Source organism: Lepus europaeus, chromosome X (assembly GCF_033115175.1).
Source record: "Lepus europaeus isolate LE1 chromosome X, mLepTim1.pri, whole genome shotgun sequence".
In the NCBI taxonomy this organism is placed as follows: Eukaryota; Metazoa; Chordata; class Mammalia; order Lagomorpha; family Leporidae; genus Lepus; species Lepus europaeus.
Genome location: NC_084850.1, coordinates 44,388,735 through 44,459,878, shown reverse-complemented (window position 1 = coordinate 44,459,878; position 71,144 = coordinate 44,388,735). Strand labels below are relative to the sequence as shown.

Below are 71,144 nucleotides of genomic sequence, written 5' to 3'. Positions count from 1 at the left end.
AAACAACAATTTTATGCCAGTTAGGAGCCAACCACCTAAATTAAAGCTGCGCCAAAAAGAAAAAAAAAAGTTAAAATTAGGAAGATGGGGAAAAAGACATGTAAGAAAATGCAGACAGAAAGTTCTGGTGGCAACACTGTTTCCAGGCAAAACAGAATTAAAGGCAGAATACATTAAATTGGATAAGGACGGCTGCGTTTCGCCTTCCAATGCATTATCATCAGTTTGTTTCTCACTCTTTTCATCTCTTCCATCTCATCGGCTGCTTGTATCATCTCCTCATTGCTTAAGTTTCTGCCATGTATGTCCCCTCTAAACTGCGGGCGAGAGCGGGCCAGCCTTTCTTTGAAACTTCCCTCTTCGAGCTTATGTTTGCCTACTCCACAAGGAGGCTGCTCCATGGGAGGGCGCTCCTCAAACAGGTCCTTGCTGGAAAGGCGCTCCTGCCGGGGGCGCTCCGCACACAACAGCATCTCGGGCAGGAGCTCGGGCAGCAGCTCCTCGGGGAAGAACTCCTCCTCCGAGGACTGCTCCTCCGATGAGGGCTCCTCCTCGGGCCCCTGCTTCTCGGGAGCGTGCTCCACTGGAGGCTCCTCGTCGGGCCTCGGCGCGCTCCGCGGCTGTTCTTCAGTTTCTTGGCATGGATTTTCCATGCTGAGGCTATTCTGATCCGAGCGGTTATTCTTAGGAGACAAGCATAGCAGGGCAGTGTCAGGATCCTTGGGGCAGCAGCAACCCCCCAGCCACGGCTGCAATACCGGCCTCGCCCTGACTGGGGGCCAGGTCCTCACACGCGCGCTTCCCGGCCGCCCTTCCTTCCCGCAAGCCCACCATTTTCCCAGCAGGCCTTGCCGCAGGCCGCTCCCGCAGTGAGAGGGGAGGGACAGCGGGGACCTCAGAGGCCGTTGCGTTTGGCGATCGCCCTGGCGCTCTGGCACCGCGGCCCCGGCCCGCTGCCCAGCCCTGCCCGGGCGTGGACCTTTCAGGGACGTAGGCTCCTAGACGCGCCCTCCTCGAGGTGCCCCCTCAGTGCCCCGCAAACGGACGCCACACAGGGTTGGGGGCGGGGAGCAGGGACAGCCTGAGCGACACACACCGCCGGTTCTGGGAGCCAGCCGCCGCCCCCATGCCAGCCCCCTTCAGGCTCTCCTCCCCTCCCAGACACCCCCTATCCCGCTTCATCCTCCGCGCCCCCACCTCACAAAGCTCGTCATTTTTTCTCGGGCGGGAAATGGAAGCGAAGGGTTACTTAGAAAACGATTTCCAAGGGTCTATACCTTCCTCCCAGGCGGGCTCCCCGTCACCTTCCTACCCCACCCCCTCAAGACCACCATTTTCTGCACCAAAATGTGGGCGCGGGGGCGGGGCTGGAGCAGAGGGAAGAGGCTTGGGCGCTGCCATCCCTAACTGATTCCGGGGATCCAAGGCAGCACCGACCGCCGATTGGAGAGGAGCGAGAGAACTTACTTCCTTCTGCTTTCCCTCTCGACCAAAGGGTACTAAGACGGTGTCTGGGCAGGCAGAAAGGACCAGGACGAGAGGGACTTGGCAGACACAGGCTCCTGGTCACGTGAGGGCCGCGCGTCACTGCCGAGCTCTGATCCCCCGTTACCACTTTGACCGGCGGCCGTGCACAGCAACCTGCTTGAATCTGACCCCGAACACACCCAGCATTGTCTCTCACCTCTCCTCTCCGTATGCGCCTTTTTCTGCGGAGATGTCAGCACCTAGTATGGAAATTGCCTGCCTCTTCCTCTCTGCTGCTTCCCCGGATACCACCTCTCTCCCCCACCCTCCCTTCCCCATCACGACAGCCCCTGATTGCCCCTGCAGTTCAAATCCTGCACTGACATTTGACTTCCTGGCCGTCGTGAATTAATATCATACCCTCCTATCCCAGCACTCCCGGTTTTCATCCACGTCTTTAACTCCATCGTTTCCATTTCGGATCTCTCCACACCTTTTCCGCTTTTGTCATTTTCATGGGAGAAACTCGTTCACTTTTCTTTGACGTCAGTATTTTGTTTTTGTTTTTCAGCCCCCAGACCTATGTCACGAATAGAAACTCCAGGCTAAATTAGTAGTCATTTAGTTGTAGACGCGTAGAAAATGTTCAGTTTGTAAAGTGTGTAAATCTGAAAAAAATGATATTCATAAACCACAAATACATTTGTCCATGTATAAATAGTCCAGAAATCTTAGGTGTTATCCAAAATGAGAGACTCCTTGAGGAAGGCAAAGCATGGCATTTCTCTCCCTGGCTCTCTCATTCTCACTCTCGCTCTATCGATATAGACAGATATATATATATATATATATATATGTATACATATAAGTATATATATATATGTATACATACAAGTGTATATATATACAATGAATACTTCATATATACATTTATATGCCATTATTCAATAGTTGCTATTCATAATAGAAGAAATAGATTTTATTAGGTCTCCAAAATCCTTATCCGGTCACTTCTTGGTACTTCTGGTTTTGAAAGTTTATATTAATTCATTAAATCAACAAATATTTAGGTCCTAGAACTCCTGGCCTTCAAAAGATAGCTGCATGGGGCCGACACTGTGGTGTAGTGGGTAAAGCCGCCATGTGCACACTGGCATCCCATATGGGTGCCAGTTGAGTCCTGGCTGTTCTACTTCCCATCCAGCTCCCTGCTAATGTGCCTGGGAGGGCCAGGCCATAGCAGAGAGCTGGATGGGAAGTGGAGCAGGTGCGATTCAAACTGGTATCCAAATGAGATACCAGCACCACAGGCAGTAGCTTTACCCACTATGCCACAGCGCTGGCCCCTATATTTTATATTTTGTAGCTTATACATAAGTATGTATTTATTTTTTACTAGGATGGTAGAAACACTGCACAAAATCAATTAACTATTTTTATTTCCACTTCTTCTTTTAAAAAAATATTTATTTAATTATTTGACAGGCAGAGAGTTAGAGAGAGAGGGAGAGACAGAGACAGAGAGAGGTCTTCCATTTGCTGGTTCACTTCCCAGATGGCTGCCATGGCTTCGGTTGGGCCAGTCCAAAGCCAGGAGCTTCTTCCAAGTCTCGCAAGTACATGCAGGGGTTCAAGAACTTGGGCCGTCTTCCACTGCTTTCCCAGGCACATTAGCAGGGAGCTGGATCAGAAGTGGAGCAGCTGGCACTTGATCCGGCACCCATATGGGATGCTGGTTCTGCAGGCAGTGCCCTTAAGCTGCCACAACACTGGTCCCTTTATCTCGCTTCTTGATAATGTGCACACATGCACACTCTACAAATGCTCTACCTTTGTCTTGCTCGAGAGTAAAGAAGGACTGAAAAGAAAAGGAACTATGGGGTTTCTCTATCTTTCCCTTTCTTTGTCATCATTGTCTGTGTGAGTGATTGGCAAATACAGGGCAGTCACAAATGGAGAAAGGATGTAATTCAACTTCATGGATCTTTGTCACTTAGAACTCTGTGTCAGAAGTAAATTGTGAATGGAACCAAAAGGGTAGCCTTCCTGCTATCACCACGCAAACCCTGCCCCTTATTCATTGATAGAGGTAGCATGCTTACTTTCACTTTATTCGAATCTTGATAAACTCTTAAACATCACAGGACCACTGTAATTCTATGATATATATGCAAATAGGGCAGCAAGAATGGTAGACACATGTATAGTCTAACTTCTCATCCTTTTCTGACACTATGCTGTCTTGAACACTGAAGCTTTCTAGGAAGTCTCAAAATTAGGTATGAATATTATCAGTCTTCTGATACTGTTCTTTTACAAGATTTTTTTGAGGAGTTGGTATTGTGGCACAGCAGGTTAGGTGGCCACCCACAATGCCAGCTTCCTATATCAGTGCTGGTTTGAGTCCTGGGTGCTCTACTTCCAACTATAGGTCATACACACACACACACACACACTGCTGGGATCCTTTTGTTTTTTTAAAGGTGTATTCATTTATTCGAAAGACAGAGTTACAGAGAGAAGGAAATCCAGAGAAAAAGAGAGATCTTCCATTACTGGTTCATTACCCAGATGGCCACAACAGGTGGGCCGGGCCAGGCCGAAGCCAAGAACCAGGAGCTTCATCTATGTCTCCTGTGGATGTCAGGGACCCAAGTACTTGGGACATCTTCTACCATCTTCCTAGGCACATTAGCAGGAAGCTGGATCAGAAGCAGAGCAGCTGGGACACTAACTGGTGTTCATATGGGATGCCAGTGTTGCAGGCAGTAGCTTAACCCACTGTACCATAACACCGGCCCCAGTCTGCCAAGATCTTAATTGGAATTACTCTGAATCTACAGATGAACATAGGGAGAACTGCCACTTTGACAATATTGAGTTCTCTGACATGTGAACATGGTACACTTCATTTTTTTAGGTCTCACATAATTACTGTCAGTGATGTTTTCAGTTTGCAAGTCTTCACATATTTCTTAAAATTTATCTCAAATTATTTCACACTTTTTAAATTTTTTAAAAGATTTATTTGAAAGTCAGAGTTACAGAGAAGGAGAGGCATAGGCAAAGAGAGAGAGAGAAAGAGAGAGAGAGAGAGAGAGAGAGAGAGAGAGAGAGAGAGAATCTTCCATCCACTGGAAGATCCCCAAACGGCTGCAGTGGCTGAAGCCAGAAGCTTCTTCCAGGTCTCTCACATAATGCAGGGGCCCAAGGACTTGGGCCATCTTCTACTGTTTTCCCAGGCCACAGCAGAGAGCTGGATCGGAAGTGGTACAGCTGGGACTTGAATTGCTGCCCATATGGGCTGCCAGTGCTGCAGAATTTACCTGTCATACCACAACACCAGTCCCTATATTTAATTATTTTTAAATAATCATTTATCTTGGAATCATGTTAAATTTATTTAATAGTTGTAAAATTTTTTGTAGATTTTTAGTGTAGTCTATGTACATATTCATGGTTTTCTAGCAAAAAGGACAGTTTTATTTGTTCCTTTCCCATTTACATTACTTTTTTATACTAACTAGGATTTCTAACACAGTATTGCATGGCACTGCTGAGAGCAGACAACCTGTGTAGTCCGTGATCATATCAGCAAAGCATTCACTCTTTTACTACAAAAATTTGCTGCAAAAATTCTTAAGAGGGGCCAGCGCTGTGGCGTAGTGGGTAAAGTTTTAATTTCATTGCTTTTTTCCCATATGGGCACCAGTTTGTGTCTTGGCTGCTGCACTTTCAATGCAGCTCTCTGCTATGGCTTGGGAAGGCAGTAGAAGATGGTCCAAGTTCTTGGGCCCCTGCACCCACGTGGGAGACTCAGAAGAAGCTTCTGGCTCCTGGCTTCGGATTGGCACAGCTCCAGCCATTGTAGCTATTTGGGGAGTGAACCAGTGGAAGGAAGACCTCTCTGTCTCTCCCTCTCTCTGTCTGTAAGTTTGCCTGTCAAGTTAATAAATAAATCTTTAAAAAAAATTGTGTCTTTTAAGGAATTTGGCCATTGCACCTATGTTATCAAGTTTGTTGTCCTGCTCAGTCCTGTTGTGCAGCTGCAGAGTTAAGAGCCGGGCAGAGCCAGACTTGACGATGTCACCAGAGCCACAGGCCTCTCCCAACCATGCGGACTTCCTGATTCTGAGGCAAAGTTCAAGAGCTTGTCCTTCGCAGTTCTCCATAGTCTTCTACAAACACAAGCATTGGCTGTTGAACATGCAAGGGGCTGAAAATCTGGCATCACCAAGAAACCAGCAAAGGACCCGGCATTATGGTTAAGCCACCTCTGAAAGAGCAGCAAGTGCTTGGGCCCCTGCCACCCACATGGAGACCCACACGGAGTTCCAGGCTCGTGGCCCAGCCCTGGCTGTTGCAGCTATTTGGAGAGTGAACCAGTGGATGGAAGATCTTTTCCTCTGTCACTCTGCCTTTGAAGCAAATAAAATAAATCTTTAATTAAAAAAAAAGAAAAAAAAAGTTTGTTGTCCTAAACTTTGTCATAATATTCCTACACTGCCCTTTAAATGTTTGGAGAATCTGTAATGATGACCTTTTTATTCTTTTTTAAAAGAGCTTTATTAGGATATCATTCAAATAACATACTTTGGCTGTTGAAAGTGTTTATTTCAGTGTATATTCACAGATATACAAGGGAGTCTTCAAAAAGTACATGGAAAAATGGAATTAAAAGATAAAAATATAAACATTATTTCTCAACACAAGCTCCCTCAAGTCCAAGATACTTTTATAAGCAATATATCAGCCAGTCCATCCCTAAAGAACTGAGGGTCCTGGAAACTTACTCATCTCAATGCAATCTTTTGTCCATTAGTAACTGAAGAAAAATGGGTGCCCTTTAAAGATTTTTTAAAGACTAAGATACAAAAAGAAGTCAAAAGGAGCAAAATCAGGACTGTAAGGTGAATATCTGATTCTTTTCCATCGAAACTCTTGCAAAATTGCCCTCGAGAGAAATGAGCAGGAACAGAAGTTTCTGGTGAATGTTTCCCAGGCATTTTTCTGCTGAAGGGTTGCTAAACTTTCTCTGAACACTCTCCTGATAAGCAGATATTATCATTCTTTGGCCCTCTAGCAAGTCGACAAGCAAAATGCTTTGCTAGTTCCCAAAAACTGTTGCTATGAACTTTGCTCCTGCCAGGTCTGTTTTTCTCTTGACTGAACTATTTCCACCTCCTGGTAACAGTTGTTTGTGCTTTGTTCTCAAGATCACACTGGTAAAGTCAGGTTTATCTCCTGTTGCAATTCCTCAAAGAAATAGCTCAAGATCTTGATCCCCACTAGGTTAAAATTTCATCAAAATCTCTGCTTTTGTCTGCAGCTGACCTGGGTGGAACAGCTTTGGCACTCATTAAGTGGAATGTTTGTTCCACTTTAATTCAGTCCAGATGTTACCTACTACAATGACTGCATTGCCTAGTTAAGTTTCTACCAGCACCCTAACATTGTTTCTGTTTTTTTTTAATTTTATTTAATTATTCTTATGTATTTGAAAGGAGAGAAAGAGAGAAATAGAAATAGCTTCCATCCACTGGTCTCACTGGTCTACACCTCAAATGCCTGCAACAGCTGGGGCAGGGTCAGGCCAAAGCCAGGAGCTTAAGAATGCAGGAGATGGCTTAACCTGCTGTATACAACACCCACTCCTGAAGTTTATTATTATTATTTTTAGGTATTTTTCTTTCTTCATCTATTTTTGAAGGCTTGTTTTTAATTTTTCTTTAAAAGTTATATAGAGGGGCTGGCACTGTGATGCAGTGAGTTAAGCTGCCACCCGCAATGCCAGCATACCATATGAGCGTTAGTTTGAGTCCTGGCTGCCCCACTTCTGATCCAGCTCCCTGCCGGATGGAGTTCCTGGCTCCTGGCTTCCACCTGGCCCAACCCTGGCCATTGAGACATTTGAGGAGTGAATCAGCAGATGGAAGATCTCCCTCTCTCTTTCTGTTTTTCCCTCTCTGTGTGTGACTCTGATTTTCAAATACATAAATAAAGCTTTAAAAAAAAAAGTAAAGCTATCTGTGCCTAGATTTTTCTTTGAGGAGATTTATTACAACTTTAATCTGTTCAGTTGTTCTAGGTCTATTCAGATTTTCTAATGCTTAAATCAATTTCAATACATTGTATCTTTTTAGAAAATGTCCATTTAATCTAGGTTATCTAATTGGCTGACTTATAGTTGTTTGTCATATTCTACCATAATACTGTTCATCTCTGTAAGGTCAATAATAATGTCCTCACTTCAGTCCATGCTTTAGTAATTTGAGTCTTCTTGCTTTTTTCTGATGCATATAGCTAAGTTTTTCAATTCATTGATATTTTAATTATATATTATAGATATTTGTAACTAAGTATACAACGTTTTCTTTATTAGAGAGGCAGGGATAGACAAAGAGATCTTCCACATAAATTATATATATAATATATTTAATGTTCAGTAAATTGCAATAAATACATATAGACTTTATTTCAATTTACCAGACATTCAATATACAATAGGGCAGATTTTCTGAGATTTAACCCTAGGACATAATTGTTGCTGGTATTTAACCAAAGGATCTAGTTCACTTAATGCTAACAAAATATTTTTCTGTATAAATACACAATATCAAATAAAATGAGCCCAATTATTTTCTTTTTTTTTTAACATTTTTGTTTTCTTTTTTTTTATTTTTGACAGGCAGAGTGGACAGTGAGAGAGAGAGAGATAGAGAGAAAGGTCTTCCTTTTTGCCGTTGGTTCACCCTCCAATGGCCACCGCGGTAGGCACGCTGCGGCCAGCGCACCGCGCTGATCTGATGGCAGGAGCCAGGTGCTTCTCCTGGTCTCCCATGCGGGTGCAGGGCCCAAGCACTTGGGTCATCCTCCACTGCACTCCCTGGCCACAGCAGAGAGCTGGCCTGGAAGAGGAGCAACCGGGACAGGATCGGTGCCTCGACCGGGACTAGAACCCGGTGTGCCGGCGCCGCAAGGCGGAGCCGCGGCGCCGGCCCCAATTATTTTCTTTAAAAAAATCACTTTATGGGGCTGGCACCATGGCACAGTAGGTTAATCCTCTGCCTGCAGCGCCAGCATCCAATATGGGCACCAGTTCTAGCTAGTCCTGGCTGCTCCTCTTCCAATCCAGCTCTCTGCTATGGCCTGGGAAAGCAGCAGAAGATGGCCCAAGTCCTTGGGCCCCTGCATCTGCGTAGGAGACCCAGAAGAAGCTCCTGGCTCCTGGTTTCGGATTGGCTCAGCTCCAGCCATTGCAGTCATTTGGGGAGTGAACCAGCAGAAAAAAGACCTTTCTCTCTGTCTCTCCCTCTCACTGTCTGTAACTCTACCTCTCAAATAAATAAATAAAATCTTTAAAAAAAATCACTTTAAAGTTTGTTCTATTCAATCTAATAACTAACACAATAAAAGCAGACACACAACTGGTTGATTTATATAGCACATATCTCGCAGTCCACAAGCATATTAGTAAGTGACAGAGAACCCAATATAACTATTTTGATGGAACTAGGAAATACATTTCTATGAAAGATTTTTACAGACCCCCATCTTTTATGCCCAATCACAGCAGTCTAACTCTAAAGAGGATAAAGTCAACTGCTGTCTTCACATGAGTTTATTAGTTACTTGCTAGCAAAATCCGTATTTCTGATCCGTTATGAGCATTGAGATGAGATTGAAACAGTTCCAAAGAAAAGAGCACAATGCACATTGTGATATCGCATATTCTTCAGCACTGCCTACAAAAGTATCTCATCTCAGGAATTGAAGGAAGGCCAGCCCTACACACGGGACAGCCCTCCACTGTGGGACTATAGAAAATCTCAACATCACAGAGAATCTTCCTGTCTTCCTTAATGTTTACCGTGAGAGCTTTCTTCCCAGATCGACCTCCACTGGAGATTCAATACATCAGTAAGAATCAAAATGCAGCTTGCCCCTTAGATGATTTCTCTCCTGATAATGTCTTTGTCCTTCTGTCCTCACCCTCTTTCAAAATCATTGTAAAACATCGATCCCTTCAAAGCTCGACTCTTCCGTCTTCCCCAGAATTTGAAATGGATGTCTCACGAACTTCTTGATAAAATCCAACATATTGATAAGCACAGAGGCAGAAAGTAACGGAACTGCTTTGCATTTCACTTAGAATACCGACTCCAGATTCCACAGCACAGGCACGACAATTAGCTCCCACATAGTCTTCATGTGCCAGAATTAACATTTGGATTGTTTCCTTGGTGGCAGAAGCAGAGGCTTGGGAGACGCTGCTGCTGATTCCTCTCTGATGCTGCAGATGCCACTGTCATGTCCCGGGGACTTTACCATTGGCTAATAGGCAGCCACATCACCCCAAACAAACATTTTACACTAATGTTCATAGCAATATTATTTACAATAACCCCAAATGAAGAGCACCCAGATGCCCATCAACTGATGAAATGGATAAATAAAATATAGTTTACTGTTTGATGAAATATTATTAAGCAGTGAAAAAGGAATGAAGTATTGGAATATGCTGCAATGTGGATGAACTTCCAAAAACATTGTGCTAAGTGAAATAAGATGTCCAGGGCCATGCTGTTGTGGCGTAGTAGGCCAAGCCTCTGCCTGTGGAGCCGGCATCCCATGTGGGTGCTGGTTCGTGTCCCGGCTGCTCCTCTTCTGAAACAGCTCTCTGCTATGGCCTGGGAAAGCAGTAGAAGATGGCCCAAGTCCTTGGGCCCCTGCACCCATGTGGGAGACCTGGAAGAAGCTCCTGGGTCCTGGCTTCAAATCGGCCCAGCGCCACCCATTGCAGCCATTTGGGGAGTGAACCATCAGATGGAAGATCTCTCTCTCTCTCTCTCTCTCTCTCTCTCTCTCTCTGTCTCTCCCTCTCTGTGTTTGTAATTCTACCTCTCAAATCACTGAATTGTATATTTTATTTTTTAAAGATTTATTTATTTGAAAGGCAGAGTTACAGAAAGGCAGAGAGAAAGGTCTTCCAACTGCTGGTTCACTCCCCAGATGGCTACAATGATTGGAGCTGAGCCAATCCAAAGCCAGGAGCCAGGAGCTTCTTCCAGGCCTCTCACGTGGGTACAGGGGCCCAAGCGCTTGAACCATCTTCTACTGCTTTCCCAGGCCATAGCAGAGAGCTGGATCAGAAGAGGAGCAGCCAGGACTCGAACCATAGGCGGCAGCTTTACCCACTTAGCCACAGAGCTGGCCTCTGAATTGTGTATTTTAAAAGAATGTGTTTTAAAAGCATGTGAATTATGTATCAATAAAATTGGCACAATTTGTTAAGTTGCTGCCTGTTAATGCCTGATTCCCACATGAGAGCCAGTTTGAGTCTGGCTGCTTCACTTCCTATCCAGCTCATTGCTGATGTGCCTGGGAGAGCAGAGGAAGATGGCCCAAATGGTTGGGCCTCTGTCACCCACATGGGAGACCCAGTTGCAGTTCTAGGCTCCTGGCTTCAGCCTGGCCCAGCCCTGACTCTTCTGGCCATTTGGGGAGTGAACCAGCAGATAGAAGATCAATCTCTGTCTCTGTTTGTCTGTCTCTGTCTCTTTGTGGTGTGTGTGTGTGTGTGTTGTCTTCATCTCTCTCTGTAACTCTGCCTTTCAAATAAATAAGTAAATCTATTCTTTAAAAAGTGCAGGGGCAGGGGAGCTGGCGCTGTGGCGCAGCAGGTTAAAGCCCTGGCCTGAAGCGCCGGTATCCGATATGGGTGCAGGTTCTAGTCCCTGCAGCTCCTCTTCCGATCCAGCTCTCTGTTGTGGCCTGGGAAAGCAGTAGAAGACAGCCCAAGTTCTTGGGCCCCTGTACCCACGTGAGAGGCCTGGAAGAAGCTCCTGGCTCCTGGCTTTGGATTGGCACAGCTCCGGCCATTGTGGCCATCTGGGGAATGAACCAATGGTTGGAAGACCTCTCTCTCTGTCTCTACCTCTCCCTGTAACTCTGTCTTTCAAATAAATAAAAAAATCTTTAAAAAAAGTGCAGGGGACGGCACTGTGGCGTAGCAGGTAAAGCTGCCGCCTGCAGTGCTGGCATCCCACGTGGGTGCCGGTTCTAGTTCCACCTGCTCCACTTCAATCCAGCTCCCTTCTATGGCCTGGGGAAGCAGTAGAAGATGGCCCAAGTCTTTGGGCCCCTGCATCCATATGGGAGACCCGGAGGAATCTCCTGGCTCCTGACTTCAGATTGGCACAGCCCTGGCTGTTGTGGCCAATTGGGGAGTGAACCAGAGGAAGGAGGATCGCTCGCTCGCTCTCTCTCTCTCTCTCTCTCTCTGCCTCTGTGTAACTCTGCCTTTCAAATAAATAAGTAAATCTTTTTTTTTAAAGTGCAGTAGTTTCTGTTTAAGGACAAATATTGCCTCCCCGTGGTGGAAGAGATCCACTGTAATCTACCTTCCCTCTGGAAATTAGGGATTCAGCATTGGTCTCTACTTTTGGCTCATTCCAAACTCAGCTGTCACAGTAGTCAAATCAGGATGGTGCTGGAAGTTACCATTGCTGAGCTCTTGCATGGTCCCTTCTTCCATTGTTCCTTTGTGCATGGGCCCACTGAGAGCAAACACTGGGAAAGTAGAGTGAGGAGGGAGAATGAATGATATCTACAGAGAATTATTTTTCTCCCAATTATTAAGAATTTCCTCTGTGGCAGATACCACCAGTGGGTACATTCACTACCTGAATAGATATGAGCTATTTAGAGGAGACTATGACCTGTTGACTTAGATCTCAAGACCTCCCAGTGGTTAAAAACAGGAAGAATCCTGGTAGGAGTATTAATCCCGAGATCCCTATTTTGCTGTTTCTTTGCAGTCATTCACATAACTCCTGCAAGCTTGTGCCTGAACAGTGCAGAGAAGATGAGCCTGGTCTCTGTAGCACTGCCTCTCCAGAGTAGCTCCCATTGACAAAGAATACTTTACCAAGAGTCTTAGAAAACAGATAAACAGAGGGTTATTTCCCTCCTGGACCCTGGACTGTGAACCTTTTCTTCTGGGAGTTTGGATGGTTAAGTCCCTCCTTATATAAAAGTAACTTATATAAAGACAAAGAGGGGCCCAGAGAACCAAGGTCTGAACTATATTAACCCTCTACATTGCGATTTCAGCCCAGTGAGTAACAGTCAGGATGCTACAACCTTGAAGAACAGTCAGTAGTCATAAATTGTCCCCCAGATAAAATCACAGAGGAAAGAATTATAAAATGACAGAACAGGGCTGGCTTGACCATATTTGTATAAATATTATTTATGTTTATATTTATTTGAGAGGCAGAGAAACAGAGAGTTCCCATCTGCTGCTTCATTCCCCATATGTCCAGAATGGCCCCATACCAGGGGCCAAAGCCAGGAACCCAGAACTCAATCCTGGTCTCCCACATGGGTGACAGGGATGCAAGTACTTGAGCCATCAATGCTGCCTCTCAATGTGTGCTTTAGCAGGAAGCTGGAGTCAGGAGTGGGGCCAGGACATGAATCCAAGCACTGTTATGTGGGTGTCCCAAGCGCTGTCTTAATTTCTAGGTCAAATGCCTGTCTGTCTCTCAACCATTTTGTGGTATCAGCACAGAAGAACTTTGAGGGGCCGGCACTGTGGCGTAGTAGGTGAAGCCTCTGCTTGCAGCACCAGCATCCCATATAGACACAGGTTCGAGTCCCGGATGCTCCACTTCTGATCCAGCTCCCTGCTGATGGCCTGGGAAAGCAGAAGATGAAGACCCAGAGGAAGCTCCTGGCTTCAGATCTGCCCAGCTTCAGCTGCTGTGGCCATTTGGGGAGTGAACCAGCAGATGGAAGACCTCTCTCTCTGTCTCTCCCTGTCTGTAACTCAGCCTCTCAAATAATAAATCTGAAGAAGAAGAGGAAGAGGAAGAAGAAGAGGAAGAGGAGCAGTCTGGATTCAAACCAGCACCCATATGGGATGCTGGCACTGCAGTCAGTGACTTAACTTACTATTCCACAGCGCCTACCCTCATCATTTAAATGTTTTGCCATTAGTACTTGTCTTTTTTCCATTTCTTACTAGGAGAAAACTCTGGAACTTATTAAGTAGATAGTGACAGAATAATAATTGTGAAAATCTTTAAACCAATAAAAATAAATATTTTATAATTCAACTACAAAATATTTCATAAGTTTTTCTTACTTCTTAAAGAAGTTTTATAATTTTAGGTTTGGGTTGGTGCTGTGGTGCAGTGGGTAAAGCCACCACCCGCAGTGTCGGCATTCCATGTGGGCACCGGTTCGAGTGCCTGTTGCTCCTCTTCTGATCCAGCTCTCTGCTATGGCCTGGGAAAGCAGTAGAAGATGGTTCAAGCGCTTGGGTCCCTGCAACCGTGTGGGAGACCTGGAAGAAGCTCCCGGCTCCTGGCTTCGGATTGGCGCAGCTCTGGCTGCTGCAGCCATCTGGAGAGTGAATCAGCAATGAAAGACCTCTCTCTCTCTCTCTCTCTCTCTCTCTCTCTCTCTGTGTGTCTCCCCCCCCCCTCTCTGCCTCTCTGTAACTCTGCCTTTCAAATAAATGATCTTTTTAAAAAAATGTAGGTTTTATGATATATGAGCAATTTTGCATTCATGTTTTGTATATGGTGTGAGGTAAGAGTACTGTATTTTGCATATAGATATACAAGTGTTGCAGCATCATCTGTTGAAAAATCTGCCCTTTCTGCATTGATTTTCTTGGGCTACATTTTCAAAAATGAATTGACTACGTATGTGTGAGTCCATTTCTGGACTGTTATATTCTATTGATGGACCTATCCTTATGCTGGTACTACTCAGTCTTGATTACTGTAGCTTTATAGTTGCTTTGAAAACAGGCAGTGTGAGTTCTCCAACTTTTTGATTCATTTTCAAAACTTTTTTGGCTATCTCATATCCTTTACTTTACCGTGAAACTTTAAAATCTCAGTTTGCTGGGATTTTAACTGGAATAGTGGATATTTATTGATCAGTTTTGGCAAGAATTCCAGTATTGACACATTGAATCTTCTAATACAGAAACATGTATCTCCATTTATTTAAGGCTTACTTTATCAATGTTTTTAGTTGTCAGGGCGCAAATCTTGCAGATAGTTTGATGTTAGTTTTGGGGATGCTTATGTATGCTTTCTGCCTGTTGAATTCAAATGAACATTTCCTTATATTTCCTCCTAGGTTCTTATGGTTCATAATTAACATAACTGAGAACACATCATGTATATAATTTTGGTGCACATCAGAATCACCTGGGAAGTATGTGGAAATCATGGATTCCAGAACCATAGTCCTAGAAATTCTGAGTCTGTGATGGGTACATTTTATTTGTAAGTGTCTCAGGTGGTCTTCCGACATCTTGAAAAAACTCTTTCTTATGCAAAGTTAAAATGGTTTCATGAGCTGAATTTAGGAACTATTACTTCTCCTGTATTCATTTTGAACATAAAATTTTATTTTCTTTTATTTAAAGGTTTATTTATTTATTTGAAAGTCAGAGTTACACAGAGAGAGAAGGAGAGGCAGAGAGAGAGATATCTTCCATCCGCTGGTTCACTCCCCAATTGGCCGCAACAGCCAGAGCTGCACTGATCCGAAGCCAGGAGCCAGGAGATTCTTCTGGGTCTCTCATGTGGGTGCAGGGGCCCAAGGACTTGGGACATCCTCTACTGCTTTCTCAGGCCACAGCAGAGAGCTGGATTGGAAGTGGAGCAGCCAGGACTTGAACCAGAGCCCGTATGGGATGCCGGCACTATAGGCAGCGGCTTTACCCGCTATGTCACAGCACCAGCCCCCAAATTTTATTTTCTATAAATGAAATTACTTGCCTAAGGATACACTGGACCAAAAATTCAAGACTCCTGATTCAATCATAATTGATTGTTAGCTGTGTGTCAGGTGCCCTACAAAACATGTCAGGGTAAATAGGAAAAATACTTCATTTTGAGAAGGAACATACTAGGGTTAAATGAAAATACATATTATTGAGAATTTCTTGTATTTTAAGAGTACTATTACCTTTTTCGTTTGAATTAGTTTGAAGTGGGAAGGAATTTCTCAGCCTAAAACTCAGTTGTGTGATCCTCTGATCTTGCATCAGGGAATTCTTTGAAAGTTTTTCTTACAGAGAACTCACACTAACAAAGTGTCAACATTTAGATATGGCTTCCCTGGGGTACTGAGTGGGTGGAGTATTCAGTTCGAATCACAATTCCTTGTATTAGTCAATAAAATAGTCTTAGGCCAAAGCCCCTTGTTGACCCAAATGCCTGTGTCCTAAGAAGAGAAAGGAAACTATAAGCAAATACTAAATAAACTAAAAATGTTAGTGACTACTTTGTTAAGTACTATGCTGTACAGGGAGCCCCAGCAACCTTGGGGCAGTACCACCTACAGTTGCGAGAAGGGCTTTATCCACACTCTTATAGGAGTCAAATAGGAGCTTTTGCCCTTTGGGGACTGTAGAGAATCAAAAGGGCTTTGTCACCATATGAACCCTGTTATATCAACGGCTGTCAGCAGAGAGTTACAGGGTCCAACAGGAGTACCCAACAGATGTGGTAGTACCAAGAGACAGGCGGGACCCTCTTCTCAACTGCTTACAGTTTGTTCATGGGCATAGGTGATGCCTACCTTCAGCCCTCCAGTTAGTGTCTGGCGGGGGCCAGTGTCCTACTACTGCAAGAGAGCCAGCTAAACACAGCCCACACACTCAGTACCTTGTCCAGTCCACCGGGCAGTCCCGTGAGAAAGTACTATCTGTGTTTCATGGATGACAAGACTTACCCTTAACAAGAGATCTGTCACAAGCCTGGCTGATGCTCTAGCTATGAGTCCCAGAGGTAATGGGAATTTTACTTATCGTTGGATGCTCTGACCACAGGGATTTTAAGTGTCTTCATGGCACTCACAAGCTCATTGAACAGTTTAATTGCTTATCGTACATTGTTTTTCTGGCTTTAGTTTTCCTAATTCTTGTGACAAACATAACCCACATCCTTAGGAAAAAGCGGAGCTGAGTAAGCAAAGGAAAGCAAGGGAATCACACACGGAGGAGGCGGAGGATGGGCGAGGCCCCAGGAGAAGGGGCAGCGGTGCTCACTGACCTGGTTCGCCAGGGGGGACCCAGGAACGGCCCCCCAGCGGAACAATGGCTGCCATGGAGGGGCCTAACCAGCAGGTGAGCCGGCTCATTTCTGAGCAGCTAAGACCCAGTCTCAGCCACCATTCAGAAAGACGGACCGCCTGCTTGTGCGCGTGCACACTTTCCAAGTTTTCCCCGTGCACAGCTGTTGTATGCAAACACTGACAGAAAGTGCGCCGTAACAATGGGCTGGCACCACGTGCGCGGTTCTGCAAACGTTTTTATTGTTATTTTACAAGGTACATGCGCAGGGGCGTTAATCCTCTACCGAAAGACAGAGCGCTGTGGGTGGGTCGAAAGGCTGCTGGTCGGGCGCGCGACACCTAAAGCAAAGTGATCAGCTTAAGGTTGAAGCCCAGGGCCTGGCGACTTCGCGCAGGGGCAGCGGGGCCGGCAACACTCCGGGCGCAGAGCGCAAGGCCCAGGGTCACAGGTACGGGATGTCGTGGAAGCCCCTCTGGCCCCTCCCGCCGCCCCGGACCCCCCTGACGCCCCGCTGGCCCCTCGGGGCGAACGGATCCTGAGCCTCTCTCTGCATCCAGTGGAAACCGCCCGTCTTCTGCTTCTTCCTCAGCTCCTCCTGAGCCCTGGCCGCGTCGGCGCACTCCCGCAGCGTCTCCTCGCTGCCCAGGTGCCGGTCCTGGAAGTCCTCGTGCGAGTCCCGGGGGGAGTCGTCCGTGCCCCGGTCCGTTTTCCTTTTGGCTTTCCGGGGCACGTAGTCTTCGGCCGGGCGCTTCTCGGCGGCGCGCGGCTCGCTCTCCGGCGGCGCGGGGGCTGCAGGCGGACCCTCGGCGGGGGGCTTGGCCGCCTCAGCCGCTCGCCCCTCTGCGCCCGGCCCGCCCGCCTCCGCCAGCTGGCCCCGGCCCCCGCCAGGCTCCTCCGCAGGCCACTTTCCTTCCTCGTCGGACTTCTCCTCGTCTTCGGGCTCCACTTCGTCTCCCGGCTGTCCCTCGCTGTCCACCTGTCCCTCGTTCCTATTGCGGGCTGTTTCCATGTTGCGATGCCCCCTCCTTGTCCTGTGCTGGGGGTAGGGGCGGAGGGGAGGAGACAGAGAGGACACGGGGGAGACTCAGGACGTGGGCACAGAGGCAGGTGCGCATCCGACTTCATCCCGCGCCCTGGGAGGGGGCCCCTCGCCTGGCCGGGCCTCCCGGTGCGCCGCCTGCACACCCCTCGCCCCGCACGCCTGAGCCAACCACGCAGTGGCAGGCGCTGCCACCTGCTCCACAGCGGCTCGGCGGGGCAGGGCGCCCGCGCGGTGGGGAGGAGGGCACACGGGCAGCGGGCCCGCCTTCGGCCCAGGCCGTGGCCTGCGCGCCCGCGCCCCTGCGGGGTCCCCGCCCGAGCCTCCCCCTGCCGCTGACCTGCAGGGATTCCGGGCAGCTGCTCCTGGTCTCAGGCCTCCCGGGGCGCTGGCCACCGCCGACGCGCAGACCTGCGGACAGGCAGGGCACAGGGGCGGGGACTGCGCGCTCCGCGGACTCGCAGGGCCTCGGTCCTGGGCACGCTCCGGGCCTCCTCAGCCCACGCCCCCCTCCCCTGCTTCCCCCGCACCCCGGCCGCCATGTCTCTTCGGGCCTCGGGCAGCACGCCGGGATGCCTGGCCGCTGCGTGCGGCGCCCGCGCCCCCTCCGCGGGAAGCAGCCTGCCCCTCCGCGCCCTCCTCGCCGAGGTCCGTGCGTCGTCAGAGGCGCAGAGGCTGCGGGGGGCTGTGGCCGGGGTGCCCGCGTTCCGCTGTCGCACTGCGGGGCGCCCCCTCCCCAGCCCGCTCTCAGCAGAGGGGGTCAAGAGGGCGGCTGCCCGCGCGGCCGGGCCCCCCGCCCGGGTCTGGGCCAGGGCGCCCTCCTCCCCCTGCCCCCGCGCCTCCGCAGCCAGGGCTCCCGCTGCCGTCACCTCCATCCCCGTCCCGGTGCGCGCCGGCGGCCGCCCCCACACTGACCTGCGGGCACGCGGGCCAGGCCTGCGCCTCCCGGGCCTTGCGCCGCTCGCCCGCCGCCCGGGCCGCTCAGGGAGCCGGTTCTGCGCGGGCGCCGGACCGGACCGCAGGGCAGGCGGGCGCGGGGGCTGGTGCCCACGTCGACGCCTGGCCCGTCACGTGAGCGTCGCGTCACCCGAGCTCGCCCCCCCACTGCGCCCGCTTGACCCACCTCACACTCCCCATCTCTGAGGGACCAGGAAGCTGCGGACGGTGGCAGAGTGAGGCAAAGGCGAGGGGCATCACTGAGAAGAGGAGGGGGAGGCGTCCTAATGCCAGGTGCTTTACCTAGCGCATCTCACAGCATCTCTCTCAGGTGCCCACTACCGCCAGATGTCACCGCTGATCAAAGACAGTCCCCGACTTGGTCAAGTGCACTCAACTCCAGGTTCCCACAGCCTGCTTTCTCGACCCGCTCTGCCTGACTCCCGCGCTCCAGCATGGTGCCTACCAGGAAGCTATTTGTATACCAGTTTGAATTATAGAGAATGTACCCTGAGTTCGTATATCTGGTATAGCTAGTCTGCCTACTTCCACAGTAGTTTCTTTTCAAATTTCCCCCATATGTTATGTGATATTTTTTTCCATCTAAACTTCAATATCAATTTGATTCAGATCCATATTAACCATCCATTGCACATATCCACTTGGATGTTCCTGAAAGACCTCAAATTCAGTATGGCCCCCACGTGATTTTACCATCCTTCCACTCCCTTCTCCACTCGCAAAATTACCCCGCTTTTGTCTCCCTTATTTTAATAGACAGCCAGGGGCGGGGACTGTGGCGTAGTGGGTAAAGCCGCCACCTGCAGTGCTGGCATCCCACATAGGCGCCGGTTTAAGTACCAGCTGCTCCATTTCCAATCCAGCTCTCTGCTGTGGCCTGGGAAAACAGAAGATGGCCCAAGTCCTTGGGCCCCTGCACCCGCATAGGAGACCCAGAGGAAGCTCTGGCTCCTGGCTTCGGAACATCGCAGCTCCGGTCATTGCGGCCAATTGGGGAGTGAACCAGTGGGTAGAAGACCTTTCTCTCTCTGTGTCTCCACTTCTATCTGTAATTCTGTCTTTTAAATAAATAAAATAAATCTTAAAAAAAGGAAATATAGCTGCCTCTCCTCCTCTCTCTGTAACTCTTTCAAGTAAATAAATAAATCTTTTAAAAAAAATATAGACAGCCAGGAGCCCAAGCAAGAATCTGGGAAACATCCCTGATTCCTTCTTCTCCCTTCTCACCAGGTACTCTTGACCTTCTCTTCTGAGTATTTCCAGATTTTTTCACTTCTCTCCCATCACCACTCTTGTTACACACTTTCAGGCAATCACCTGCCTTCTCCTGGTCTATGGGGCAGGTCTCCTTCTGGCTTTGTCATCTCAATTCTTGCTCTCCTCTAAATGTATTTATCTTTCCAAACTATTATAAAGCGTATTGTCCCCTTGCCTTCTAATGCTTCATCTTCATTGTAGCACTTGAAGAAGATAGGTCACTAACAAATTATCTCTTGCACAAAAATCACTCCACAAGATGGATTGAAAATGGCTTTGGTCCTCATTCCTATTGTTTCAAATCATCTTTTAGCAGCTATTGAAGATTTAATGTAAATTTTAAATTTTGAGCTAATTGAGAAGAAATATACTGCTTGATATTTAGACAATTAGGAGGCCAAATTCCTGGATGTGATGATTCTTTTTTTAAAAAGATGTATCTTATTTTATACCAAGGTCAGAGTTAGAGAGAGAGAATCTTCCATCTGCTAGTTCACTCCCCAGATGGCCATAATGGCCTAGGCTGGACCAGGCCAAAAGCAGGAGCCAGGAGCTTCAATCAGGTCTCCCAGGTGGGTAGTAGGGGCCCAAACACTTGGGCCATCTTCTGCTGCTTTTCCCAGGCCATTAGCAGGATGGGAAGTGGAACAGTGGGGACAGGAACCAGCACCCATGTGGGATGCCAATGTCCTGAGAGGCAACTTTACCTGCTATGCCACAACACCAGGCTGGGATGATTCAATCTTAACAAAGCGATTAATTATACCTACCTCTCTATTTTAGTCTGCTTTCTGTTACTGTAACAGAATGCCTGCAGCAATGGCTAGCTTTACATAAAAAAAGAGGTTTACTTTGGCTTACAGAGGCGGAGGCTCACAATGCAAGATCAAGCAGGGCTCATTGGTTTGCCCCGTACTAATGGCCTTCTCGCTGGCAGAGTTCCAGAGTGGTACAGAGTTCCACGTGGCAAGACGAAAGGTATTTATCTCTCTGCATCTGTCTTGATCTTCTTATAAAAAGCTTTCAGGATTCAATCATGGGAGTCTCACCCTAATGGTCTAATTCAATCTAGTCACTTCCCAGGGGCCCCGCCTCTAAAAGCCATAATTGGAATAAGTTTCCACCCTCTTAAGTACCATTCACATAATACTTTGGGGACTAAACTGCTATATGCATTCAGAACAAGTAGTCAAGCCACAGCAGCCTCTTAACACGTGAGAGCTTCTAATATTAGTCAAAACAGTGTAGAACTTGTCCAAATATAGAAATATAGTGGAAGAAAATGATTTACACACCTAGACTTTAGTGAATATTCGATATGTGAATAAAGTAGTGTTTCAACCTAGTGCCAAAAAGCATGCCTATTCAATACATTGACTTTTTGCTCTAACTAAATTCATGTGAGCACCACAACCCAGGCGTCCAAACTCAAGGAGAGGTACTTCGTCCTCATTATCATTCTTATAGTAGCTTTAATGAGTTCTTTATGTTCATGACATCACATAAGCACCATAAAATATACACTATAACCACCTGTCTCATTATTTGCTGTGGCAGTCAAGAGCTAAAGTATCAATTTTCCACTTGTAAATTGTGTGACCTTGGAAAAGTTCTGAAAGCCCTGTAAGTCTTTAGTTTCCTTTCCTAGAAAATGAGAACAGCATCACCTGCATCATACAATTAACATGAATTCTAAATAAAAAGTGGTTTTATAAAGCATTCAGCTTACAGTTAGTTCCTTCCAACCTCACCTCAACCCTCTGTTGAAGATATAACTTTGTAATAACAATTGCATGGTAGCAGGGGCATCATTTGGAAATGTAATCAGAGAAATTATACCATATATAATACATATGAGTTCCAGTAACAGCAGACATTTATGAGATAGGAGGGAAAAAATGCAATGCACCCTCAGTGGCTTTTTTGCCCCATTATTTTTCCTTCTAGATGAGCATCTGGGAATCATAGGTATGAGATACAGAAACACAAGGCATTGTGGATGCACGTTCTAGATAGTCAAAATACTAGTCAGGAGACTTCTTGGAGTCTCCAGAGACAGAGCCATCATTACCATGTCTTTGGTAAGTCACTTCCAATGTGCTGGCTTTACCTCTGAAACACTCTGAAGGGATGCTAGATCATCCCTCCTTGGGCACACAACAAAGGGCAGTCACAGTGATTTCTTGTCAATGCACTAAGAAATATTAGGATGAAGGAGCCATACAAGCCAACCATAGGAAGCTGGTGCTCTAGAGAACTCCTGATTACTGAGTGGCTGCCATGTGCCCCCACATGGGAGCAGAAGGTTTATGTCAGACAATGGAATATTCCAAGTGTCCTCTCACTAGTATGTGAGCTAGGGATTCTTTGCCACATTAGATGAATGAGGAGCCTGGAGCTCAAAGAACTTCAAGCAAAGTGTGCAGGGCTAAACAGGCTGCTTAGTTCCATGCCTGGGAACCAACTCATGTCTTAGAATGAGGTCTGTCTCAATGTTTCCTAAGTTATCTCCCATTTTCTCCACTCAATTTTCTTCCCTCTGTTCACTGATGAGTTAACAGTTATTTTTGGAGTGGGGAGGGGAAGGTAGGGCTTAAATGCCTAGCACTGCCCTAAACAATGCTAGCTAATAAGTATCACACAAATCAAATGGAGGATAACAAAGAACTAGTTTGTTTTCCAATAATTGGAGAAAGTAAAATGGAGACTGGAAAAGTGTTTACAACAGAACACATTCTTCTTTAAGAGTCTTGTATCCTCAAGTACTATTCCTATCTTTTAAAAAATTTTAGCTGATGTATAATAATTATACATATTTATAGGGTACAGGTGATTATATGTGCATTTGTAAAGTTACCCTACATCATTTATTTTGTTATAGTGGTGCAAAGCTATTATGAGGGAACTTCAAAAAGTTGGTGGAAAATGGAATTAAAAGGTTAACTTTATTTTTGTGCAAAAACTGTTGAAATTAAGGCATAATTTTTTCACAATATACAACTTCCAAATACTTTCTGAAGAACTCTGATACAGTTTATTCATCATTATTTGTTAGATGGTTATCATTTGCCCCATGATTAATAATGCACCTTTACTATAAATAAAAGATTCATAGTGCATGGGTATCTTTCTGGTATCCCTATTTTATTCCATTCATCTCTATCTTATTCCACTCATCTCTTTTCCTACCCTTGGACTAACATTTCATTAAATTACTATGACTTTATAATATGTCTTCATATTCAGATTTCATAGTATTTGGATTTCATAGAGCAAAATCTTCCTTATTCTTCATTTTCAATAATGTTTAGGTTATTCTACTTTATTTCCATATACACTTTAGAATTATTTTGTGAAAGTTCATGAAGGGCCTCACCCTGGTGAGAATGGCTCACATACAGAAATCTACCAACAATAGATGCTGGTGAGGATGTGGGGGAAAAGCGACACTAACCTACTGTTGGTGGGAATGCAAACTGGTAAAGCCACTATGGAAGTCAGTTTGGAGATTCCTCAGAAACCTGAATATAACCCTACCATACAACCCAGCCATCCCACTCTTTGGAATTTACCCAAAGGAAATTAAATTGGCAAATAAAAGAGCTGTCTGCACCTTAATATTTATTGCAGCTCAATTCACAATAGCTAAGACCTGAAATCAACCTAAATGCCCATCAACAGTAGACTGGATAAAGAAATTATGAGATATGTACTCTATAGAATACTATACAGCAGTAAAAAACAATGAAATCCAGTCATTTGCAACAAAATGGAAGAATCTGGAACACATCATGCTGAATGAATTAAGCCAGTCCCAAAGGGACAAATATCATATGCTCTCCCTGATCTATGACAACTAACCGAGCACCAAAAAGGGAACCTGTCGAAGTGAAATGGACACTATGAGAAACAGTGACTTGATCAGCCCTTGTCCTGACTGTTGATGTACAATGTAATACTTTATCTCTTTTAGTATTTTTTTGTTCTACTTAAAACTATTGGTTGAACTCTTTAATTAACACACAATTATTCTTAGGTGTTTAAATTTAACTGAAAAGTGATCCCTGTTAAATATAAGAGTGGGAATAAGAAAGGGAGGAGATGTACAGTTCAGCACATGCTCACTCGGACTTGCCCCAAATGGTAGAGTTAGAAACGTGCCAGGGGATTCCAATTCAATCCCATTGAGGTGGCATGTACCAATGCCATTTCACTAGTCAAAGTGATCAGTTTCAGTTCATAACTGATCATAAAGATAGGAAGAAGTGTTAAAGAGATCATATAAATAAGACCAAGAGTCTGCTAACAATAATTGATAGAATTAAAAAGGAGAGAACGATCCAACATGGGAAGCGGGATACACAGCAGACCCATAGAATGGCAAATGTCCTAAACAGCACTTTGGCCTCATAATCAGCCCTTAAGGCATTCGAATCTGGCTAAAAAGCCCATGAGAGTATTTCAGGCATGGAAAGCCAAGACACTGTGGCAAAACAAACAAACAAACCTAAATGAAATATCTCTGTGAGTGAGATCCCAGCGGAAAGAACGGGCCATCAAAGAAGGAGATACCTTTCTCTGAAGGGAGGAGAGAACTTCCATTTTGACTATGACATTGTCTAAGGTCGGAGGTGGCGAACTCAAAAGGCTTCCATAGCCTTGGCAACTCATGACAAGAGCCTAGGGTGATTACTGACGCCATAAACAAGAGTGTCAATTGTTAGATCAACAACAGGAGTCACTGTGCACTTACTCCCTATGTAGGATCTCTGTCCTTAATGTGCTGTACAATGTGAATTAATTCTATAACTAGTACTCAAACAGTACTTTACACTTTGTGTTTCTGTGTGGGTGCAAACTGTTGAAATGTTTACTTAATATATACTTAATTGATCTTCTGTATATAAAGATAATTGAAAATGAATCTTGATGTGAATGGAATGGGAAAGGGAGCAAGAGATGGGAGGGTTGTGGGTGGGAGGGAAGTTATGGGGGGGGGGAAGCCACTGTAATCCAAAAGCTGTATTTTGGAAATTTATATTTTTAAATAAAAGTTTAAAAAAAGGAAAGTTCATGAAGGGAAGAAAAGCAAGGAGTTTTGTTTAGGAGTGCACCTAACTTATGGTTAGTTAGTAGATAATTAACATCTACCTAACATTGAATCTTCCAATCCATCACCATAGTATATATACAATTTATTTATATATTTATTTTTATTTATTTATTTATTTATTTATTTTTGACAGGCAGAGAGAATAGTGAGAGAGAGAGACAGAGAGAAAGGTCTTCCTTTTTGCCATTGGTTCACCCTCCAATGGCCGCTGCAGCCAGCACATCGTGCTGATCCGAAGCCAGGAGCCAGGTGCTTCTCCTGGTCTCCCATGCGGGTGCAGGGCCCAAGGACATGGGCCATCCTCCACTGCCTTCCCAGGCCATAGCAGAGAGCTGGCCTGGAAGAGGGGCAGCCGGGATAGAATCCGGCGCCCCAACCAGGACTAGAACCCGGTGTGCCGGCGCCACAAGGCAGAGGATTAGCCTGTTAAGCCACGGCGCCGGCCAATATTTATTTTTTATTTTTTAAAGATTTATTTATTTTATTTGAAAGGCAGAGTTACAGAGAGGCAGAGGGAGCGAGAGAGAGAGAGGTCTTCCATCCGCTGGTTCACTCCCCAGTTGGCCACAACAGCCAGAGATGCGCCGATCTGAAGCCAGGAGCCAGGAGCTTCTTCTGGGTCTCCCATGTGGGTGCAGGGGCCCAAGGACTTGGGCCATCTTCCACTGCTTTCCCAGGCCATAGCAGAGAGCTGGATCAGAAGCAGAGCAGCGAGGACTCATATTGGGATGACGGCACTGCAGGCGTTGGCTTCACCCACTATGCCACAGTGCCGACCCCAATTTGTTTAGATATTTAATTCTCTCAGCCACACATAAAGTTTTCTGCATAGAAGTTTTAAAATATCATGTATTTTATCTTTAAACAAATGTATGTATGTATGTATGTGTGTATTTGAAAGGCAGCATTAGAGAGAGACAGAGATAGAGACAGAGTCAGAGAAAGATCTTCCATCTGCTGCTGGTTCACTCCCCAAGTGGCCAGGAGCCAGGAGCTTCTTCTGTGTCTCCCACGTGGTTGCAGGAGCCCAAGCACTTGGCCCATCTTCCACTACTTTCCCAGGCCATAGCAGGGAGTTGGATCGGAAATAGGGCAGCCAGGACTTGAACCGGTGCCCACATGGGATGCGGGTATTGCAGGTGGCAGCTTTACCCGCTACGTCACAGAGCTGGACTTGAAATATCATGTATTGTATTTAAAATATTATTTTTCAACTGTTTCTTGAAATTGCATGAAAATGTTGTTGAGTTATCCTGGAGAATGCTTGATTTACTTATGAGAAGAATGTGTATTCAGCAGCTTGTGGATGAAATTTCCTGTAAGTGTCAGTTCCATTTTGTCTACAGTGTCAACTATTGTATTGGAGTCAAGCTCACCCTTTAGATCTAACCATCTTTGCTTGATAAACCTATGTGTTCTGGTTTTGGCTTCATGTGTATTTACAACTGTCATATCCTATTGCTGAATTGGTCTCTCTACATAGTGGCCTTCTTTGTCTTTTTTCAAATTTTTACTTAAAGTCTATTTTTTAAGTTTTTATTTAACGAATGCATTTTTCATAGATACCACTTTAGGAATATAATGGTTCTTTCGCCCATACCTCGCCCCCAGCTCCCATCCCACCTCCCTCTCCCATCTCCTTCTTCATTATGGTTCAATTTGAGTTTTATTTTATATACAGAGGGCCAACACCATGTTTAGCATAGATTTCAACAATTTGCACCCATGCGCACACACAACATATAGAGCACAATTTGGGAAGAAAATTTGCAGTCAATTCTCATAGTACAATTCATTAGGCACAGAGGTCCTACATGGGGAGCAAGTGCACAGTGACTTCTGTTATTCCTTTAACAATTAACACTCTTATTTAAGATGTCAGTGATCACCCGAGGCTCTTGCCCTGGGCTGCCAAGGCTATGGAAGCCTTTTATGACCACAGACTCCATCAGTATTTGGACACGGCCATAAGCAAAGTGGATGTTCTCTCCTCCCTTCGGAGAAGAGTGTATCCTTCTTTGATGACCCTTTCTTTCCACTGAGGTCTCACAGAGATCCTCCATGTAGGATATTTTTTGCCACAGTGTCTTGGCTTTCCATGCCTGAAACGCTCTCGAAGGTCTTTCAGCCAGACCAGGAAGCTCTAAGGGTTGATTCTGAGGTCAGAGTGTTATTTACAGCCTATTTTATCTGATACAGTATAGCTACTCCTGCTTTCTTTTAGTTTTCATTTGCATAGAATATTTTTCTGTTCCTTCAGTTTCTTTTTTTAAAGATTTATTTATTTATTTATTTGAAAGGCAGAGTTACAGAGAGGCAAAGGCAGAGACACAGAGAGAAGTCTTCCATCCACTGGTTCACTCCCCAGATGGCCCCAACAGCCAGAGCTGCTCCAGTGCAAAGCAGGACCCAGGAGCTTCTTCCAGGTCCCCCACATGGGTGCAGGGGCCCAAGGACTTGGGCCATCTTCCACTGCTTTCCCAGGCCATAGCAGAGAGCTTGATCAGAAGTGGAGCAGCCGCGACTCGAACCGGCACCCATATGGGATGTTGGCACTGCAGGCAACAGCGTTGCTACACCACAGCGCTGGCCGCTCCTTCAGTTTCAATCTATGTGTCTTTGCATACATGTTTGCATGTGTGTGTGTTTGGAAAACCCTAATATAATATACAAAATCAGTTTCTGGTTACATGTACATGTGCCCTTTTAGAAAATAGTACTGGAGGGCCGGCACCGTGGCGTGGCATGTAAAGTCACCGCCTACAGTGCCAGCATCCCATATGGGCGCTTGTTCGAGTCCCAGCTGCTCCACTTCTGATGCAGCTCTCTGCTATGGCCTGGGAAAGCAGTGAAAGATGACCCGGGTGCTTGGGCCCTGCACCCACATGGGAGACCTGCAAAAAGCTCCTGGCTTCAGATCTACTCAGCTTCAGCCATTGTGGCAATTTGGGGAGTGAACCAGCACTTGAAAGGCTTGCTTCCTTCTCTCTCTCTCTCTCTCTCTCTCTCTCTGCCTCTCCCTCTCTTCTCCCTCTGCCTCTGCCTCTCTGTAACTCTGCCTTTCAAATAAATAAATCTTTAAAAAAAGAAAGAAAATAATACTAGCCTTCATTACTACGAGGTAGGAACAGACTGGACACAAAGGTAGTCATAATAAAGGAAAAAACTGATAACTCTGGCTTCTTGAATTTAAAACCTTTGAGGGCAGGAGTTTGGTGCAGCAGTTATAGGATGCTACTTGGGATAACCACACCCCATATTTTAGTGCAGTGGATTGAGTCTTGGCTCCCGTTCTAATTCCAGTTTCCTGCTAACACGAAATTTGGGAAACGGTGGTGATGGCTCCAGTAGTTGTGTCTCTGCTACCCATAGGAGAAATCTGGATTGAATTCTAGGGCCCTAGCTATGGCTTGGTTCAGCCCTGACTGTTGCAGGCATTTGGGGACTGAATAATCAGTTGGACTATCCCTCTACTTGTCTCTATCTTTCAAACAAAAACAAAACCAAAAGCATCATTTATTAAAAAGAGAAATTAAGGGGCTGGCGCTGTGGCATAGCGGCTATAGCCACCACCTGCCTATGGGCGCTGGTTCAAGTCTCAGCTGCTCCACTTCTGATCCAGCTCTCTGCCATGGCCTGGGAAAGCAGTAGAAGATGGTCCAAGTCCTTGGGCCCCTGCACCCGCGTGGGAAACCCGGAAGAAGCTCTTGGCTTTGGATCGGCGCAGCTCCGCCCGTTTCAGCCAATTGAGGTATGAACCAGCGGATGGAAGACCTCTCTCTCTCTCTCTCTGTGCCTCTCCTTCTCTCTGTGTAACTCTGACTTTCAAGTAAATAAATACTTTTTTAAAAAAAAAAAGGAAATGGCCGGCGCCGCGGCTCACTGGGCTAATCCTCTGCCTTGCGGCGCTGGCACACTGGGTTCTAGTCCCAGTTGGGGCACCGATTCTGTCCCGGTTGCCCCTCTTCCAGGCCAGCTCTCTGTTGTGGCCAGGGAGTGCAGTGGAGGATGGCCCAAGTCCTTGGGCCCTGCACCCCATGGGAGACCAGGAGAAGCACCTGGCTCCTGCCATCGGATCAGCGCGGTGCGCCGGCCGCAGCGCGCCAGCCGCGGCAGCCATTGGAGGGTGAACCAAAGGCAAAGGAAGACCTTTCTCTCTGTCCCTCTCTCTCTCACTGTCCACTCTGTCAAAAAATTTAAAAAAAAAGAAATGAAAAAGACAGGCAATAACAAGTGATGGTTGGGGCCAGCGCTGTGGTGCAGTGGGTTAAAGCCCTGGCCTGAAGTACCAGCATCCCATATGGGCACCGGTTCTAGTCCCAGCTATTCCTCTTCCTATCCAGCTCTCTGCTATGTCCTAGGAAAGCAGTAGAAGATGGCCCAAGTCCTTGGGCCCCTGCACCCACGTGGGAGAACCGGAAGAAGCTCTGGCTCCTGGCTTCTGATCAGCACAGCTCCGGCTGTTGCAGCCATCTGGGGAGTGAACTAGCAGATGGAATACCTCTTCTCTGACTCTACCTCTTTCTGTAACTCTTTCAAATAAAATAAAATAAATATTTAAAAAGAATTAAAAAATAAAAAAAACAAGTGATGGTGAAGATATAAAGTGATAAGAATTCTCATCACTACTGATGGAAGTATAAATTTATATAATCATTTTGGACATGTTTGCCATTATCTATTAAAGTTTAACATGCAACTCCACTCAACTTCACTCATATGCAGATACCTAACAGAATTGTGGACACATGCGCACCAATAGCTATGTTGAAAATTGTTCAGATAAGCATTATTTATAATATTCAAAAACTGCAAATAGCCCAAATGTCTACAGAGTACGATAGCATAATTGTGAAATGTTTGATAATTTACTACACATCAATGAAAATAAATTAAGTACATCTAAATTAATTAATACCATAAACAAATTACTAGAGACTAAGTGATTTATAAACAATACAAATTATTTCTCACAGTTCTAGGGGCTGGGAAGTTCAAGATCAAGATGCTAGAAATTTGGTGTCTGCCGAGAGCCCACTTCCTCATAGATGGAGATCTTTTCATTGTAACTTCCCATGGTAGAAGGGCAAGGAATCTCTCTGAGGTCTTCTTCATAAGGACATCCATTCTGGGGCCAGTGTTGTAGGGCAGTGGGTTAAGCTGCTGCCTGCGACACTAGCATCCCATGTGAGTGCCGGTTCAGGTTCAAGTTCCATTTTCAATCCTGTTCCCTACTAATGTGCATAGGACAGCAGCCTTAGAAGGCCCAAGTGCAGGGGCCCCTGCCACTGACCTGGGAGACCCCTGTGGAGTTCCAGGCTCCCATTAGGGCCATTTGAGGAGTGAACCAGCAGGTAGATATCTCTCTCTCCTGCTTTTTCTCGGTCTTTGCCTCTCTGTTAATTGTTCCTTTCAAACAAATTAATAAATCTTTACAATAAAAAAAGGGCTTTGCCCTCATGACCTCATCACTTGTTAAAGACTCCATCTCTTAATACCATTGCTTTGGGGATTAGGATTTTGACATAGGAATTTGGAGGGGAACATAAATATTTCCGTACAATCCACATTTATTGAAATATATCAGCTATATAGAATACATGCTGCAAAATTCTGGTTATATGAAGGTTCAAAAAACAAGCAAAACAAAACTATTAAAAAAATCAAAACTATACCTCTTAGGTTGCAAAAGATAAAAAAAGCAAGGAAATTATTAATATAAAATTCAAGATCAATATTATCTCTTGTGAAGAGGGAGTAGAATGATTGAGTGAGGATATCAGAGGTGTTTCTGGAGTGCCAACAGTTTCTTCATAGGAGTAATGATTACCTAGGTTTTCACTTTGTAATAAATGATTTAGGTCAACATCTTGTGTGTGTGTGCGCGTGTGTGTGTGACACTCTATATGTGCTATCTTTTATAATAAGATGTTAAAATGGAGAAACATACTTACAATCATAATGAGAGACATTTTACAAAATTCTATCAATAATTGGTAGAGTAAGCAGATAAGAAATCAGAAATGGTAAAGAAGATTGGAACAATCCACCTAACCAACATTCCCTAAAGATAGACATTGAACACTGCACCCAGAACATGTAGGCATGAAATCTTTTTTTAAAAATTGACTATATATTAAGCACTAAAGATATTTCAATAAACATGAAAAGATCAACGTTATCTATACTGTGTTCTCTGACCACAATATACTTTTTTTTAAAGATTTATTTATTTGTTTGAAAGGTAGAGTCACAGAGAGGCAGAGACAGAGAGAGAGGTCTTCCATCCGCTGGTTCACTCCCCAATTGGCCGCAACAGGCAGAGCTGCGCCAATCTGAAGCCAGGAGCCAGGAGCTTCTTGCGGGTCTCCCATGTGGGTGCAGGGGCCCAAGGACTTGGACCATCCTCCACTGCTTTCCCAGGCCATAGCAGAGAGCTGAATGGGAAGAGGAACAGCTGGGACTCGAACCTGTGTCCATGTGGGATGCCGGCACCACAGGTGGCAGCTTTACCAGCTACGCCACAGCGCTGGCCCTCACAATATGCTTATAAAGAAGTTAATAATCAATAGCAAAAGAAAACTAGAAAATCCTCATGGCTGGGAATATTTTTGCACTTTTCTCATGTCATTCTCCCTGCTATTCTGTACTGCCAGAATTTGATTTGGTGTTAGAGAATTCAGGTCCTATATAGAGCATACTCCTAACCTAGTATCACTATCAGAGTCAAAGTGAATGAACAGTTAGCACCTTCACTTTAAAGAGGGGATAAGTGAGATTTTGGGAGAGCAAAGACGGTCACAAAATAAAGCACTGCCCATGAAGCGGTAGAGACAAGATTGTAACTCACTGTAATTCAATAGTCAGTGATCTTAAACACCCTGCTATGTTTTCTCTCTTTTTCTTTTTAAAGATTTATTTATTTATTTGAAAGACAGTTACACAGATAGAGAGAAGGAGAGGCAGGGAGAGACCTTCTATCCACTGCTTCACTCTCCAAATGGCAGCAACAGTCGGGGCTGGGCTGGTCTGAAGCCAGGAGCTTCTTCCAGGTCTCCCACGTGGGTGCAGGGGCCCAAGGACTTGGGCCATCTTCTACTGCTTTCCCAGACTCATTAGCCAGGAGCTGGAAAGGAAGTGGGGCAGCCAGGATTCAAACTGGTGTCCATATGGGATGCTGGGGCCACAGGAGGCAGCTTTATTGGCTAGGGCACAGTGCTAGCTCTCCTATATCAGCATTACTATTCTGTGAGTTGTACGTTGGGTGGAGGGAGAGGGTCAGCCGCTTTTGGTCCATTTTGAAGACAAAGAGACACAGCTGGACCTGGAACCCAGCTATTCTGAGTAGATTCCATGATGCGCGTGCATTATTGCAGAATGCCTTGCTCCCCACATCTCAGGGCTCTTTCCTCATAACCAACGTCTGCTCTCAAGGAGAAACAACTTTTACCAGAACCCCTCTCAGAGCTTTAAAGGAATGTCAACTCCATCACCATCTCCACTTCCTGTGTCACCTAAGGAGAGGAGTGATGCTATACAAAATGAAACCTTGGGAAGGTCACAGGCCAGAGACACAGGACTACTAAAGGGTAGAGATTTCATGGAGAGCTTATAGAATGCACCCTCGGATCTACCATCTACCATAGTAAGTCACAGGGCTAGCGCTGTGGGGTAGTAGGCTAGGCCTCCACCTGAGGTGCTGGCATCCCATATGGGCACCGGTTCGAGTCCTGGCTGCTCCACTTCCCATCCAGCTCTCTGCTATGGCCTGGGAAAGCAGTGGAAGATGGCCCAAGTCCTTGGGCCGCTGCACCCACATGGGAGACCCGCAAGAAGCTCCCGGCTCCTGTCTTCGGATTGGCACAGCTCTGCCTGTTGCGGCCAATTGGGGAGTGAACCAGCGGATGGACCAGCGGATGGAAGACCTCTCTCTCTGTCTCTCCCTGACTCTGCCTCTCAAATAAATAAATCTTAAAAAAATAGTAAATTACAGCTAAAAGAGCTGTAAAAAGACTCTCTGAAGAGTACTTAGGAAAGCCCTTAGTAGTTACTTTACTAAGAGTACTTAGTAAAGAGGGGAAACAAAAACAACAATGACACCTCTAGCACCTACAGCAACTGCAACCATTAATCAAAATCCAACTCCTTGCCAGATCAGTGCAAATCCTTATGCTAAAGGCCAATTTACCTCAGTTCTTATTACCTAACATAACATATCCTGCTTTTAACAGAGAAATTGTAAGACATGCCAAACGGCAAAGGGGGAAGAAAGGTCTGAAAAGACAAAGCAGCCATTAGAAGCAGACTGAAATATGATGCCATTTTCTAAACTATCAGAGAATTTAAAATAACTGATGAATATGTTAAGGTTACCAACAGAAAAAGCAGACAGCATGCAACAAATGGGTAATGTAGCCAAAGAGATGGAAACTCCAATAAAATCCAAAAGGAAATGTGATATTGTTTTTAAAATAAATAAATAAAACAGCTATAGCAGAAATAAAGAATGCCTTTGATGGGTTCATCAATAGAATGGATATAGCCGGGGTGGGGGTGGGGAAGAGAAGGATCAGTGAGCTTGGTGCAGGTGTTTGGTTTAGTGGTTAAGATGTCAGGACATCTGCTTACCACACAAGAGTGCCTAGATTCAAGTCCAAGCTCAAACTCTTGATTCCAGATGTCTGCTAAGGGAGATTCAGAGGCAGCAGGTGATGGATCAAGTAGTTGGGTCCCTGCCACCTATGTGGGAAACCTGGATTGATCTTCTGGCTCCCAGGTGTGGCCAAGGCCAAGCCCTGGCTGTGGAGTGAACTTGAGAAAGCAAGCCAATAGATGTGAGCTCCCTGTCGCTATGGCTCTCTAAAAAAATCAGTGACCTTACAGATCTGAAAATAGAAATCTCTCAAACTGAAATGCAAATAAGAAAGAATGGGAAAAAAGACCAGAACATTCAAAAATTGTGGAACAAAACAAATAACATTCTTAATTGGAATACCAGAATAAGAAAGACAGAAAGAACAGAAGAAATATTTGAAGTAATGGTTGAGAACTTGCCAAAATCAGCAAGAGACACTAAACCACTTGTCTAAGAAGGTCAAAGACACAAGGGAGACTACCAAAACAATTACACCTAGGCATATAATAATCAAGCTAGAAAGGCCGGCGCCGTGGCTTAACAGGCTAATCCTCCGCCTTGCGGCGCCGGCACACCGGGTTCTAGTCCCGGTTCGGGCACCGGATTCTATCCCAGTTGCCCTTCTTCCAGGCCAGTTCTCTGCTATGGCCCGGGAACGCAGTGGAGGATGGCCCAAGTGCTTGGGCCCTGCACCCCCATGAGAGACCAGGAGAAGCACCTGGCTCCTGGCTTCAGATCAGCAAGATTTGCCGGCCACAGCGGTCATTGGAGGGTGAACCAACGGCAAAAAGGAAGACCTTTCTCTCTGTCTCTCTCTCTCACTATCCACTCTGCCTGTCAAAAAAAAAAAAAAAAAGATTGGTCTCCTAAATGTAGACTAATTCATTAAAAAATAATAATAATAATCAAGCTATAAAAACAAAGAGAGGGCCTGGCATGGTGGCACAGTGCATCAAACTGCTGTGTGCAACATCAGCATTCCGAATCAGAGAAGCTGGTTTGGGTCCTGGCTGCTCTCTTTCCAAACCAGCTCCCCAATAATGTGCCTGGGAAAATAGAAGATGATGGTTCAAGTACTTGGGCCCCTGCCACCTACATGGGAGACCTGGATGGAGTTCCAGATTCCTAACTTCGGCCTGGCCTCTGCCATTGTGACCATCTGGGGAGTGAACCAATGGATGAACGATCTCTTTCTCTCTCTGTCTCTCCTTCTCTGTCACTCTGCCCTTAAGTCAATAAAAACTATATATATATATATATATATATATATATATATATATATATAAAATGATGAAATTAGCCAAAGGAAAAAAGCTCACCTAGAATGTAGAGGAGTAAGGATACAAACTGTAGCAGAAATTTCATCAGTAACTATGCAAACAAGAGTAGAATGCAATGTTTAAAAGTGTGGAAAGCTGGTGCCACGGCTCACTAGGCTAATCCTCCACCTGCGGCACCGGCACCCCAGGTTCTAGTCCCGGTCGAGGCGCCAGATTCTGTCCCGGTTGCTCCTCTTCCAGTCCAGCTCTCTGCTGTGACCTGGGAAGGCAGTGGAGGATGGCCCAAGTGCTTGGGCCCTGCACCCCATGGGAGACCAGGAGGAAGCACCTGGCTCCTGGCTTCGAATTGGCACTGCGCGCTGGCCGTAGTGGCCATTTGGGGGTGAACCAACGGAAGGCAGACCTTTCTCTCTGTCTCTCTCTCTCTCTCTCTCACTGTCTAACTCTGCCTGTAAAAAAAAAATGTGGAAAGAAAAAGCTACCAAATTTCTATATCTAGCAAAATTATCCTTCAATAGTGAAGGAGAAATAACAAAACTTCATCAGACAAACAGAAACTGATGGAATTCAACATCATCAAACCTGCTGAAATGTGAAAGGATTTTCTTTAGGGGGCCAGTGTGTGGCACTGCAGGTAAAGCCACCGACTGTGATGCCAGCATCCCCTATGGGCACTGGTTCATGTCCAGACTGCTCCACTTCCGATCCAGTTCCCTGCTAGTGGCCTGGGAAAGCAGTAGAGGATGATGACCCAAGTGTTTGGGACCCTGTCAACCACGTGAGACACCTGGAAGAAGTTCCTGGATCCTGGGTTTGGTCTGACCCAGCTCTGGCCACTGTGGACATCTGGGAAGAGATCCGGCAGATGGAAGATCTCTCTCTTTGTAACTCTGACTTTCAAATAAATAAAACATCATTAAAAAACATTTTCTTTAGGCAAAAAGAAAACACTATAGGTAAGCAACTCAAATCCACATAAAGAAGAAAATAGTGCTGGAAATGGAATAAATAAAAGTGAATAAAAATTTTAATTTTCTTATTTTAATTGACCAAAAAGACAGCATCTGGAGAAATAATAGCAACCATATATTGAGTAATTATAGTATATATAAATGCAATGAATAATATACATTTTGTATTAAGGTACTGTACTACATATAAGTTAAGCAGAAGGCTGTTACTTGTAAGTAGACTTAGGGAGTATGTGTTTGGCGGTGGTTAAGACACCTATATCCTATATTGGAGTGCCTACGTTTGAGTCCCTGGGAAGCAAGCAAGTGATGGCTCAAATACTTGAGTCCCTGCCACCCACATGGAAGACCTGGATTGAAATCCAAGCTCCTGGCTTTGCACCGGCCTACCCACTGCTGTTGTGGATATTTGAGAGTGAACCAGCCAATGGGAGCACTTTCTCTTTCAAACAAATATAAACATTTTTAAAACGACTTGGTTAAAATGGACATTGGAAATGAGAGAAATTACTAATAAAAATATAACTCTAACACTGAGAGAAGACAACATGAATCATGTAAAATATTCAGAGAAATCAGAAAAGGAAGCATCTGACAAGTATAAACGATGATAAACATGGTTGTTATTAAGCTAAAACATTATCAAGAATAACTATTGGCCAGCGCCACGGCTCACTAGGCTAATCCTCTGCCTGCGGCGCCAGCACCCCATGTTCTAGTCCTGGTCGGGGTGCCGGATTCTGTCCCGGTTGCTCCTCTTCCTGACCAGCTCTCTGCTATGGCCCAGAAGTGCAGTGGAGGATGGCCCAAGTGCTTGGGCCCTGCACCCGCATGGGAGACCAGGAGAAGCACCTGGCTCCTGGCTTCAGATCAGCACGCCGGCTGCAGCGGCCATTGGGGGTGAACCAACGGCAAAGGAAGACCTTTCTCTCTGTCTCTCTTTCTCACTGTCCACTCTGCCTGTCAAAAAAAAAAGAATAACTATTTTATTTATTCATTAATTTATTCATCTGTCAGAGAGTCATCCCATCCGCTGGTTCACTACCCAAATGCCTGCAACAGCTGGGGCTGGAACAGAGCCAAACAGGAGCCAGGAACTTAAACCTGGTCTCCTAAATGGGTAGCAGAGACCCAACTACTTGAGTCATCACGTCCTGCCTCCCAGAGTGCACATTAACAGGGAGATGGAGTTGGGAGAAGTGGAGACAGGACTCAAACCCAGGTACTCAGATAGAAGACGTGGGCATCCCAAGCAGCAGCTTAACTGTGAGGCCCACTGCCCACCTCAAATACTACTGTAAATATAAATGGCCTAAATACACCAGGAAACTATCAGAGTAGATTAAAGAAAGATCTAACTATATGTTGTCTACAAGACGCTCCTTTATAAACACATTGAGAGGTTAAACATAAGACAAAGGAGAAAGACATACAGGCTGAATAAGATGCCCTTATTCAAAATGCTTGGGGCCAGAAGTGTTTTGGGTTTCAGATTTTTTAGAGTATCTGCATATGCACAAATGAGATATATTGAGCAAGGGACTCAAATCTATGAAATTCATTTGTTTCTTGTATACCTTAAACACACTGCCTGAGGGTAATTGTATTAGTCCATTGTTTTTGTTACCAGAATGAAATACCTGAGAGAGGGTACTTTATAAAGAAAAGAGATTTATTTTAGCTCTTGGTTCTCAAGTGCAAGGTCCAGGAGCCTTATCTGGTATAATGTACTTGCTGGCAGTCTCGCGGCAGTATAGAGCATTACACAGCAAGAGACAAGGAGCATGCGTGCCTAGTTGTGTCTCTCTCCTCCTGTTTGTAAAGCCACCAGGATTCAATCATGGGGGCTCCACCTTTAATGAACTTACATAATCCTAATTATTTTCAAAAGACCCTTCTCTAAACACCACAGGTGAATTAAGTTTCTACCTTCTTAAGCCTCACAATGAGGTTTAGATGTCAATACGTGAAAGTTTGAGGAACACTCAAGTTATATCCAAACCATAGCAATCATTTTATACAACATTTTTAACGTATCTGCATGTTTACTGTGGCCCTTCACATAAGGTAAGGTGTGGCATTTCTACCTGTGGCATCATGTCAACACTCAGAAAATTTTGGATTCTGGGACATTCAGGTTTCAGACTTTCAGATCATGGATAATTACTACACTAATCAAAATAAATAAATAATAAAGCTGGAGCAGCTATAAAATTTCAGACAGAGCAGATTTTAGAACAAAGAAAATTATCAGGGATAAAAAGGTTCACTACATAATAATAAAGGAATCAATTCTCCAACAACAGACAATGATTCTAAACATGTATGCATCTAACAACAATGCCAAATATGTGAGGCTAAAACTGATAGAAATGAAAGCAACAGACTAATCCATTATTACAGTTGCAAACTTCAACATATCCCACCCCCAAAGCCAGTATTCAATAGATTAAGCAGGCAGAAAATTAGTAAGGATATAATTGATCTGAAAAGTATTGTCAATGAACTTGATCTAATTGGTCATCATTGACAATTTATAGACCCCTCCATCCAGCAGCAGAATACTGAATTATTTTGAGCTCACAAAGAATATTCACGATGTTCTGGGTCGTGAAACACCATAACAAGTTTAAAAGAATATAAATCATTGGGGATGGCATTGTGGCACGGCAGGTTATGCCAGTGCTTGTGATACCAGCATCCCCTATCCGAGTGTCATCCCATATCAGAATGCTAGTTGAAGTCCCAGCTGCTCTGTTTCCAGTCCAGCTTCCTGCTAATACACTCAGAAAGGCACCAGATGATGGCCCAAAGGCTTGAGCCCCTGCCACCCACGTGGGAGACCTGGAAGAAGCTCCTGGCTCCTTCCTTTGGCCTGGACCAGCCCTGGCTATTGTTGCCATTTGGGAAGTGAACCAGTGAATGGAAGATCTGTCTGTCTTTCTTTGTGTCTCCTTCTCTCTGACACTTTGCCTTTTTTTGAAAAAAAATATTTATATATTTGAAAGTCAGAGTTACACAGAGAGAGGAGAGGCAAAGAGAGAGAGGTCTTCCATTCCACTGGCTCACTCTCCAGCTGGCCACACCAGCCAGAGCTGCGCCAATCTGAAGCCAGGAGCCAAGAGCCTCTTCCAGGTCTCCCACACGGGTGCAGGGGCCCAAGGACTTGGGCCATCCTCCACTGCTTTCCCAGGACACAGCAGAGAGCCAGATTGGAAGTGGAGTAGCCAGGACCTGAAGCTGCGCCCATATGGGATGCTGGCGCTACAGGCCAGGACTTTAACCCATTGTGCCACAGCGTCGGCCCCAGTAATCTTTTTTAAAAAAAGAATATAAATCATAATAGTATACGCTTACTGGAATTAAACTATAAATCAATAACAGAAAGCTGGAAATCCAAATATTTGCAAATTAAACATACTTCTTTCTAAATAATACATGATTCAAAGAATTCTCAAAAAGAAATATAAAAATATTTTGTACTAAAAGAAAACACTGCAAAAGCAGTGTTGAAGGGAAAAATTTCAGGGTGGGATTTTGGCCTGATGTTAAGCTGCTGGTTGAAACACCTGCATCCTGTATCACAGTACCTGAGTTCAAGCCTCAGCTCCACTCCAATCCTTGCTTCCTGCTAATGTGCACCCTGGGAGGCCATGGTTGATGGCTCAAGAGGTTGGGTCCCTGAAATCCAAGTGGAAGACCCACTTTGAATTCCTGGCTCCTGGTTCCCAGCTTTGGCCTGGCCCAGCACCAGCTGTTGCAGGCATTTGAGAAGTGAACCATCAAATGAGGGATTTCTTTCTTTCTACCTCTGTCTCTAAATAAATAAGTAAATAAATAGTTTAAAGGAAATTTCCAGTTTAAATGCATATATGAGAAAAAGAATTATCTAAAATCAATAATCTAAGTTTTCACCTTAGGAAACAAGTGAAAGAAGAGTAATTTAAGCCTATAAAGCAGAAGAAAAGACAGAATAAAAATTTAAGCCTACAAGCAGGAGAAAACACAGAATAAAAATTAGAAAAGAAATCAATGAAACTGAAAATAGGAAAACAATAAAGGAAATAAAGAAAGCCAAAAACTTGCTCTTTAAAGTGATAAATAAAATCATGGACAGTGCTGTGGCACAGCATGTTAAGCAGTCACTTGCAACGCCAGCATCCCATGTTGGAGTGCTGATTTGATTCCCAGCTCCCTACTAATGCACTTGGGAAAGCAGTGAATCATGGCCCAAGTGCTTGGGCCCCTGTCACCTACATGCAGACCCAGATCCAGTTCCTGGCTCCTTGATTCAGCCTGATCCAGCCCTGGCTGTTGAGGGCAACTGGGGAATGAACCAACAGAAAAGATCTTTCTCTTGGTCTCTCCCTCTCTCTATGCCTACAAATTTGTGAACATACATACCATCAAAACGCACACAAAGAACAAGTAACCTTAATAGCCCTTTATCTGTTAAAAGAAATTGATTAAATAATTACTAACCTTTCAAAGATATAAACTTCCAGGACCATAACATATCAGCAATAAATTCTACCAGCCATTTAATGAAGAAATAACAGCAGTTCTCCACAATCTCTTCAGTAAAATAGAAACAGAAATAATATGTTAAGACCCATTCTGTGAGGCCAGCATTACTCTAATTCCAACTCCAGAAAAAGACATCACAAGAGTGGAAAATTGCTGATCAACATCTCTCATAAAAACAGATGTAATAATCTTCAAAAAAATATTGACAAGTCAAACCCAACAATGTCTAAAAATTGTGTAAGGCTGGTTCAACGTTTGAAAAAAAATCAATCAATGTAATCAAACCATTAACGTATTAACAGAAAAATCATGATAATATCACCAGATGTAGAAAAGCAGTTGAGGGAATTCAACACTGATTAACAGCATAGGATTCAACAACATAGAATTAGAGAGGAAGCTCTTTAATTTGACAATGAATATCTCCAAAAATCTGCAGCCAACATCATATTTGATGGTGACAAAGTGATGCTTTTCACCTTAAAAAAAATTACGGGGCCAACATTGTGGTGCAGCAAATTAAACCATTGCTTGCAACACTGGCATCTCATACGAGTGTGGGTTTTCATCCTGTCTTCTCCACTTCCCATCCAGCAGCCGGCCAATGCACCTGGGAAGGCACTTGGGCCCCTGCCACCCACCTGGGAGACCAGAAAAGAGTTCTCAGTTCCTGGCTTTGGCTAGGCATAGATCTGGCTATTGCAGCCAGATTTGGGAGAGCAAATGAAAGATCTGTCTCTCCTCTCTCTCTGTTGCTCTTCAAGTAAATAAATAAATAGATAAATAAATCTTACAAAAACCTTTAAATTAAAAAATAAATATTTTAATTTATTAATAAATAATAAAAATTTAAAAATAAATATTTTTTAATTTATTTGAAAGGCAGAGAAAGAGAAACATTCAAAGATAAATCTTTCATCCATTGGTTCACTCTCCAAATGCTTGCAATAGCCAGGGCTGGGCCAGGTTGAAGCCAGGAGCCCTAAACTCAATCTGGGTCTCCCACGTAGGTGGGAGGGGCCCAAGTACTTGGGCCATCATAAATTCCTCCCAGAGTGTGCATTAGCAGGAAGCTGCCATCAGAAGAACCAGAACTCAAACCCAGGCACTCTAATATGGAATGAAGGCATACCATGCAGCATCTTAACCATTGCATCTAATGTCCACCCTATTTTACCCCTTAAGATTAGGAACAAGGCATGAATGGCCTTTCTTGTTGCTCTTATTAAACATAACACTAGAATTCCTATCTTGTATAATAAGAAATATATGGGGCAGGCATTTGGCACAGCAGCTAGAGGGCTGCTTGGGATGCCAGCATCCCATATGTGAGTGCTTGATTCAATTCATGGCTATGCTGCTTCTGATCAAGCTTCCTGACAATGCATACCCAGGGAGACAGCAGTCGATGGCTCAAGTACTTGAGTCCCTCCCATCTACACGGGAGACCTATAAGAAGTCCCAGGCTCTTGGCTTCAGCCTGGCCAACCCTGGCTGTCGCAGGCTTTGGAGGAGTGAACCAGCAGATGGAAGATCTCTGTCTGTCTCTCTGCCTTTCAAATAAAATGAAAATCAAAAAGAAAAACCAGGAAATAAAACACACAGAGAAGGAAATAAAACTATCTTTATTTGCAGAGGAAATGATTATGTAGAAAATGCCAAAGAACCAATATATTCTTGGTTGTAAAATCTAGTGCTAATATAATATAAAAGGTCAACAGATTTCCTATATATTAGCAAAGAAGAAGTGGAAGGTGAAATTTTAAAGTACCACTTACAATTGCATTCCTAACACGCAGAATGTAGCAAAAACAATCCAAATGTATTTTAAACATATGAATCTAACTAAGTTAAAGGGATGGGGACAAAAAGGTGCTGACATAGGTAAATTTGGAAATGAGTGGAATCTCTTAAGATTAAAAGCAAAGTGAACTGTACATTTCAGTCCAGTCTATTTAATGCAGTTGTTTCCTATAGCTAACAATTTTAAAACCACCACACAACTATACAGGAATTGAACCATGAACAAGACAGATTTCTTGAAATTGGAATGGAAGGTTAAAGATAAGCAAGGCAGAGGCTGGCACAGTCATTTAAACTACTGCCTGAGACACGGGTATCTCATATTAGAGTGAGGCTCCACTTCGGATCCAGACCAGCCCCACCAGTAGATGGAAGATCTCTGTCTCTCCCTCTCTGTCACTCTGCTTTTCAAATAAATAAATAAATAAATAAATAAGTCTTCAAAAAGCCAGATAAGCAAGGTGAGGCTAGAATGATCCATATGATAACAGACTTAAGTTGTAAATATCTATATAAATTAATGTTTAGCTTTATATCTATAACTGTTTCATATAGAGTATATTTCTACATATATTTTATTATATATAAAGGTATGTGTACACACACACACACACAGTCAAAATACACATATATCTGCTTTCTGTCAACTGAGGGCCTACAAGCAACGATATTCCAATAGCAAGGAGTAAGCTGGGAACCAGGAACTCAATCTAGATCTCTCATGTGGGTGGTAGAAGCCCAATTATTTGAGCCAAGACCACTGTATCCCATGCTCCAAGTTAGCTGGAGTCAAGAGTCAGAGACAGGTATTGAACCAACATGGGATGCCAACATCTTTTAACTTGCATCATAACAACTAAGCTAAACACCATCCACCCCCATCTTTTTTTTAATACCATTCTCCAACAAAGATAAGCAGGGCTTGTTGGAGAAATAGCTGATTCTAGGACTTTGGTGGGAAATCTGTAAGAAAAGGCTACAGCATCTTGTAATGTCAGAAAGTAACATAAAAAAAAATCTGTAATACAATGATGGAGGTATGTCAAATGAATACAAAAGCCAACTGAAAGAGCTCCTAATGACCAAAGCTGGAACAATTTGAACAACAAAGTGTATAAAGTAGTATTATATCATAACCACAAGTATAGAATATGCATGAGCCTATGCTGATATAAGTTGAATATATAAATACATGGAGAGGAAGAGTTAAATATCCCATGCAAAAGAATTCCAAAAAACATTTTATAGATACTCTGCCATTAAGGAGCTGGAGTAAAATGCCCCATTTTTTAAGTATGTGCTGCCAACAGTGACTTTATTCCAAAGAGTACAGAATGGAAAAGGAGAAATGAAAGAGTAACCCTATCATGAAGAAACCTGACAAACACTGTCTCAGAAAAGTGACCAAAGTTAACATCTACAGTAGTAAGTGATATTTGCAATATGTACCCTTTATATAATATGGCATTTTAGCCCTGTGGTCATCTGCAAAACACATAATACCTGTGTAACCACAAGAAAAACAATCAAGGAAACCCAAATTGTGGGCCATTACACAAAATACCTGACCAGTACTCCTCAAAAGTGTGAAGGTCATCAGGGCTGATGCTGTAGCTTAGTGGGTAAAGACGATGCCTGCAGTGCCGGCACCCCATATGGCCCTGGTTCAAGTCCTGGCTGCTCCACTTCCAATCCAGCTCTCTGCTATGGCCTGGGAAAGCAGTAGAAGATGGCCCGAGTCCTTGTTTCCCCTGCCCCTGTGGGAGTGACCCAGAAGAAGCTCCTGGCTTTGGATCGGCACAGCTCTGTCTGTTACAACTGCATGGGGAGTGAACAGCGGATGGAAGACCTCTCTCTCTCTCTCTCTCTCTCTCTCTCTCTCCTTCTCTCTGTATAACTCTGACTTTCAAATAAATAAATCTTTTTTTTAAAAAAAAAAAGTGTGGAGGTCATCAAAAACAAGGATAGTCAAAACTCTCCCAACTACAAGGAACCTACAGAAACATGGTGACTAAATGTAATGCGGTAACATGGATAGGATCCTGGAGCAGAAAAAGCACATTAGGGGAAATCAGAACAAACTTTGTACTTTAGTTAATAATAATTTATTAGTATCAGTTCATCATGAGAAATCCACCACAGTAATGTTAGACATTTAACAACAGGGGATAGTGATATGCAGTATACAGAAACTGTACTATCTTTGCAATAATTCTGTAAATCTACAACCATCCTCACATAAAAGTTCATTTAAGAAAGCACTATAAACAAATAAAAAGCTATTGGAAGAGCCAGAGAGGGGGAAAATCACATAAGTAGATGGATCTGTTGAAATAATAAGGCAGAGCTTAACAGGAATTTCCTGGGAGACAACTCCTGAGAAAAAAAAGTCAGCAGACATGAGATTAACAAGTGCAAATGGCACAGCATCTGGTCATTTAGATTTTTTTTCTCTTCACTCAGCCTCCAGTATCTAAATCTAGCGAGATGTCTCTATGCAAAAAACCAAAACCAAAACCAAAACCACACACACCTATCAACAAGAAACATGAAAAGCAGTGCTTTGTAAGAACTTTGTATAAAATGTCAGGGCCCAAGTGACAACTGGATACTACCCACCTGGGTTAGTGGAACTCTTATCATAGGAAGAGGAATACTCTACCCCTTCTCTTGGGACACAGGTGTTGCTTTAGCCCATCAGTCTCTAGCCCACCAGCAGCAGCGGGGACCTTAGGATATACAGGATCCAGAAGAGGCATTGTGCCCACCAGCCATGACATTACTCAGGGGAGAGTGGCCCCATCTCTCAGTTATCTGGACTTATTCCTGAGCACAGGTGAGACCTCCCTCCAGCTTCCCCCAGGTGCCTGAGGGCTGCTTCTGCTAGCGTGGGGAAGAGGGTAGGAGCCAACCCATCCTAGCTTCACACAGTACCTCATTTGATCTTCTCCACAGTCCTGGAAGACAAATTTTATCCTCAGTTCACAGATAACAAGGCTGCTCCTTAGGATCTGTAATAATCATCAAGTTGATTCCTCTAGCTTCGAGTCCCAAAGATAATGAAACGTTTTCATATCAACTTTATGTCCTGACAACAAGAATTGTGTCTCCACTGCCTTTATAAGCTCACTGGACAGTTCTTTTGATTGCTCATACATTTCTATTTTTCATTATCTTATGACAAAAGTAATCTATTTTTAGAACAAACTGTGGATGAATGAAAAAAGGATAGAATAAAAATATTACCCACAGGTAACTACTGCTAATATTTTAGTGTGCACAACTTTTAGAGTTGTTTTCTATATGTAAAATGTAGTTTTACAAAAATGGACTGATGCCATATATGTGGTACTGCAAGTTGTGTTTTTTTCTTAATTTTACAATATATTATAAACATTTTCCCATGCAATGAATGAAAATCTGCTACTGCAATTTAGAACACTGCACTTGGGTCAAAAGGCTACTGGTAACAGGCAGGGCATCTAACGCCAAGCAGTAGCACAGGGTTAAAGGACCGGACCTAGCAAATCTTACTACACGTAAGGGATGTCTTCAATGTCCCTTCGCGGGGCCCTGCAGCCACCCCTGAATTCCCTTGGGCCCCTCGGGTAGAAGGGGTCCTGTAAATTTCTTTGCATCCACACGAAAGCTCCCAACTTCTGCTTGCATTTTCTCCTGTCATCCTCCACCTTAGCCATATTGTCAAATTCTCTGATCATGTCCTCATTGCTGAAATTCATATCGTGTATGGACTCTTTATACTCCTTGAGATACTGAGCCAGCCCCTTGTTGGTTTTTCTTTTGGCTTTCCTGGGTACGTCGTCCTCAGCCGGGCGCTTTGCTGCAGCCCTGGTTTCACTCTCTGGCTTGCCCGAGCTCTCTGACCTGCCTCCTCCCTCTTTTGCTTTTCCCTCTCTCCCTGGCTCTCCTCCTCCCTGGGCCTTTCCCTCATGCTCTGGCTTGTCCTTATCTCTCAGCCTGTCCTCATCTTCCGTCTTTCCCCCGTTCCCTAACGTGTCCTTGGCTTCCAGAGTAGAAGCTACTTCTGGCCTTCCCTCATCCTGCGGCTGTTCTTCGTCTGCCATCACGCCCTGGTTCGAAGGCGTTCCTCCATCTTCACTGCGGGCTGTTTCCATGTTGCGACGCCCCTCCTTGTCCTGTGCTGGGGGTAGGGGCGGAGGGGAGGAGACAGAGAGGACACGGGGGAGACTCAGGACGTGGGCACAGAGGCAGGTGCGCATCCGACTTCATCCCGCGCCCTGGGAGGGGGCCCCTCGCCTGGCCAGGCCTCCCGGTGCGCCGCCTGCACACCCCTCGCCCCGCACGCCTGAGCCAACCACGCAGTGGCAGGCGCTGCCACCTGCTCCACAGCGGCTCGGCGGGGCAGGGCGCCCGCGCGGTGGGGAGGAGGGCACAGGGGCGGCGGGCCCGCCTTCGGCCCAGGCCGTGGCCTGCGCGCCCGCGCCCCTGCGGGGTCCCCGCCCGAGCCTCCCCCTGCCGCTGACCTGCAGGGATTCCGGGCAGCTGCTCCTGGTCTCAGGCCTCCCGGGGCGCTGGCCACCGCCGACGCGCAGACCTGCGGACAGGCAGGGCACAGGGGCGGGGACTGCGCGCTCCGCGGACTCGCAGGGACTTTGTCCTTTCCTAAATATAGCCCTACTCACCCAATGTTTTCCTCCCCAATTCCCCTACACCCACCCCCGGCAGGCCGGCCGCCATTTCTTCTTAGGGCTCGGGTGTCAGACACGGTATTTTCCAAACTATGTTTGGCCCTCTACATCCTTTTCTCCTGAGGGCGCTTAGCCTCCACACCCTAGCGGTCAAGTATTTTTACGCAGTGAATGGTAGAAGGGGATTATTTCCACCGTCTTGCTGCTGGGGCGCCTCCCAGCCCACCATCTGCGTCTCCAAAATGGACGGAGGGCAGAGAAGTGCCTAGAAAGCAGGCATGGATACACAGGAGAATCCAGCTTCCCCACCTACCGCCCACCGCCGGCTGGCTCACCCGCAGCCACCCTGCACCGTTTTCCCACCTTCATCTCGGTCCTCACCCGGGCCAGCTTCCCTAGACCCGAGCCCCACCCCCACCGTACACCCGACCCTACACCCGTCTCCCTTCCCCCTCCTGCCATTTCTCTGGCAACGTGGAAGAAGGCCCTCGCACTGACCTGAAAAAAGCTGGAGCAACAATCAGGAGCCTCGGTAACCGGAGAGCACCGCTACAGGATCCGACCGTGGGCAAGGAGGGCGGACACCCAAACTGCTGCTCACATCTGCCCTGCGGGTCACGTGAGCGTCGCAGGCCCCGAGTTCGACCTCTCCACGCCCCGCCTACTAGCTCGCGCCTGCCTGCCACCCACCGCCTCCTCTAGAGCAGGTACTCCCTCACCTCTCTGGACTCTTTCTCCTTTTTCTCTTGTCGGGAAGTTGGTCAAAAAAGAATTTTAATGAAAGCCACAAAGGGGTGCTGTGGGGGTGGGGGTGTGGGGGGGTTAATGGGTTGGGCTGTCCCGGGGAGGAGTCTTAAAAATGTTGCCCTTAAATTCCGTAGAAAGAATGAACATAGACCCACCCCATAAAATAATATAAATTTGAGTTTAAATATCATATGGAGAGTGGACTATGACACTCTAGAAAAAAATTTAGGAAACAATTTCCCCCAAAATGAAATTGACCCTATTTCTTGCAATGCACAAAGATACATTTTCTAACGAATTAAAAAAATGAAATTCAGAGCAGAATAAAAGAAAGTAATTTATCTTAAGTGAAAAGTTGACTATATAAGGGATAATACATCTGACAATAGAACTGCACCATGTACACAGGAAGCCAAACCACAGCCTCTGGAGCAATCTTCTGGTTTGTTGCCCCATTACCAACTAGGAAAAGCAAATATGTACCCCTAACCAAGTACACGGGGTGCCCAGCTTTTAGCTGACCTGCCTCCAGCTTCTCCATGGCAACATCTCCAACCATGGCATTGTGAAGACTTCTGTATTTTTCTATTCTAAAGCTTTCCCACTCCCTGCATGCAATTAAATTTCTACAAAACACAAATGATGGTGTCTGATTGCCTTGCTATACCAAGCTGTTAAGTACCCTCTATTTGTTCTTATGCAGATAATCTATCTCCACATAACTTCTTGGTGTGGAAAGTACTTCAATATATAATAACAAACAGCTGAAGAATTCAAGAAAATTGAAAATTCAAGGCCGGCGCCGCAGCTCAATAGGCTAATCCTCCGCCTTGTGGCGCCGGAACACTGGGTTCTAGTCCCGGTCCGGGCGCCGGATTCTATCCCGGTTGCTCCTCTTCCAGGCCAGCTCTCTGCTGTGGCCCGGGAGTGCAGTGGAGGATGGCCCAAGTGCTTGGGCCCTGCACCCCATGGGAGACCAGGAGAAGCACCTGGCTCCTGGCTTTGGATCAGCACGGTGCGCCACCTGCAGCGGCCATTGGAGGGTGAACCAACGGCAAAAAGGAAGACCTTTCTCTCTGTCTCTCTCTCTCACTGTCCACTCTGCCTGTCAAAAATAAAAATAAATAAAAATAAGGCCGGCGCCGTGGCTTAACAGGCTAATCCTTCGCCTTGCGGCGCCGGCACACCGGGTTCTAGTCCCGGTTGGGACGCCGGATTCTATCCCGGTTGCTCCTCTTCCAGGCCAGCTCTCTGCTATGGCCCGGGAAGGCACTGGAGGATGGCCCAAGTGCTTGGGCCCTGCACCCGCATGGGAGACCAGAAAAAAAGCACCTGGCTCCTGGCTTTGGATCAGTGTGATGCGCCGGCCGCAGCGGCCATTGGAGGGTGAACCAACGGCAAAAAGGAAGACCTTTCTCTCTGTCTCTCTCTCTCTCACTATCCACTCTGCCTGTCAAAATAAATAAATAAATAAAAATTAAAAATAAATAAATAAAAATAAGAAAAAGAAAATTGAAAATTCATGAAAATCTATAACAAATTTGTTGAGGGATTGGGACACAAATACTCTCCCCTGAGTGTATTGGTGAATTTTTCTGAAAACCAACTTTGTAAATTGTTTAAAAATAAAAATATTTGATATCAGAATTCCAGTTGTAATGTTTGCCCTTGGGGATAATAAAATGCTAAGTTAAAACTTTATATTTTAAAAAGTTTTATTTTAAAAATCCCCAGAGAAATTTTGTTTATTGAGCGTTTGTGCTTTGCTAGTTTTGAGACCATAGTGGTGATTTCGTTGGCTTAGTTTATAATAGAAAAAAAAAGAACATTACAACTGTCCATCACAACCGATTTAATTTTATAATCCTCTTAGTACATCTGTTTACTCTGGTTATCTTTGGGTGTTTGGTTTATAAAAAGAATTAATTCTTTTTTTTTTTTTTTGACAGGCAGAGTGGATAGTGAGAGAGAGAGACAGAGAGAAAGGTCTTCCTTTTTGCCGTTGGTTCACCCTCCAATGGCCGCTGCGGCCGGCACATCATGCTGATCCGAAGCCAGGAGCCAGGTGCTTCTCCTGGTCTCCCATGCGGGTGCAGGGCCCAAGGACTTGGGCCATCCTCCACTGCCTTCCCGGGCCATAGCAGAGAGCTGGCCTGGAAGAGGGGCAACCGGGATAGAATCCGGCGCCCCAACCGGGACTAGAATCCGGTGTGCCGGCGCCGCAAGGCGGAGGATTAGCCTGTTAAGCCACGGCGCCAGCCAAGAATTAATTCTTATATATCGGGTGCTGAAACACAGTATAAATAATTATTTATTAACTATCAACCATCCCCACGAATGGTGGCACTAGTATGGGTATACGAAACAGCTACCAGTATGTAGTTGTATTGCTCTCTACAGAATATCATTTCTATATCAGGCACTGTGCTGGCCACCTTATCTGGGATGCTATTTCATTTATCTCTGGTGGCAGAATTCATGCATCAAGGAGGCAGAATGGTTTATAAAATGCAATCTTAACTCAGGGTAGCACTGGAATAAGTGTAGTAACAGAAATAAAGCAGAGAGCATCCACTAACACACCCAGGTGTACAGTTTTTAGTGTGTGAAAAAGAAACATTTCTGCTCGGTAGGAAAGAATAAGTTATTACATAAATTATATTTGTATAATTAGTTAAACATTTGAGGGAAAGTGAAGAGCTTCATTTTCTGAGACACATACAAATCTTCTCAGAATAAGCAAGAAAAATGAAGTAAATGCATCCAGATTGGAAGAAAGGACATTAAACTTTGTCTTTTTGCAGATGATGTGATTTTGAATCTAGAAAATTGCTAAGAATCCGCCAAAGTACTGTGAGAAATAATATATGAGTTCAGCAATGTGGAAGAATACCCTTTCTATACGCGGGAGTAGTTCAAAAGGAGTTCATGGAAAATGAAATTTAAAATATGCATTTATTTTGGTGCTAAAATTTTTTCATTACACTGGAAAATGTGTATTTTAAAAAAACTATGCATGGATTTCAAAAAGGCTTGCACCAAAATAAACTCACACTTTCAATTTCATTTTATGCAAATTTTTTGAAGTACCCATTTACAAAATTCAATTGCATTTCTATGCTAGCAATGAATAATTCAGAGGTAAAAATAAAAACAACTCCATTTAGAACAGCATCACACAGAATAAAACACTTAGAAATAAATTTAATTTTAAAAGTCCAAGTTTTGTGCACCAAAACCCACCAAACATTGTTGGAAGAAATAAAAGGATACCTAAATAAATGGAAAGATAGCCTATGTTCATAGATTGGATGTTAACATTAGCAATATTTCTCAAATTGATCTACAGATTCAACACAATCTCTACTAAAACCTCAGCTGGCTTCTTTGCAGAAATTGACAACCTGGTTCCAAAATCCATGGGTGGGGGGGGGGGGACGCTGTGACATAGCGAATAAAGCCGCTGCCTGCAGTGCTGGCATCCCATTTGGGCGCTGTTGGATGGGGGACTCTTTCTCTCTGCCTCTCGTCTCTCTCTCCGTGTAACTCTGACTTTCAACTAAATAAATAAATCTTTTTTAAAAAAAAGAACTTAGCAGCTGAACACTTCATGAATATAAATGATTTTTACACTGCTAAATTTCTAAGCAATTGGCTATGCAATGATAGTAACCAGAACAACCTGTATAAAAGTTACAATAATAGCAGGAGTAAAAGAAAGTACAAATATATGATCTACAATGCCTAAAATGCTTACTATCTGGCCCTTCTCAGAAAAATTTTGTCAACCCATGTCTTACTTAGATCAAAGAAAACAATTCCCATCACCACCACAACCATCATTAAGATATAATTTTGTGTGGGTACTAATATAGATGCATGTTAGGGTATAGGTATCATTCTATTCGTTTTGAGGGGGTAACTTTTTATTTTGAAATAATTTTAAACTTATGGAAAATCATTTCATGTATTTTGGGAACAACCCATTTCTGAGGGCTGGAAATCCATAATTGAAAAGTTGTTGGGCTGGTATGGTGGGAAGAGTCTAGAATTCAGATGTAGTACTTAGAAAAGTATTTGACATCTTTTAGGCTCAGATAATTTGCATATATGTAAAATGAGAGAATGGATAATAGTCAAAAAACTGACCATACAGACATTTGGCAAGGATATAGAGTAACTGGAACTTGCATATACCAGAGGTCTTCAAAAGTTCATGGAAATGAGTATTGCAAAAAACTATAACTGTGCGTGCATTTTAAATACTCTTTTTAAAAAAGATTTATTTGATTTATTTGAGAGGCAGAGTCACAGACAAAGAGGCCCTCCATCCACTCGTTTACTCCTCAAATGGCCGCAACAGCCTGAGGTGAGCTGATTCAAAGCCAGGAGCCTCCGGAACTACTTCTGAATCTCCCATGTGTATGCAGAGGCCCAAGCACTTGGGCCATCCTCCACCACTTTCGCAGGCCACAGCAGAGAGCTGGATTGGAAGTGGAGCAGTCAGGACATAAACCGGTGCCCATTATGGGATGCTGGCTCCACAGGCAGAGAGAGGCTTAACCTACTATACCGCAGTGCAGGCCCCTGAAGTACTCTCGTGTACTATAAGTGGAAGCAGAAGTTGATACAACTACTTAAAAAATCAGTATCTATTTAAGCTAAATATTTATGTATATTGTGACTTGGTAGTTGCACTTGTAGCATATATCTAGTAGAAATGATTATATCAGCAAGACATGAACAAGATGTATTTTAATTTTAATTAATTACTCAAATGGTAATTGGGGTAAGTCAAGTAAATCCACACTACATTATCTTTTTTTTTAGTATTTCTTTTTTTTTTTTTGACAGGCAGAGTGGACAGTGAGAGAGAGAGACAGAGAGAAAGGTCTTCCTTTTGCCGTTGGTTCACCCTCCAATGGCCGCCGCGGTAGCGCGCTGCGGCCGGCGCACCGCACTGTTCCGATGGCAGGAGCCAGGTGCTTCTCCTGGTCTCCCATGGGGTGCAGAGCCCAAGCACTTGGGCCATCCTCCACTGCACTCCCGGGCCACAGCAGAGAGCTGGCCTGGAAGAGGGGCAACCGGGACAGGATCAGTGCCCCGACCGGGACTAGAACCCGGTGTGCCGGCGCCGCAAGGCGGAGGATTAGCCTGTTGAGCTACGGCGCCGGCCTTAGTATTTCTTTTCAAGTAGATTAATACTGAGAAAGGTTTTTTTTTTTATTTATTTGGAAGGCAGAGTTAGAGAGGAGGAGAGACAGAGCGAGAGATCTTCTATCCCCAAATGACTGCAACAGCTGGGGTGCCGAAAGCAGGAGCCAGGAGATCCTTCTGGGTCTCCCAGGCAGGTGCAGGGGCCCAAGGACTTGTGCCATCTTCTACTGCTATCCCAGGTTATGGCAGAGAGCTGGATCGGAAGTGGAGCAGCTGGGTCTTGAACCGGTGCCCATATGGAATGCCGGCGCTTCAGGCCAGGGTGTTAACCCGCTGTGCCACAGCGCCAGCCCCAGATGATTACTTTCCTAAGCTTCCTCTTCCCCACTCCACTGTCATTCTCCTCTTAGCCTAGAATGAGGGCCAGGATCAAAAGGAAAAGGGCAGTGATGTGTCAGAATCTGGACCAATTCCATCATACTGGCCACTGCATCAGAAGCTAGGATTTCATGTGGCTAAGTTAATGTGGTGGATGTTCTTTTCAATGTGCCTGAATGTGAAAAATAAAATAATTCAGCATCCGTATAGCATGCATGTATGTGTGGATGGAGGAAAACTTTACTTCTTCATTGACTACCATGTGCTGTGGTTTGAATGTTTGTGTCCTCTCCAAACTTCATATTGTAACTTAATCATCAACGCAACACCATTAAGAAGTGGAGTCTACATGGTGATTAGGCCACGAGGGCTCTGCCCTCATTAATGAAGATGTGACCTTATAAAGTAGTGGGAGGAAACTAGCTCGGCCCCTTTTGTCCTTCTGCCTTTTGCCAAGTGAGGACACAACAGCAAAACACCATCTTGAAACAGAGAACTGAACCTTATTAGACACTGACACTGTCAACACCTTGGTCTTGGAATTTCAGCCTCCCAAACTGTAATACATTTCTGGTTTTTAAATAAATCAGCCAGGCTCAGATGTTTTGTTACAGCAACTCAAACAGATTCAGACACCATGGTTCTCCTCATAGGGTTTAAGAACCAGGAGATATGTTTACTATTGCTAGTCCTAAACTCATATCATTAAATCTACATGATTGGAAGCAAAGGGTTAAACAATCAGCCAAACAAATGACAGGCAAAGAACTATACTACTTTGGTCTTCAGTCTTAAGGTTTCACATCGCAGGAAGGTTCTTACTGGTTCAGTTGAGTCACCTCCCTACACTTTGAGCCAAGGTTGTGACTTAGGGGCTTCAGGTTTTTATTAAGTGAGTCAGTAGAGACTGGGGCATAAACTTTTCATCGGACACTCCCATAATCTATACCATGCATAATTGTAGGTCAGAAATGTTTGTGTTTATAAAAGTGAAAGATTATAGGCTGGAAAAGAATAATATTGAACAAATCTGAATGAAATAGAATTGAAATTCCAGAGTCAGGGAGATTAGTAAGAGTATTATTTCTTGATGTTTAAAAAAATAAGTATATTGGACTTATTGGATGTACTTATGAACTACAGTCATTCCCAGATTTCTGTTCAGCTTGTTACAACTACAAGAGCCAGATCACAGCAAGACCCTTGAGAAGTCAGATAGTCTATTTGCCCAAGAAAGAGAGCCAAGATTTTCAGAAATGTATTCCAACATTCATGCAGATGAGAGTAAAGGTATCTCCTCCAGCACTGCCCTTGCCACCAAACAGCTATTCTCCTGGGGCAACACTTTCCTTTCTACCCTGGCTGACAGAGAATTTTAGGAATAGTGGCCTGGTCCCTCCTGTATCCATCATCCAGCTGTCTTCTGCAGGACAGATGTTAGCCCAGATTTTAGGTCATTCCAACCCCACCTAGGGAACAGCCCCAACTTGAATCCCCAGCACTTGCCCAGGCTTCGCTGCCCAGCAGGTGGCCTGCCAGCCTACAAGATTCGTTCATTCAGTTCAGTGTGGGCAACTTTCTTTTTTTGTTTGTTTGTTTTTTAGATTTATTTATTTATTTAAAAGTCAGAGTTACACAGAGAGAGAAGGAGAGGCAGAGAGAGAGAGAGAGAGAGGTCTTCCATCTGCTGATTCACCACTCCCCAACTGTCCGCAATGGCCGGAGCTGTGCCGATCCAAAGCCAGGAGCCAGGAGCTTCCTCCAAGTCTTCCCTTGTGGGTGCAAGGGCCCAAGGACTTGGGCCATCTTCTACTGCTTTCCCAGGCCATAGCAGGGAGCTGGATCGGAAGAGGAGCAGCCGGGATTCGAACTGGCGCCCATATAGGATGCTGGCATTGCAGGTGGCAGCTTTATCCACTATACCACAGCGCTGGCCCCACTGTGGGCAAATTTCTTTTTTTTTATTATTATTTATTCGACAGGTAGAGCTATAGACAGTGCGAGAGAGAGACAGGGAGAAAGGTCTTCCTTCCATTGGTTCACTCCCCAAATGGCCACCACAGCCCTGCACCAATCTGAAGCCAGGAGCCAGGTGCTTCTGCCTGGTCTCCCGTGCAGGTGCAGGGGCTCAAGCACCTGGGCCATCCTCCACTGCCCTCCCCTTTTTTAATTATATGTGGGCAACTTTCAATCTTCACCCTCCCTTTAGCTCTATGTCCCTCTCCAGTGCTTCCACTGGTGCTGCTGCGTACCCTAGTCTCAACAAATCATGGATTCAGCTTTGCTCCTGAGACTGGACAGACTGCAGGACAATTCCACACATGGACAACAGACTGTTTGGGTGTTTGGCCACAGAGGCATGGCCACAGCCTCATCATGGTTCAAGTTCTAGCGAGCAACATGTTCAACAGCCATTAGCACAACAACCTTCCCTCCCATCTCCCCTGATGTGTACCCCTCTTTCCCATGCCCTCCTGCCTCTCTGCTCTAAGGTTTATAGAAGAAATGCAATGAAATTCCAAGGCTTTTAGTACCCTTTGAAAATTTAAGGCTAGATGAGATTAGAATGCCTTTCTTTATGTCTCCTGACCAGAAGTTGTACAGTGTTGATTTGAGCTAGGGTCAAGAGGCTGGTTAGAAGAACCAGACCTCCAGTATTTGCCTTGGATACTGTGGTTTGTTTTTGGAAAGAAATTCTAAATGGAGTGGAGGAGAGGAAAACTGTCCCTATTAGGGAGTTATGCAAAATTTGTCCCAGATTTTATCTTTGTCTTTCTGTGTGCCTTTCAAAGGGTCTTAACGAGTTAAATCTTTCAGGTATTTTTGACTTAGTATTACAGTCAGAGTATTTTTTTAAAAAAAATTTATTTATTTATTTATTTGAAAGTCAGAGATACACACAGAGAGAAGGTGAGGCAGAGAGAGGTCTTCCATCTGCTGGTTCAGTCCCCAGTTGGCCACAACGGCCGGAGCTGCGCTGATCTGAAGACAGGTGCCTGTAGGGGATGCTGGCACTGCAGGCGGCAGCTTTACCTGCTATGCCACAGTGCCGGCCCCCAGACTATTTAAATATATGTCTTTGGTGCACTATGTCTGTGCCTAATCAATACATTAAATCTTCTGTTGCTATGTTAAATCTTCTGTTACTATGTGATAAAGCTATATTAGTCCCACATTTGGTGCTCTCACCTTACCTATAAGATCTGCAAACATTACTGAAATAGGCTGGCAAGATAAACACTTTCAGAAATCCCAGACTTGGCTGTAAGGACAATGCTACATTTTTCTTCAAAATCACACATTATATGTGTGTTCTGTGGAGGTTATTTCTGCAGGGAAACTCAACTTCTTGGATTAGCAGTCCCAGTGAAAATCCTTACTGCAAGCCAAATATAAATTCTATCAGGAAACATTTGGGTCTCTCCTGGGTCTGTAGCTTTTTCTTTGCTACCTCTCCAATCTTGAGATTGGGTTTTGCTTTAGAGTGCAAGTATAATACCATGTGATAGATGGGGCCTGGACTCCCATCCCAACAGGGTTACTATAGCCATATAAATGTAGATGCAGGTTACTATTCTTACCTTTTACCTTGCTCAGGTAAATTATGCTTTTTTTTTTAGTTGCCTCCTGCCAATATCCAAGTGCAAGGCTGGATTAAATAGGAGAAGGCATATAAAATGCAGTCATGGGGGATTGAGGTGCACAGATGGCCTTGGAGAGGCTGAGGGAAAGTCATTTACTGGGTTTCCCTCCTTTTTGTCTCCAGTCTGGTGCCAAGTAGTGAGATGGGAAAGTTTATTATTATTATTATTATTATATGAGCACACATACAGTATATATATTTATGTCACGATTTATGAAACCAAAAAGTTGAGTTTCCAATGGATTCCTTGTTTTTTAATAATCAACAGTTTTTAAATGTGATCAGGACTATAATATTGTACAGCTGTTATAAAGGTTTGGAGAGAGGGGAAGATGGGAAGAAGATACCAATGTAGCAAAGACAGAAAGCCTTAGATCCATACTGACCTCTCACCTACATACAGCAAGCAGGCCCCCGTTTCTCTGCCCTGCTAATACAGCCCCGCCCTGCCTGGACCAGCCCCGCCCTGCCTGGACTGCTGAAGAGTCCAGCGTCAGCCTGAGCTCTCCAGGCTCCTCCCGAGTCTTTCCCCCCAGCTCAGCAGCTCAGCCCCAGAGCCCAGCCTCAGCCCAAACCCCTCCCAGCTCACACTGGGATCTCGCAGGACCTTCAGGACGAGCCCAGGCTCTCCCTCGGTCTCACAGCCCAGCTTTAGCTCAGACCCCTAAGCCTCTCCCGGCCACTTTGTACCAGAACAACCTACAGTCTGTGCTAGTCTGTGAGGGAAGGCGCTCTCTCTCTATCGTGTTCATCTGGACGTGAGCCCCTCCCAGGCTTTATTCTTCTGAATAAACCTGCTCTGGCTGTGGCTTCATGGTCTGCCTCTTCTTTCCTGACAGATACTCTGAGGGTTTTTTTTTTTTCAGGGTTTTATTTTTGATCATTCTGTTTTCTTTTTGTTGGCCATTTCTGTTTTTGCTGGCATCTGTGCAAATTTTTACAGTGGCAAAAATAATGAGGGGCTGGCGCTGTGGCGCAGCAGGTTAACGCCCTGGCCTGAAGCACTGGCATCCCATATGGGTGCTGGTTCTAGTCCTGGCTGCTTCACTTCTGATCCAACTCTCTGCTATGGCCTGGGAAAGCAGTAGAAGATGGCACAAATCCTTGGGCCCTTGCACCCACATGGGAGACCAAGAAGAAGCTTCTGGCTCCTGGCTTCGGATCGGCTCAGCTCCAGCCGTTGCCGTCATCTGGGGAGTGAACCAGCAGATGAAAGATTCTCTCTCTCTCTCTGCCTCTCCTCTCTCTGTGTAACTCTGACTTTCAAATAAATAAATAAATCTTTAAAAAAATAATGAAATGTAGCAAAGATTTTAACACAAAATATTTTTCATTTTGTAAAGAATTAAAATTTAAAAAATAAATGTATTTATTTATCTAAAAGGCAGAGAGAGAGAGAGAGAGAGAGAGAGAGAGAATCTTTCAAATGCTGATTTATTTTCCAAATGCCTATAGCAACAAGTCTGAGCCAGGCTGAAGCTAGGCTCTAGTGTGAGGAATCAGAAGGGTTAATAGGGTGGTCCCAGTGGAAACTTGGGGTGTAGAGTGCTTGCTTAGGAATCTCCAATTTTACTGTAAGAATAGGAAGAGAGTGGGGAGTCCATCCCCCTAAGCTCACAGTGAAAACAAGTTACCTATCCCATCCTTCTTGATGGCTTTTTTGTTTTATCCTGCGTAAGCCAGACAGGTAAAGGATTGTAACTGAATGTCAGTTTAATTGTCAAGTTTTTTTCTTCCCCAAAATTGTGCTTAAAAATCCCAGTACCACGGCCCACTTTGAGTTTTTTCCTCCCTTGGAGCCCCCCTTCATGCTACTCTGGCTGGAGGTCTTTGACTCTAAGAAATATTTTTTTTGTAAGAGAATTTTACTCTAGATACTTTTTATTGTCCTAATAGCCACCTCGTAATTTCTAGAGGGCCCTACGGGGGAAAATTGTGGTTGGATGGAAGCTAGGCAAAACTTTATTTATATTACCACTTACACAAAACTGAGAAAACATCAACGGTTCCACAGGAAAATATATTAACAGGGAGTGGTTGTTCCTGAAGGAGGGGAAAGGTAGTATCATGAGCTTGCTTAACCCACTACAGGAACCAACTTTTCTTCAGCCTTTTTAAAACAATGCCTGTTACTTAATGATGCTTTGTAGACTAGGGACTAACACTACATTTCTTTAAAAGTATCCTAACACCTAATAAATCTTGCTTTTAAATCTCTCTGCTTGTCCACTTGGAAATTCTTCTGCCATGTGAGACAAAGAACCAAGGTAATAATATCTTCTCCAGCGTCCTTTCACCTGTTGCCATCCACTCGTCAGCTAAAATGGAATATTACCAAAACCAGTGACAGTCACATATGAATTTTATTGCAAATGAGAGGCAAATGAGAGGCAAGGCAACCGATCGGACTGGCAACCGATTGGGACCGACACTCCTTACCAGATTGCGGCCCCCAACAGTGAGTTACACAACTTTTTATAGTATTCTGTCCACTAGGGCTCACAATTTCGAACCGGACCCCTGGTATGCAGTGATCAATAAAAGAAACCCAGAATATGGTTGTAAGATGACAGTTAACAGTAACAAACCCAGGAACAATAACAAACCCAAGATATGGTTGTAAGATAACAGGTACAGGGTGCATTTCTGTCAACTTAGTCCTTTCTTAATTCCTTGGAATTTGGGCCCACATAGTTTCACAAGATACACCCTTAGCCATTAGCAAGCAAAGCTAATATGTACAGAAGCAAGAGATCTGCAGTTAGCTTTTAGCTACACTCACTCTATTTTGATTTTGATTCTACACACCCAGAACACTAGGAACTCCATCTGGGTCTTCCACATGGGTGGCAAGAACCCCAGGACCTAGGCCATCATCTGCTGCCTCCCAGGATGCACCTTATCAGGAAGCTGGATGGAAATTGGAGGCAGGACTCAATCCCAGGCACTCTGATAGGAGATCCCAAGAAGTGGTTTAATCTGCTCTGCCACAACACTCACCCTGACATTTTTCATTTGTATATTTGCATGCTTTTTGTTTGTTTTTCCCCCGTTATGTATTAAAATTAAGTCAAAAAAGTTTGTGGTGTTACTGAGAACAAAGGTCCACTTACTCACTGCTCACAGGCCAATACTTGAGAGACAAGAATTGATGCCAGGGAATCAGGCTTATTCAAGAGGCTAGCAACTTAAGGAGATGGTGGACTTTTCGTCACAAAAGCCATCTCAAATGCTCAAGTTCACAGGAGGACTTTTGAAAGGAAAAGGGAAGTTGGGGAAGGAATTAAGGAGGATAATGAGAGGTAGTGGCCGTTTGATCTGGGCTCGGCTATTTACAGCTGGTGATCATACATTCTTTCTGTATCTGAAGTCCTTCAATTTTAGCTGGCTTCTCTGAGGTGAGCCCCTAGAAATTTTTTTTGAGATTTATTTATTTATTTGACAGGCAAAGTGAGAGAGAGAGAAGAACGGGAGTGAGAGCAAGAGATAGAGATCTTCCCATCTATTGGTTCACTCCCCAAACGGCCAGTTCAGGCTGATGACAGAAGCCCAAAACTTCATCCTGGTCTCCCACGTGGAAGGCAGGGACCCAAGCACTCAATCCATCTTCTACTGCCTTCCTAGGTGCATTAGCGGGGATCTGGATCCAAAGTGCAGCAGCTGGGACTCAAATCGGTGCTCCTATGGGATGTGGTGTCACAAGCTGTGGCTTAACCTACTGCTCCACAACACTGCCCTCCCTCCCCAAATTCTTATACAAACTTTATTTGTCTGTTAAGTTAAACATAAGTCTGATTAGTTGAAAAGTGAATAGTTAGCTTTTGTTAAGCAAAAATGGGGGAGGAGAAAAATGGAGTCACTTGAGAGTAGCTAAGGTGGTGTTTTTATTCTCTAATACTGTTTCCCCTTCATTCTTGTTTATGTTCTTTACAGCAGCTAAAGCTATTTCCTTCAGTCATTCTAGCAAAACACAGCACAGGAGCATGACTGCTCATTTAGGTTTTCTTTGTTTCTCTTTTGTCTACCAGGTTAATTAGATGTACTCATTGCCTGTACTCATCCTTCAACATCAAGCATCATTTTTTTCGCTTTTTTTAGCCAGGCAGGTAAAGGATTGCCTAAGACTCATCGGCCACAATCACCCCTGTACTTTCAGACAAAGTATAGTGCGTTTCTAACGTTCTTTCACCAATGCTTCTGTTTGCTTCCTGGATTTTCGAGAGCAAAATGGCCAAAATGCCGTGAATGTACTAATGGATTTCCCATATTAAAATGCCTTCTCAAAAAATATAAAATGTTCTGAACAAACACGCTATAACAACTTTCTTCAAACTTTTGTTATGACACTGGCAGACATTATGAGCATTTACAAATATTTGTTTATCTGAAAAGTAGGGAGAGAGATCTCCTCCATCTGCTGGTTCACTTCCTAAATGTCTGCAACAGTCAGGTATGGACCAAACTGAAGCCAGAAGGAGTCCAGAAATCCATCAGGGTCTTCCAAGTGGGTGGCAAGGGCTCAAGCAATTGGACCATCTTCTGTTTTCCTAGATGCATTAGCAGGGAGCTGGATTGGAAGCAGAGTTTTGTAGCTTCAGTTTTTATGTTTATGCCTTTGATCCATTTTTTATATGATATAGTCAATGTACCATTAAAATACAAAAGACTTTGACAAACTAGACATATGGATGGAGCCAGCATCACTGCCTCTCAGGGTCTGCATTGGCAGGAAGCTGGAGCTAGATATCCAAACCAGGTTCTCTGATGTGGGTGCAGGTATCTTAACCTATCCCTATTTATTTTTAAGATGCCGAAGTAGAATCACAATATAATAGTGATCTCCTCATTATGTAGTACTGATCTTCTCATTATGCATGCTTTTAAAATTATCTTCATTAAGCTATTATTTTGAAAATTTTACTCTTTTTTTATTAAAAAGATTTATTTATGTTGTGGAAATACCACCGTAATCAAGATATTTAACAGTTCCATCATGCTAAGAAAATTCTCCTGTGCCCTTTTGTAGTCAGTCTGCTTTCTGATGCCCCACTTTTTATAGCTGTAGGTTTTAAATTTGTATTTCCATGTTAATCCTGTTTATGTATTTTTTAAAAAGATTTATTTTACTTATTCATTTGAAAGAGTTACAGAGAGAGGTAGAGACATAGAGAGAGAAAGAGAGAGAGATCTTCCATCTGCTGGTTCAGTCCACAAATGGCCACAATGGCTGGAGCTGAGCCAATATGAAGCCAGGAGCCAGGAGCTTCTTCCTGGTCTCCCATGTGGGTGCAGGGGCCCAAGGACTTGGGACATCCTCTACTGCTTTCCCACGCCATAGCAGAGAGCTGGATCAGAAGTGGAGCAGCCAGGACTCAAGTGGTGCCTATATGGAGTGCAGGCACAGGTTGGGGCTTTAACCTGCTGCACCACGGCGCCAGCCCCTGTTTATGTATTTTTTTTTTATTTCCCTTGAGACTTTCTCTTTAACTTTTGAATTAATTACATATGTATTTAATTACCAAGTTCTTTTCTGTTGTCTTCTATTATTGACTTCTAGTCATCATCGTCAGATAACACATTGTGTTTTCATTTCAAGTCTTTCAATATATAAAGGTTCATTTTATGAACGAGGATATGTCTATCTGGCTGAATGTTCTTTGTACAAGTGAGAAAAGCTTATATTCTGCTGTTTTGGGATGCAGTGCTCTGTAAATGCCATTTAGAACCAGTTGATGGATGGTGTTATTCAGTTCATCTATAACCTTGCTGATTTTAGTTCTACTGATTACATGTATTACTGAGACAGAGAGAGATATACTGAAAACTCCAATTAGAATTATGGCTTTATCTATTCCCCTCTCATTCTGGCAAGTTTTGTTTTGTAAATGTTGAGTGTTTGTTGTTATATATACATTTAGAATTATTATATCGTGGTTAACTCACTATCTCTGGTGGGTTTGTTTACTTTCCAGTCTACTTTGATAATATACAGATGCCAGTTTTCACATGGTATATCTTCATCCATTCTACCACTTTTAAACTGCTTAGATCATTGTGGTTGAAGTGAGTTTCTTGTAGATGCCATATAGTTGGGCCTTTATTTTTAATGTCTTGATCCATTCTGACGATCTCAGTTATTTAGCTATGTGTTTAGACTATTAACACTTTTTTTAAAGATTTATTTTATTTAGGGGCCAGCGCTGTGGCACAGCGGATTAACGCCCTGGCCTGAAGCGCCAGCATCCCATATGGGCGCCAGTTCTAGTCCCAGCTGCTCCTCTTAAGATTTATTTATTTATTTGAAAGGCAGAGTTACAGAGAGAGAGAGAGAGAGAGAGAGAGAGGGAGAGAGAGAGAGAGAGGTCTTCCATCTGCTGGTTCACTCCCCAGATGGCCGCAACAGCCGGAGCTGCACCAATCTGAAGCCAGGAGCCAGGAGCCTCCTCCGGGTCTCCCACAAGGGTGCAGGGGCTCAAGGACTTGGGACATCCTCTACTGCTTTCCCAGGCCATAGCAGAGAGCTGGATTGAAGAGGAGCAGCCGGGACTAGAACCAGAGCCCATATGGGATGCCAGAATTTACATTAGCAGGAAGCTGGAGTCAGGAGCTGGAGCTGGGAATCAAACCCAAATGTTCCCATGTGGGATGTGGGCATCCTAACTAGTGTCTTAACTGCTTAGCCAGATGCTCACCCCATAATGTAAAATTTTTAATATCACAAATGTGTATGTATCTGCTTAATTTACTCTGATCCTTTGGAGGGCCACAGGCCATTTGAATATCTATGAAAACCCTACCTCCAAGAACCACTTTGGCATCTTACGTGTGATACCACATCTCTTAAGAATGCTTGGTGTATTGTGATTAGGGTCAAATATTCCCCCTTCATCCATCTTTTACTCCAAACAAGAACATCTGTCATGACTGAATGCTCAATCTCAAAGGACCATCCACGGAGCTACCCCAAACATTGATATGGAGCTGTGCTCAAGCACCTAGCCTACACCTGGAGGGAAATGTAGATCTCTGGTCTCATCTCTGTTTGGGAGAAATCTCTTCTTCACCCTGTCTGTCCTCAGAGGCCCCTTCCTCCTGATCAAGCACAAACAACCCCTTCCTTTTGTTAAAAGTTTTTTTCACAAAGGATGGAACAAACATTGGCTTTAGATAGCTTATGCTTCCAGTCCTGCCTTTAAAACACACACACACACACACAATTTTTTAAAAGATTAATTTATTTGAAAGGCAGAGTGATAGAAAGAGAGGGAGAGACAGATCTTCCACCTGCTGGTTCCCAGGGCCAGCATTGTGGGGTAATGGGTAAAGATACCGCCTGCAATGCTAGCATCCCATATGGGTGCTGATTCGAGTCCCGGCTGCTTCACTTCCCAACCAGCTCCCTGCTAATGTACCTTGGGAAGCAGCTGGAGATGGCCTGAGTCCTTGGGCTTCTACATGCATGTGAGAGACCGGGAAGAAGCTCCTAGCTCGTGGCTTCGGTCTGTCCCAGCCCAGGCCTTTGTGGCCATTTGGGGAGTGAACCAGAGGATGCAAAATCTTGGGCTCTCTCTCTCTCTCTCTCTCTCTCTCTCTCTCTCTCTCCCTCTCCAACTGTGCTTTTCAAATAAATAAAATTAAAAAAAGCTGGGAACCCCATCCGGGCAGGGACCAAGTACTTGGGACATATCCCACTGCCTTCCCAGGCACATTAGCAGGGAGCTGGACTGGGAGTGGAATAGCCATGATTTCAACCAGCGCTAATACCTGATGACTGTTAGCAGGCAGCAGCTTAACCTGCTGTGCCACAATGCACTCCCAGACCATATCCCTGCTTTTAACCTTTCTTAGGCAAAGGGAAGGGGCATCAAAGGCTGGCTGCCTACTGGAAATTGAAGGAGAGTGAATACATAGAGAACACTGAAATTTATTTTAAAACATTTATTTATTTGAAAGGCAGAGTTACAGAGAGAGAGAGAGGCAGAGAGAGAGAGAGAGGTCTTCCATCCGCTGGTTCATTCCTCAAATGGCTGCAATAGCTGGGTGGTTTCTGAAGCTAGGAGCCAGGCGCTTCATCCAATTCTCCCATGTGGGTGCAGAGTCCCAGGCACTTGGGCCACCTTCTGCTGCTTTCCAAGACACATTAACAGGGAGCTGCATCGAAAATGGAGCACCTGGGACTCCAACCCGGGACCATATGGAATGCTGGCGAATTTATCTGCTAAGGCACAGTACTGGCCCCAACACTAAAATTTTGAAATAAGTGCATACAAGGGAATCTTCAAAAAGTTCGTGGAAAGTACATGTTATGAAAAACTATGCATGTGGCCGGCGCTGTGGCTCAACAGGCTAATCCTCCGCCTTGTGGCGCTGGCACACCGGGTTCTAGTCCCGGTCACGGCACCGGATTCTGTCCTGGTTGCCCCTCTTCCAGGCCAGCTCTCTGCTGTGGCCCGGGAGTGCAGTGGAGGATGGCCCAAGTGCTTGGGCCCTGCACCCCATGGGAGACCAGGAGAAGCACCTGGCTCCTGCCATCGGATCAGCGCGGTGCGCCGGCTGCAGCAGCCATTGGAGGGTGAGCCAACGGCAAAGGAAGAGCTTTCTCTCTGTCTCTCTCTCTCACTGTCCACTCTGCCTGTCAAAAAAAATACAAAAGAAAAAAAGAAAAAAAAAGAAAAACTATGCATGTGATTCAATTTTTTGCACCAAAATAAATTTATCTTTTAATTCTATTGAACGACCCCAATTTCGTGGTCGTCAGGATGGCAACCCCAGAGACCCAAACCTCAGGCCAGACAATGCAAAGAACACGAGGCGGTTTATTGAACGTTTGCCCAAACGAGCTCCCCAGGTGATGGTCTTTCCTGGAAAAGCCGCAAAATGTTCTGTTCGCTAATCTAGGGTACATTTGGCGCCCGTGTTGGGAGGGGGGTAAGTTTATACAATGGTCACTAAGTTACAGAAACTTATTGCAGCTCTTTTCGGACATCTGCAAGTGTTATCGCGTGAGACAGTTACACAGAGCAGTTACACAAGGCAGTTTCCCAAGGTTATTCTGCAGGCGGGTGGAGACACAGTTATCTTAAGGGATGTCTACCGCCAGCAGCTAAACTTTTTAACCCTTCACTATAATACTATTTTAATATTTACTTTTAGCGGGGGTCTTACACTATTTTCCACAAACTTAGTGAGGTACTCTCGTATTTCCCCAAGGTTACTTTTAAAACACAAAATTCCAGACAACAGGGACATTTTTACTTCCAGCAACCTGGGCAGAGTTTCCCCAATAGCCTGTATCCAAGCCTAGTTCCTGTAATTGCTTTGACTTCTCAGGTAGTGCCATGAAGAGTGATGGTGTTTAAGAAAAAGCGGGGTGGCAGGGTTGGGGAGTGGAGTGCGGTGCTCAGTGGAGGAACTCTGGTCGGAGGCATTTCCTGTGTGGCGAATCAGCGGGCGCATCGCGGTTGCCATAGTAACCTGACGTCATTACGGCGACGATGGAGGCCCAGAAGACTTTTTATTAGATTTCAACGTGGCGAAAGAAGCAGGATTTCGACTTGAGGTGTTTGGGCCGCAGCAGCTGAGGGTGTGGGTACCCCGCGGTGGAAGGTGAAGTTCCCTGGGGTGTGAAGAGACGAAGGGAATCCTGCATCCAAGGGAGTCCGCTTTGGGACTCGGTGCTGGCCATCTCGTGAGGGGGAGGGAGCTGGGACTCTCCTGTCCCCAGTTAGTGGGGGGGGGGGGGGTCCTGCTCCAGGGTGTCCTGGAGCGACTTTCCATGTAAAGGCGGGGCGCGGGAGGACGGGACGGGTAACGACTCTGTGGGAACCCAGCTTCCCAGCTGTAAAATGGGAGTAAGAAGGCTCATCCGCAGGATTGCTGCGGCCTCAGTGAGAACACTGTGCAAGCCCAGTCAGTGCCGTGTGGGTCATTGGGGAATCACGAAGGCCTGTGTAAGTTCAGACCGTGCCTTAGCCCTTTAAAAATCTGTTGCTAGAGGATAGATGGGGAAAGAATAAGCTTCTGGTAGGAAACTCATTATACCCTCTGGTTATTATAATCACTACCCAATTGTGTCAGTGTTGCTCACTGAGCCAGTGCCTAGTGTGGTCCTGGGCACGTAGTGACTCTAGAAAGCATAATGATTCCTGTATGCCATTTCTTCCTGGGCAGCTCTTCATGCTGATGACCGAGCGCATATCAGGTATCTGAAGGAGGTGGGTTCTGAGGATCTGGGTGGAGCTGGCTGCTGAAGCTTCTACTACTGATTTGAAGGCAAGCCATTCTCAGGAGACCCCCAGCACTTCCGGTATGGGATGCAGCACCTGGCTCAAGTGAGTTCATACATCTGAAAGTATATATTGTGCTGTGAACACTGTGGTGTTCACAAAATGGTCTGAAAGTAGAGAAGCTACTTTGATCTCTTCATTGGAGAACAGATTTGCCAGGTGGAATTTCACATGCTCTATGGTAGCTCTTGCCACCCAGCTTAGGGAATACTGTTCTTTATCGCACAGCAATGAATATAGTTCAGTTAGGGAAGGAACTTGATTTTTTAAAAATATTTATTTTCTTTATTTGAAAGAGTTAGAGAGAGAGATAGAGGCAGAGAGGTCTTCCATCTGCTGGTTTACTCCCCAGATGGCCCCAACAGCCAGAGCTGCGCCAATCCAAAGCCAGGAGCTGGGAGCTTCTTCCAGGTCTCCCACGTGGGTGCAGGGGCCCAAGGACTTGGGCCATCCTCCACTGCTATCCCAGGCCATAGCAGAGAGCTGGATCAGAAGTGGAGCAGCCAGGTCTCGAACCGGTGCCCATATGGGATGCTGGCACTTCAGGCCAGGGCTTTAACCCACTGTGCCACAGCGCCAGCCCTGGAACTTGATGTTTATAACATGCATTTGCACTAAGTTTATATATACTTTCTGACTATACAAATAATGATTCCCATGTGTGATTGTATTATTTATATATATATATAAATTATATATTTATAAATATGTTATTTATAAATATAAATAATTTATATAAATATATATAAATATGTATTTCTTGCATGATTCCTGGCTATTTCCCCAAGGCAGGCCATGAATCTAGAATTTCTCTTCTTCAAGGAGGGTCATATAGAAATTCTAATCTTCCTCTACATTTTTGTCTTGGATCTGGCCATAAAGAAATTCTTTGACCTACCTTGTTTTTAATTAATTTTTAAAATTTATTTGACAGATAGTGTTATAGACAGTGAGAGAGAGAGAGAGAGAGAGAAAGAGAAAGGTCTTCCTTCCATTGGTTCACTCCCCAAATGGCCACTTATGGCTGGCGCCACGCCAATCTGAAGCCAGGAGCCAGGTGCTTTTCCTGGTCTCCCATGTGTGGTGCAGGGGCCCAAGCACTTGGGCCATCCTCCACTACCCTCCCGGGCCACAGCAGAAAGCTGGACTGGAAGAGGAGCAACCAGGACTAGAACCGGTGCCCATATGGGATGCTGGTGCCACAGGCAGAGGATTAACCAAGTGAGGCACAGCACCGGCCACAGCCTACCTTGTTTTATAATATGTCCTAAGATCACCATTTCAGAATGAGTTCTGCTTGGTACCAGGGAGGCAGAAGTGCTGTACGGAGAAGCCAAGAAAAATTTCAATAGTCCTTGCTGGGTTCCTCCACTTGGTCTGTTATCATTAGATCATACTTCTTGTCCAGTCACATTTCTACCTTGTTGTCAATGCTCCAATCATGCCTATGTAATGAAGCCTTCATAAAAGCCACAGAGGACTGGGTTCAGAGAGTTTCCAGATAGCTGAGCATGTGGAGGTTCCTGGAAGGGGTAGTGCCTGGGAGACAAACATAGAAGCGCTATGTCCCTTCCCTCATTCCTTACCTTGTGTTTTTTCTTTTTTTTGTAATTTTTAAAATATTTATTTATTTGAAAGTCAGAGTTACAAAGAGAAAGAAGGAGAGGCAGAGAGAGAGAGAGAGAGAGAGAGAGAGAGAGAGAAAGAGAGAGGTCTTCCATCCACGGGTTCACTCCCCAATTGGCTGATCTGAAGCCGGAAGCATCATCCCGGTCTCCCACACGGGTGCAGGGGAAACAAGGACTTGGGCCATCTTCTACTGCCTTCCCAGGCCATAGCAGAGAGCTGGATTGGAAGTGCAGCAGCTGAGACTCGAACCAGCGCCCATATAGGATGCCGGCGTGTCAGGCCAGGGTGTTAACCCACTGCACCACAGTGCCGGCCCCAAACATAATGTTTTTTTTAAAGATTTATTTATTTGAAAATTAGAGAGAAAGAAGGAGAGAGACACAGAGAGATCTTCCATCCACTGGTTGGTTCATTTCCCAGATGGCTGCAATGGCCAGGGCTGGGCCAGACCAAAACCAGGAACCAGGAGCTTCATCTAGATCTCTCACATTGGTGGAAGGAGCCCAAGTCTTTGGGCCATTTTTTGTTGCTTTTCCTGGGCCATTAGCAGGGATCTATCCTGGAAGCCGAGCAGCTGGAGTTTGACTCAGTGTCCATACAGGATACCGACATTGCAGGTGGTGGATTTACTCACTAAGCCACAGTGCCAGCCACAGTGTTTTTATTTCTATACTTTAAAAGGAAATGGGCATTGACTTTCCTGGAATATTGAGACATTGCAAATGATTATTGTGGGTATTTGTAGTGTAAACCAATTTGATCAGACATAGTGCATATCTGTTAAAAGCAAGAGCATAATAGTAGAAATCTTTCAGTTGATTTATTTAGTTGCATCAAAGGCTTATGATTATTTCAGGTACTTTTGGGGGCATAATTGACATGTACTCTACTATGCATATTAAATATATGTTTTTATAAGTTTTAATATACATATGCACTGGTGAATCCAGTACTACAGTCAAGACAGTGAGCATACCCTTCATCCCAGAAAGTTTCCTCATTCTTCTTTGTAGTCTCCATCATCTTACCTGTCTCCTGCTTTCTTCTCTGTGCCACCCCGCTCACTCCCAGGTAGACACTGATCTTTTGTAATTATAGATTAACTTTTATTTCCTATTATTTTATATGAATGAAATCATACCATGTCTATTCTTTTTTGTTTGGCTTCTTTCATTTGACCGAATTATTTTTAGATTTATCTACATGAGAGTACTTCAAAAAGTTCACATAAGAATGGGATTAAAAGAAAAGTTTAGGGCCAGCACCGTGGCTCACTTGGTTAATCCTCCACCTGCGGTGTCGTCATCCCATATGGGCACTGGGTTCTAGTCCTGGTTGCTCCTCTTCCAGTCCAGCTCTCTGCTGTGGCCTGGGAAGGCAGTGGAGGATGGCCCAAATGCTTGGATGCCTGCACCCGTGTGGAAGACCAGGAAGAAGCACCTGGTTCCTGGCTTCAGATTGGCACAGCACTGACTGTAACGGCCGTTTGGGGGGTGAACCAACGGAAGGAAGATCTTTCTCTCTGTCTCTCTCTCTCTCACTGTCTATCTGTCAAAAAAAAAAAAAGACAAGTTTAGGGGCTTCCATTGTGGTGTAGTGGGCTAAGCCACCAGCTGTGATGCCAGCATCTCATATGAGCACCGGTCCTGGCCACTCCACTTTCCTAATAATGCACCTGGGAAAGCAGCAGGAGAAGGCCTTAGTATTTGGGCTTTTACCACTAATGCGGAAGACCTGGATGGAGTTCCAGGTTCCTAGTTTTGTCCTGGCCTAGCCCTGGCTATTAAGGCCAATTGGGGTGTGAACCAGCGGATGGAAAATATCTCTCTCTCCCTCTCTCTGTAACTCTGCCTTTCAATTACATATATAATCTTTAAAAGAAGATGAGTTTATTTTGGTGAAAACAATTTTAAATCCATGCACAAGAGTAATTCTCAAAGGACTCTTAGATAATGTATATTAAGAAAAAAACTATCCATGGATTTCAAAGATTTTTGTACCAAATAAACTTTTTTCCTTTTTTAAAAAGATTTAAAAAATGTATTTGAAAGGCAGAGTTACAGAGAGAGAGAGGGAGAGACAGAGAGAGAGAGAGACAGATCTTCCATCTGCTGGTTCACTCTCCAAATAGCTGTAATGGCCGGGATTGGGCCAGGCTGAATCCAGGAGTTTCATCTGAGTCTCCTATGTGGGTGGAGATGCTGCTTTCTCCAGGCACATTAGCAGGGAGCTGGATTGAAAGTGGAGCAGCTGGGGCTCAGCAACCACCTGGGGTGCTGGCATTGCAGGTGGTGGCTTAACCTGTTAGGCCACAATGCCAGCCCTGCACCAAATAAACTTATCTTTTTTTTTTAAGATTTATTTTATTTATTTGAAAGACAGAGTTACAGATAGAGGCCGAGACAGAGAGAGATGTCTTCCATCTGCTGGTTCACTCCTCAGATGGCCGCAACAGCCAGAGCTGTGCCGATCCAAA

The 71,144-nt window shown here is 44.8% G+C and overlaps 3 protein-coding genes across 8 annotated transcripts in view; all 3 read right to left on the bottom strand.

The window, feature by feature from the left end:
* The window catches only part of TCEAL1 (transcription elongation factor A like 1), a 2,276-nt gene extending 501 nt beyond the window's left edge, over positions 1–1,775 (bottom strand). The window contains exons 1-2 of one of the 2 annotated variants that reach the window (XM_062183554.1): positions 1,685–1,775; positions 1–683 (exon numbers count right to left, since the gene is read on the bottom strand). The exon at positions 1–683 is cut by the window's left edge and continues 501 nt beyond it. In XM_062183554.1, the coding sequence (XP_062039538.1) occupies positions 174–653 (480 nt within the window). In that variant the 5' untranslated portion in view covers positions 654–683; positions 1,685–1,775 and the 3' untranslated portion in view covers positions 1–173. Of the gene's footprint in view, positions 684–1,467; positions 1,624–1,684 lie in introns of those variants that run through there. The other variant, XM_062183553.1, reaches the window with a different exon arrangement.
* A 15,025-nt stretch (positions 1,776–16,800) lies between these two features.
* Positions 16,801–18,568, bottom strand: LOC133753363 (transcription elongation factor A protein-like 3). Of its 3 annotated transcripts, none has more exons than XM_062183914.1 (3): positions 18,531–18,550; positions 17,956–18,026; positions 16,801–17,612 (listed from the first exon to the last, which is right to left on the bottom strand). In XM_062183914.1, exon 3 carries the CDS (start codon positions 17,583–17,585, stop codon positions 17,019–17,021), a length of 567 nt encoding a protein of 188 aa, XP_062039898.1. In that variant the 5' UTR covers positions 17,586–17,612; positions 17,956–18,026; positions 18,531–18,550; the 3' UTR covers positions 16,801–17,018. The 3 variants fall into 3 exon arrangements, with proteins under 3 accessions (XP_062039898.1, XP_062039899.1, XP_062039900.1); XM_062183915.1 differs by having other exon boundaries at positions 16,801–17,607; XM_062183916.1 differs by lacking the exon at positions 17,956–18,026 and having other exon boundaries at positions 16,801–17,607; positions 18,531–18,568.
* A 25,680-nt stretch (positions 18,569–44,248) lies between these two features.
* TCEAL4 (transcription elongation factor A like 4) lies at positions 44,249–47,429 on the bottom strand. 3 transcript variants are annotated; one of them, XM_062184044.1, is made up of 3 exons: positions 47,327–47,429; positions 46,664–46,734; positions 44,249–46,320 (listed from the first exon to the last, which is right to left on the bottom strand). In XM_062184044.1, the coding sequence occupies exon 3, from the start codon at positions 46,292–46,294 to the stop codon at positions 45,692–45,694; it is 603 nt and encodes a 200-aa protein (XP_062040028.1). In that variant the 5' UTR covers positions 46,295–46,320; positions 46,664–46,734; positions 47,327–47,429; the 3' UTR covers positions 44,249–45,691. The 3 variants fall into 3 exon arrangements, with proteins under 3 accessions (XP_062040028.1, XP_062040029.1, XP_062040030.1); XM_062184045.1 differs by having other exon boundaries at positions 44,249–46,315; XM_062184046.1 differs by having other exon boundaries at positions 44,249–46,315; positions 46,664–46,802; positions 47,327–47,426.
* Between the last annotated feature and the right edge of the window lie 23,715 nt (positions 47,430–71,144).

Excerpts from the sequence above, each read along its gene's own strand:
- LOC133753363 (XM_062183916.1), bottom strand. The coding sequence starts at position 17,585 with ATGGAAACAGCCCGCAATAGGAACGAGGGACAGGTGGACAGCGAGGGA.
- TCEAL4 (XM_062184044.1), bottom strand. The coding sequence starts at position 46,294 with ATGGAAACAGCCCGCAGTGAAGATGGAGGAACGCCTTCGAACCAGGGC.